The following is a 72,089-nucleotide window of genomic DNA, read 5'->3' as shown; positions in this document are numbered from 1 at the left end:
ATCAATATTTAGGTAATGTGGTTTCCTAATTTTTAGACATGCTAGGTTTCCACATAGTCAGTGCTGAGAAGCGAATTCATCAATCCTACTTTTTTCATGTCATGCCCAGAAAACGGTCATTAATTGCCCTTGTGTTGACAGAACAGAGAGGCAAAGTCAAGTAAAAGCAACTAAAAACAGAAACAGAAAAATGATTTTCAAATGAAATATATATCAATGTTATAAAGGAAAAACATTGTTAAGAAATTGACAGCAACATAACAGTAATTTAAATCAGAAAGTAATATAATTGGGGAAGGAGTACACTGTCAGAAAACAGAAGACAATGCCTGATGACTGTCTAATTTCTATACTGTCACAGACAATGCACATATGAACTCTGACTAGCATTTGGTATAGAAGTTTTGCCATTTTCAGGCAGAAGTTCATAGGATGCTTTGGATTACATCTTTTTGACAAAATGGCTATATGGCGTCTTTTTGAGAAAGATAGACTGTCCAGAACCAATACTTGAAACCTGACTAGTTACCACTATCATAAACCATATAGCATTTAATAGATATATCCTTGACTCTTGATATCTGCTCAAGTTTTCTGACCTTAAAAATTCTAAAAGCTAATGAAGGAGTTCACCTGCAGGTTTACACAAACCCTTATAACATATACACTTGCATTTTCATTGCATCCTAGGTCTCCTGAAATACTGATTCCATCTGTTATTATATGCTTCATTGGTCTGAACTTAAATTTCAGGTCCATTTTCAATTTCAAAAGCTAAATAAAAATCATCCAAAAGAAGATTCTCGTGCTTCACATACAGGTAAAATACAAATGAACATATATAGCTAAGTGAAGACATAAAGCAAATTGCAAATTAATTTAAGGATAGCATATATTTTTCTTTTTTCTTGTCTTTTCTTTCTTTTTTCTTTTTTTTTTTTTTTTTACCTCCAGGATTATCACTGGGGCTTGGTACCTGCACTATGAATCCACTGCTCCTGGAGGCCATTTCTCCCATTTTGTTGCCCTTGTTGTTATTGTTGCCCTTGTTATTGCTATTATTGCCTTTGCTGTTGGTGGTGGTGGTGAATAGGACAGACAGAAATGGAGAGAGGAAGGGAAGACAGAGAAGGGGAGAGAAAGATAGACACCTGCAGACCTGCTTCACTGCCTGTGAAGGGACTCCCCTGCAGATGGGGAGCCGGGGGCTAGAACTGGGATCCTTGAGCTGGTCCTTAAGCTTTGCACCATGTGCGCTTAACTCACTGTGCTACTGCCTGGCCCCCAGCATACATTTTTCATAGGAGAAAAATACAAAATTATTTTACCTTGATTTATATTATTTAGAAATGTAAGTTGCAACTGACAAATACTAAATGCATATTTTTATATGAGACCAATACTGTGTGAAATAATTGATGACGGGATACAAAAGACAGGGAATCTGTTTTGGTCTCAGGTTTCAAGTTAAGTGGTGGCAAGCAAGGAGTTGTAACATTACATAGAGGCCATCAAATGTCAAGGATAGGGCTGAGAAGACTGCAAAATGGTTATGTAAAAAAGACTTTGATGCCTGAGGTTCTGCAATCCTAGATTCAATCCCCAACACCATTATAAAGCAGAACTGAGCAGTATTCTGGCTTTGGTGATGTTGATTGAGGTCAGGAAAAGAATAGGCAGAGAATGGAAAGCATAGACACATTGTCGCACCACATTTCCCCTCAGGGGGTTATAGGAATTGGGGCACCATGATATTGCTCCTGTAATGTGGTAAGTGGGAATTTGAGCACAAAAGATGCATACCTAGGGTGCTCAAAATGGCAAAAATGGCCTCCAGGAGCATTGGATTGGTAGTGCAGGCACTGAACCCCAGCAATAACCCTGGAGGCAAAAAAAATCTACCTCTCCAGTAGCCATTTTCCCCTCTCCTCTCCTCTCCTCTCCTCTCCTCTCCTCTCCTCTCCTCTCCTCTCCTCTCCTCTCCTCTCCTCTCCTCTCCTCTCCTCTCCTCTCCTCTCCTCCCCTTCCCTCTTCCCTCCCTTCCCCCTATCGTCTCCTCTCCCCCCCTTTTTTCCCCCATTCCATTTTATTTAACAGGACAGAGAGAAACTTAGTGGGAAGAAGAGATAAGATATATAGCTACACACATGTAGGTCCTGTTTCACTTCTCATGAAGCATCATCCCTGCAGGTTAGAAGTGGGTTTTAGACCCAGGCCCTTGTGAATAGTGATATGTGCACTTCACTGGGTGTGCTACTGCCCAGCCCCTTGTAATGTAGTTTTATTTATTAGCCCCAAAGCCTGAAAAATTAAGCTTCCACCCTAGCTTGCAGGAACTTAAGTATATCATCCAAACTGCTACATTCTTTCCTGTCTGGTGACCCATGTGTAGTTTTTTTTGGCACACTCTTATACCCAGAATTCAACTCATCATAAACCTACACATCTCAACTCTACAAACTTTTGTGGGATACCATTAGGGAATGAGGTAGATAAACACACGACAGATAGATAGATAGATAGATAGATAGATAGATAGATAGATAAACAGCTTTAGCACTACTCTACTCCTAGCAAAGCATCTCCCCCTGAAGTTGAAGATGGAAACCTTGAATCCATGTCTGACACCTGGTAGCATGTGTCCTAAGAGAAAATGGGGAGAGAGAGAGAACGCACAAGTCCTTAATTATTTATTTAGAACAAAATGGCATATAAAAATATTAGAAAGTACTAATGGTAATAAATTTATAAATAAGCATATACTGATAAATGCATATATACATAAACTCAATACAAAGTCATAAGCCCCCCCAAAAATGTGGAACAATATTTTATCTCTACCTTATGTTCAGTGCACTGTATAAAAAAAATAGATGTCACTTAGTAAATGATTGATTCAATTATTAAGAATGTAGATATATGTTTATTGCTTTTTTATTTTTCAAAATTGGTGGGGGTTTTGGTCTGGTAGTGGTTCACCTGTTAGAGTGGACATACTATAATGTGCAAGGACAAAGGTTCACGTTCCATTCCCATCTGCAGAGGGGAAGCTTCAGCATTGTTGAAGCAATGCTGTAGGTGTCCCTATTTCTCCCTCTCAATCTTCCCATTTCCTCTCTGTTCATCTGTTTCTATACAAAAAGGAAAAAAAGAAAGGAGAAATAGTTCATAGTTGTTGAGTTTTCTAACAGCTTTCATAGTAGAAACAAATTAGTCATTATTTCTGATGTCAGTTTATCAATAGTTCTTCAGTAGCCTATGCTATTGGTCTATTCCTTCAATATAGTTAACTATTAATCCATTAATAATGTACTGATTGAATAATAGTATATATTTTCAATTAGGAAGACCTCTGAGTTATATCCTTGTGTTTTTTCTTAATAAATTTTAGTCAAGAAAATAAATGTGTGAAAAATAATCTTAATAAAAGCTGCACTAAAATTATAAATGCTTTTGATAATAATTTTCATCTTAAAATATTCAGTCATGTAATTTAGGCCCTGTCATTCTCCCTGCTTTTCTGGATCTTTAATATCTGTCTTTTAATAAATGGAGCAGTAGATTTCATAATATACTTATTACTATAACTTTACTTTTTTGCTAAGTTATCTAAGTTCTCATGATTTATTTGAAGAAATTTTAAAAGTAGCTTTCCAAGGTACTTACTTATTTTTAATTCAGACATTTTCTTATTTTATAAGGATGATGTCTCCTATATTTACTAGACAGATAAGAGATATGCTTTAATGTCTATCCTTGAAAAATCTCGATTTTTATATTTATGCTTTTACGAGTATAAACATTTTCAGGACAACATAAAGTAATATAGTTATACTACTTAGCAACTTGTTCTTGATTCCAATAAGAAAACTATACAGTTCCACTGTTCATCATAAATTTTTTCTCAAAGCTTCAGGGTCTCTAACATGAAATGTTTTCACTGTTTCTGGTCATTTTTAAAATTTTATTTATTTATTTATTTATTTATTTATTTATTTAAGAAAGGAGACATTAACAAAATCATAGGATGGGGGGTACAACTCCACACAATTCCCGCCACCCAGTCTCCATATCCCATCCCCTCTCCAATAGCTTTCCCATTCTCTATCCCTCTGGGAGCATGGACCCAGGGTCATTGTGGGTTGCAGAAGATGGGAGGTCTGGCTTCTATAATTGCTTCCCCACTGAACATGTGCATTGATTGGTCGATCCATACTCCCAGTCTGCCTCTCTTTCCCTAGTAGGGTGAGTCTCTGGGGAAGCAGAGCTTCAGGATGCATTGGTGGGGTCTTTAGTCCAGGGTAAGCCTGGCAGGCTTCCTGATGGCATCTGGAACCTGGTGACTGAAAAGAGAGTTAACATACAGGCCAAACAAATTGTTGAAGAATCATGGGCCCAAAGGTTGCAATAGTGGAGATGAAGTGTTGGGGGGTACTCACTGCAAACTCTAGTGTACTACTGTTTTCAGGTATATATTTGCTATAGTTGTGAACATATGCTCTATCTCCTGAAATGGTCGTTTTTTAAAAAAAATTCAGATGGATATGAGATGGGGCCGATACCATATTAATAGAGCTTCCCCTGATGCTTTGAAAATACCCTGTGGTGTATTGAACCAAAGCAAAGGACTCTGAGGAAGGAGATGGAAGATAGAGGGGGAAGACAACCCTGAGATCCTGTTGTATGATGATGGAAAAGGAGCTAAGTGGTAGGTGGACGTGTTCTGTACAGAGCTTCCATGGGGAGATGAGAAATTTAACCCATGTGCCAACACCTGCACTGTACACCTCCAACACCGCCCCAAAATGATAAAAAAACAAGTAAGATTTATATTATCTTCTTTTATTGCGGAGTTTCACCATTATCTTTATTTTTAAAACATTACATTTTAGTCACCTCTCTAGTGAGTGTAATTTAAAATAATTATCTAAACAGTTTTCATCATAATAAGCTTAACATATTTTATGAGTTTAAAAAAATTGTTATACACAATCCTCCTAGACAATACTTTTAGCCCATCTGCATGATAACTGTCCAGCTGAAGCAAAAATTAGTAAAGTCATATGCCCATCAGAATATATCTAAAATAGACTTCCTAGCTTCTTCCAACATGAAGATTCTAGATACCATCTACTCTATTCTTACCTTTAGGTTCCTGATTATTAAAAATTTTGTTTTGCTTTATATCCTAATGCTTTTCACTCACAACATTGCAGGTGCTAACATGATGCCAAACTGACTTCCCTGAGCAGAAGACCTCTCCAATGTGCCCTGGAAGCTCACCTCTCCAGAGCCCTACCCAACTAGGGAAAGACAGAAACAGGCTGGGGATATGGATAGACCTGTCAACACCCATATCCAGTGAAGAAGCAATTACAGATAGGCAGGGCGTACAGATATACCTGCCAATGCCCATGTTCATCAGGGAAGCAATTACAAAAGGCAGATCTCCCACTTTCTGAGCCCCATAAAGATCTTTGGTCCATACTCCCAGAAGGATAAAAGTATGGAAGCTTCTAATGAAAGGGATGAAATACAGAACTCTGGTGGGAATTGTATGGAATCATATCCCTCTTATTCCACAATTTTGTCAATCACTATTAAATCATTAATAAAAAATAGCCATAGATAACTCTTAATTAGTAGATAATAGAGTCTGAAAGTTCTTACTTAATATTCCTGTCTCACTGAATTCTTATTTGTTAGTTCCACAGTCACTGAAACAATCAAGATCCAGCTTATTACTTTGCAACTTCAAATTTTGCCTATGCTTCCTTCAATTAATACTAGTTCACTAGTATTATTTTCATTTGCTGTCTTCTTAACCTTTAAGAATATAAACAAAAGGGGGCCTGGCTGTGACACAGTGGTTTAAGCAAACATGGAGCGAAGCACAGGGATCCTGGTTCAAGCCCTGGGCTCCTCAGCTGCAGGGGGGTTGCTTCACAAGGAAGTAGGTCAGCAGGTGTCTATCTTTCTCTCCATCTCTCTGTCTTCCCCTTCTTTCTCAATTTCTCTTGTGCTATCCATCAACAATGACAGCAATAATAATCACAACAACAACAATAAACAACAAGGCCAACAAAAGGGAAAAAATAACCTCCAAGAGCAGTGGATTCATAGTGCAGGAACTGAGCCCCAGCAATAACCTTGGAGGCAAAAAAAAAAGAGTATAAACAAATATCACTTCATAAGAGAAGTCTGGCACCATACTTGTTCCATGTTATTTTCACTGCATATTGCTAGATTACTTATAGAATAATTTATGAAATTTCAAATATGAAAAACATGTATCATGGGGTCAGGTGTTGGCATACCCAGTTTAGTGCACAAGTTACCACATACAAGCATCTGGGTTTATGCTTCTGGTCCTTACATAAAGGGGGGAGTGTTGAAAGATTGCTGCAGATGTCTCTCGCTCTCTCCTCTCTCTCCTCTCTCTCTCCTCTCTCTTCTCTCTCTCTCTCTCTGCTGTCTTTGTTGATCTCACAGCAGCCTATGACACGGTCTAGCACCATGGTCTCCTGGTCAAGATCTCAAGATGCCTGCCTCCATGGGTGGCCAACACTATATCGTTTCTTCTCCAAAAAAGAAGATTCCGGGTACATCTGGGTGACAAGTCTAGCAGATGGAGACTTGTCTCAAGTGGCCTCCCCCAAGGCTCTGTTCTGGCTCCTACGCTATTTAATATTTACATCAATGACCTCCCAGAAATTTCTTCAAGGAAGTTCATCTACGCCGATGACATCTGCTGTGCAACTCAGGCATCCAAGTTCGACATCCTCGAGGAAACACTCACGAAAGACATGTCTCTGATATTTGATTACTGTAAAAAATGGCGACTAATTCCTAGCACTGCAAAAACAGTATCATCTGTTTTCCATCTACACCATGCCTCGGCCTCGCGTAAGCTTAATGTGCAGCTTGGCGATACGAGAATCCGGCATGAGGCCCAGCCAGTCTATCTTGGTGTTACTCTCGATCGCACTCTGTCATTTCACAAACATCTCATAAAAACTGCAGCAAAGGTGGGCACGAGGAATAACATCATTGCAAGACTGGCCAGCTCCTCATGGGGCGCGAGCGCTTCCACACTACGATGATCATCTCAGGCATTATGCTATTCCACTGCAGAATACTGTGCCCCAGTATGGTTCCGTAGCCCCCATGTCCACTTGGTCGATTCCAAATTATATTCCTCCATGAGGATCATTTCTGGAACCATCTGTTCCACCCCAGTTCCATGGCTGCCAGTTCTTAGCAACATCGCCCCGCCAGATATTCGTCGGGATGCGGCATCATCTAAGTTCATTTCCCATGTCTACGCTCGACCGGACCTGCCAATATACGCGGATATCTTCGCCCACCCTGTTCAACGCTTGATGTCTCGTCACGCAATCTGGTCCCCTACGCCTACACTGAACTTCTCTGTTCCAGTCTCTTGGAAACAGAGCTGGCAGTCAGCTGAGGTAAAGAACAAACACCTCATCACAGACCCCTGCAAGCGTCAACCCGGCTTTGACCTAGCACGTTATGATTGGGCCCTCCTCAATCACTATCAGACAGGCCATGGCCGGTGCACCGCTATGTTCCACCGCTGGGGAGCCAGAGACGACCCGAACTGCCCCTGCGGCTACAGACAGACTATGACCCACATAGTCAACGACTGCCACCTCTCCAGATTCAAAGGAGGTCTCGAAACTTTACATCAGGCTCAACCTGATGCTGTTGACTGGCTACGGAAGAAGGGCAAACGCTAGAAGAAGAACTCTCTCTTTCAGTTCCTTTTCCCTCTCAATTTCTGTCGATATCCAATAAATATAAAGCATCTATCTTTTCTAAATTATTTTTCAGCCTTATTAAAAGTCATTGAAGTAAAGGTCCAGATTTGACTACCACCATGTTTGTATACTAAAAATAACTAGTGAAAATAAAGACTCAAATAACTTACAGTTACTATATTTCTTTAAATCATTAGGAAAAATTCACAATTGGGAGGATGGGTGCTGGCTCACCTTGTTGAGTACACATGTTACAATGCATAAGGACTCAGACCGAAGCCCCTAGTCCCCATCTGCAGGGGGGAAAGCTTTGTGAGTAGTGAAACATTGCTGTTGGTGTCTCTCTCTTCCTCTCTATCTCCCCTTTCCTCCTTGATTTTTGACTGTCTCTATCCAATAAATAAAGATAATAAAAACTTTTAAAAAGAGAAATTTCATAGTTGGTACCAGAATCAAATTTAATAGAAAAAAACAATAATTATGAGTGAAAATATATATTCAATAAAAGCTGCTTCTGAATGATCATAGTTTAAGATAAAAACAAAACAAAAAAAGGAAATCTTAGCAAAAGAAAACTGTAAATTCTTCTGTTAAAAACTAAAGTAAAGGATGAATATGGGATGATCTCACTCTCAGGCCAAAGTTGAAAAACAAGAATAGAAAAGAAAACACAAGTCGAACCTGAAATGGAATTGGAGTATTACACCAAAGTAAAAGACTCTGGGGTGGGTGGGTGGGTGGGGAGAATACAGGTCCATGAAAAATGATGAATGAAATAGTGGGGGTTGTATTGCTAAATGGGAATCTGGGGAATGTTATGCATGTAAAAAAAAAAAAAAAGAAGTAGAAACGCAAAGCAGAAATTGACTGAGTTTGGAGTATGGCACCAAAGTAAGAAAGCAGAAGTATACTAGAGTTTGCAGTGAGTACCTCCCTAATACTTCCTCTCCACTTTTCCAAGCTTTGGGTCCATGATTGCTCAACAATTTTTTTGGCTTTGTATGTTAACTCTCTTTTCAGTCACCAGGTTCCAGGTGTCATCAGGATGCCGACCAGACTTCCCTGGATTGAAGACACCACCAATGTGTCCTGGAGCTCAGCTTCCCCAGAGACCCATCCTACTAGGGAAAGAGAGAGGCAGACTGGGAGTATGGACCGACCAGTCAACGCCCATGTTCAGCGAGGAAGCAATTACAGAAGCCAGACCTTCTACCTTCTGCAACCCACAATGACCCTGGGTCCATGCTCCCAGAGGGATAGAGAATGGGAAAGCTATCGGGGGAGGGGGTGGGATATGGAGATTGGGCGGTGGGAATTGTGTGGAGTTGTACCCCTCCTACCCTATGGTTTTGTTAATTAATCCTTTCTTTAATAAAAAAAAAAAGAAAAAAGAAAAAAAAAAACTAAAGTAAACAGATTCACTGATAAATAGAATTTTTTTCTGGAATGAATCTGAAAGATAGTCATAAATTTATAAAAAAAAAAAACTGTTGCCTGCATTTCTTTGCATGCTATCATATAATTGGATCTCAAATACCTAAAACCTCTACTGTAATTTATAACACCATGGTGTATGGTGAAAGAACTTTCAACAGAATATGAGAGAAAAGACTAGAAAACACTCTAGCTAAGGAAAGTGTAGACGTGAGGGACACACACAAATGTTACAGTAAATGCAAAATCATAAATAAGATTTTTAAGTGACAGTGTGGAGTGGTTGGAGGTGTCTCCAATCTTGAAAACTTTTATGATGTGTTTTACTTTATTTTTTTTTGTGTGATTTCAAACAACTTGTTGGAAACATTATTAGAACAAATAATTTTAAAATAATAATTTTATTATTTTAAAATTGTAATTTATAATGTAATTGACTTACATTTTTCTTCAGTGATTCTATTTTTTAATTTTTATTTATAAAATAGAAATATTGACAAGACCATAGAATAAGAGGGGTACAATTCCACACATTTCCCACCACCAGAACTCAGTATCCCATCCCCTGTCTCCATAGCTTTTCTATTCTTTATCCCTCTGGGCGTATGGACCCAGGATCATTATGGGGTACAGAAAGTGTAAGGTCTGGCTTCTGTAATTGCTTCTCTGCTGAGCATGGGCATTGGCAAGTTGAGCTACACTATCAGCCTGTCTCTCTCTTTCCTTTGTGGGGCAGGGTCTTTAACTGACATAGAGATGATACAGTAATGTAGTGACACACTGTTGTACTTCTGAACCCAAGACAAAGGTGTTTTATTTTCTGCTCTCTGGGCAGGGTGACACATAAACTTAAAAGAGAGACATAAATTATGATTCTGACTAAGATGCTGATGGTGTCTCCGCTGAACTTGCACCCCCCTATAGGAGGGGGAGTGAACAATGAAAGAAAAACCTCTGGGGGGAGAGGAGAGGGTAGATTTTTTTTCAGCTCAACTATAAGCAGATGGGGATGGGGTTAGGGACACGGACCTTTGGTGGCAAGAATGGTGATAATATACACTCCTGTTAATTTATAGTCTTATAAATAATTATTTAATCAATATGAGAGGGGGAAATAGAATGTCTCAAACTTTCTGATGCATAGACCCCAGTTCTGAGTATATATTCCTTCAGTCTAGCGCTTAAGGTTTCAAACTGGTAACCTAGTTGAATTTTAACAGTGGGCTAAACTTGTTAATACATATCTAATAATGACTTTTTCTTTGAATTATTAAATTAGTTATAATCTTAGACCAGGGAGACCAGAAGCAACTGGTCATGTCACTACATAAGATAAAGCAATATGTAAATAGCATTAAATATCAGAAATCCTGGTGAGGTCTTGTATGATACAGCAAATCCTAACTATGGGATTTTCAAAGTAAACCAAATTACCAAATAATTTGGTTATAACAATAACTTTCTATTGCCTTTGGAAACTCGAAGATAGCAGGAACCTTCCCCAATCTCTATAAAAACCCACATCTCTCCCAGTCTTGGAACTTCTGGGACATGATTGGTTTTCCTGCAAGCTTCACTCAAGCCATGCTATTGATACCGCACCTGCCGATCTCAACCAAATCAGTGCAATCAATCCTACTTCGACATGTTTCACTTTGGATTGTGTCCAGAGTCGCCAAGCATAGAAGTCAACCATTCAGCTCCACTACAGTAGTGAGAAATTTCCTAGCTCTTAGGACTCCTTAATTCTAATTCTGGTGGTGCACTTCCTAACAAAGCCACAGAGCCTAGATATAGATGATGGCCCATGAGATAGAACACATCTGCACATGTATCCATAAGTTAGGGAAACATGTATGCCTTAAAGTAAATGTGCCCAATAGTTTTCAGTGGCTCAAGAAGTGCAGCAAGCAAGTAGAAAGACCTAAAAATAGGAAATGGTGTCAGACTTGGGAATAGGACTAGAAAGCTGTATCATGGCAGAGAGTAGCTCCCAAATATGGGGAAAGTATATAAATACCACTAACTATAAACCCCATTGATCTGAACTAGGGCCCTTATCTATTCAGATTTAGCACAGGAGCCTGTGTAACCAACCTCTGCATTCTTGTCTATCTGAGCTCGCAATTCATGGTCACAGCTAGGAACATTTTGGGTTGCGCTCATTTCAGGATCAGTCCAATGCCAGTGAGAGTGCAGCTTCTCCCAGCCTCCCTTCAGAGAGTAGGGCAGCCCCTACTATCCTTGTTCTATATTGAAGGCAAGGTCCCGTAGAGGCCCACAGGAGGGTTTATGATGGTGTTCTTGATAGTAGTGACCAGTGATGGTATTCTAGACCCATCATATCTATGTGGGAACCCCAGGATTCCCTGACTAGGGCCCCAGTTAATGGGGTGGTCTGATAGTGACCAAAAGAGCCATCATTAAAGTGTGCCAGTCTCTTGCCCTTATCCAGCTTTTGTATTTCTTACTTGATCTGACATGGTTAGAGTTAGAGTGATTGAAGGAAGTAAAATAGGTGATGAGGGTATCTCAGTCAATTAGAAAGCATTTCATTAAATACTTTATGGTATCTTTTTTAGGTCTTTCTACTTGTTTGCTGTATTTTTTGTTGAGTTACTGTAGACCATTGTACACTTTTATTTTTTTATATTTATTTATTTATTTATTTCCCTTTTGTTGCCCTTGTTGTTTTTCATTGTTGTTGTTATTTGATGTTGTTGTTGTTGAATAGGACAGAGAGAAATGGAGAGAGGAAGGGAAGACAGAGAGGGGGAGAGAAAGATACCTGCAGACCTGCTTCACTGCCTGTGAAGCGACTCTTCTACAGGTGGGGAGCCTGGTGTTTGAACCGGTTTCGGGGTCTCTCTCTGGTTTGGGGTGATCTCAGGGGGAAAGGCAACGGGCTGGTTCTTTCTCGCTCACGACAGGGGTGACATGAAGTAAAAGACACCAGGGAACTCTTAGAGTGCCTAGAATCTGTTTATTAGCAAAGTGGACATGAGTTAAACAGAAAAGTAATGAAGGGAATTATTGTTGAAATATGTCAGAAATTACAGGTTTCTTAAGGGTCAGCACACCCCTAAGGTAGGGGGCTGGTATGACAGGAATTGATGAGATACATGACAGTTATTCTCCATGACACAAGCAACTTAATTATCCAAAGGTATTTGAGAGAAGCATAGGGGTTAAACCCGTAGGGTGAGACAGAGAGAAGATGGATATCAAAAAGCCATATAGTTTGGAATTTTTCTCGTTTGGGGTCTGAGGTGTGTGATGAAGTGTGTGATAAGGTGTGTTCTTCTGTGATCAGAAGGTGACTTTGAATAAGTGAATCTGCGGCCATGTGTCCTGCAGTTAATGGAGGGAAGTACTGGGGTTTCTGTGGGCCTGAGAGTCAAGAAGGAAAGAACCAAGTCTGAGTTTCCCCCCTTATGCTCACCTCGGTTGAGAGAGACTTACCAAGAGGTTATCTTCTCAGACCTCCATCCAAGGACAGGGGTGGTTCTCGCTAAGCTCTATCAAGCTTACACATAGTACCAACAAACCGGGATCCTTATGTCTGTCCTTGCTCTTTACTTAACTCTCTGTGCTACAGCCCGACTCCCTCACTTTTATTTTAAGATATATATATTTCCCTTTTCTTATGGATACATGTGCACATGTGAATTGTTAATGAATTTATAATAATACCTTTTTTTCTGAAATATTAAATCTACAATCTTAGACCAGGGAGACCAGAAGCAACTGGTCCTGTCAGTATACAAGATACAGATATTTGTAAATAGCATTAAATGACATAAATCATGGTAAGGTTTCATGTGGTATAGCAAATATTAACCATGAGATTTTCCAAGTAAACTAGATTCCCAAATAACTTTGTTACAATAATAATTATCTTTTGCTTTCTTAAACTCTATGACAGCAAGGAAGCTTCTTCATTCTCTACAAAACCCACATTTTTCCCAGTGCTGGAAGCTCTGAAGATGTGGCTCATTTTCCTCCACACTTCTCTTGATCAGTACCATTTGATACTGTATCTGCTGATCGCAACCAAATCAAGGCAAGAAGTGTCACCTCAGTATGTTCATCTCTCTGTACTGAGAGATGCCAGGTGTGGGATGTTAACCTTCCAGCTCCAATACTCTGGTGTTTTCATAGAAATTCTGTATACTGTATTCTTAATTTCTTTATTTTAAGGCTTTACTTATAAACTTTTATTTATTTTTATTTGATAGAAAAAAACAAATTGAGACAAAGAGATAAAAGACAAAGAAAAATACCAGCAGTACTGCTTGTGAAGCTCCCCTCCCCCATCCCTGCAGGCACAGGCTGGGGCCTTGAACCCAGGTCCTTGAGCATGATAATGTTTGTGTTCAACCATGTATATCTAGCCCCGTACTCTTAATTTTTAATTCACCTATGAAAGTCAGCTTTAACTTTCTGACTTAGTTTCCTCATCAATTTTTAACTAGAAAATTTCTGTTAGGTTCAAAGTGGTTCACTCTATAGCATTCAAAGTGGTTCACTCTATGCAAAGTGTATATTAAGTAATGCATTTGCATCTGTGCTGCAAAATTGCTAAAGTGATTTGTGAAAATTTTGTAAATGAAGAACTAGCTGAACATTAATTCTTCTCTTCCGTCTTCTGTTCCAGTTCTAGTTGCAGACAGAAAAAAGGAAGCCAGTTTGTTGATATAAGAAAATGCTATTTACATATTCATGTTGTTGTCATAATAATTACTGTTGTTTTTAACTTGCCCTGACAGGGAGCTGAAACTATGAAGAGAGTGATGAATAATTTGTGATGAATCAAGAACACGGATGTTAAATATTTTGTGGACAATTTTTACTTTAAAAAGCTAGTATAATTTGCCTTTTTCTCAGTTTTTTTTTACTGGTATAATGGAAATAATTATAACAACTATATACAATTATATTCTGAGTGTAGATTTCACTTGTATCCTAAGGCAGATGACATTTTGATTACTTCTTGTGTCACATTTGTCAGATTCCCTTTGTGGTCATCTATGATTATTTCATGAGGAACAGAAAAGAAGTAGTACTAAAATCCCTAATTTTTGCAGATGATAGAAATGTATTGATGTTTCTCTTTCTAAATATTTCATTTAGATTTTTTTTTTTATTTGCTTATTAATTTAGCTTGGGTTAAGACAGAGAGAATGTAAGAGGGCAAGAGCTGGGGCTGTGAGCCTGCACTGGGTGCCTGCTACTGGCGGCAATTTTTTTTTTCCTGTTGTTGTTGTTACTGTTGTTGCTGTTGTGAAATAAGACTGAAAGAAACTGATAGAGGAGTGGAGACAGAGAGGGAGAGAGAAAGACACCTGCAGACTCTTTTATAGCGACCCCCCCTCACCCGCCGCCGCAGGTGGGGAGATGAGAACTCAAACCAGGATTCTTACGCGAGTCCTAACAGTCCTAACTCTTAACCTGGTTAGCTACCACCTGACACCCCCCCTCCCCCCCCCAACATATTTCTTTTTTGCTGCTCTTTTTATTTTGTGTGTGTGTGTGTGTGGTGCTAGGGCCTTGCACATGAGTGATTCTACTGCTCCCAGGTTACTTACTTACTTAGGTTTGTTTATATTTTAGCTAAAATGATAGAACCAGAGGAGGAGAATACAGTTCTTAGCTAAATTTCACCTGATTCAAGAACCCTTTTTCTCTTCTCTAATGGAAAATTGTTCTAGTTATTATGTGTAATATTTTTCTCTGTTTTGTTTATTTGTTTCCAGAAAACATCTCCCTTTACAGGATTACTTTTTGGTTCAAAACCTGTTCCCACTTATCACACACCGTTCTAATTTTCACATAACAATTTTTGTTCCACCAAAATTTCATATGTTCTAGTTTTCATTTTAGATTTTTTCATTGTTTTTCTATGTTTATTCCTAAATTCATGTATTTTGTATCTTTTTCTTTTCTTTTCTGGGTGTTGTATTCTTGCATATGCACAAATCTGCTTGCCCCAAATCAATTTTTTTTGTTCTTTTTATTTCAGATATATATTTATTGAGAGTGGAGGGAGTCATAATACTGAAACTTCCCCCTGGAATTTAAGAGTCTTGTATGGTATTATGGGTAGAACATGGGTGTTTTTCTTCTTTCATATTCCAAAATAAAACTGGATGATTTATTTATATATATATTTTTGGAAGTGGGGGGGTGTCACCAGGTTTACTCCTAGGACTCAATGTCTACATGACTTCACCAAGTCCAGTGGCCATTTATTATTTTTAATTTCTGGGGCTTCACAGGCCCAGGATGATTTTTTAAATGATAGGTGATAGATGGATATATGATATATATGACATATGTATGATAAATAGATAAATGATAGATAAATAGATAGAAAGATGAGAAAGAGAGATAAAGATAATAGCACTGAAGTTTCCTTCAGCGTGGTGGTGGGTTCAGACTGAGAGAGGAAGAAAGATTTAGAGGGGAAAAAAGAGAAGGAATGAAAAAGAGAAGGAATGCCATTATTACTGATCTACCACTTACTCAGCTTTCCCCTTGCAGGCAAGGACTAGAGGCTTGAACCCAGATCCCTGTGCATAGTAACCTGTGTCTCTACCAAGTGAGCTGTCACCTCATCTAGCTGCTATCTGTAAATATCTATACTCTTCAGTCATATATTAAAAAAAAACATATAACATAATAAATCACATGCCATTGGATACCAGCTGATATTTTCAATGAATTATAATCCCATCTTTAACTTTTATAGGATCAGAATATAGTAGCTTATCTCCCTTAACATGATCCCTTCAGATTTCATTTGAGAGTACATATTGGTCTATGATATAAAGATTTCAGTTCAGAAAGCATCTTTATTTGATATTTTAAAATATGTTCACTTGGGGTTAATGGTTGCTGATAGGTATCTACAGAATACTCACATCCATCTCCTTTCAACCATCAAACACCAGGACCTCAATGCTCTCTCCCCTCCTTTCCTGGAGTCCTTGGCTTTGGGCAATACACACACCCAGCCACAATTTCACTTTTGTGTTTTCCCATTATGTTCTTGTTTCTTAAGTTCCACTTATAAATGGAATTACTATTTTTACTTTCTGGCTTATCTCTCTTAAATGTTGACTTCAAATTCCATCCATAATAAGGCAAAGGGAGGAACTTTATCATTTTAAACAGCTGAGTAGAATTCCATTGTGTATGTATGCCACACTTTTTTAGTCATTCATCTGTCATTGAGCACCTGGGTTGCTTCCAAATTTGAGGTACTGCAATTTGTGCTGTGATTAACATGGGCTTACATAGATCTCTTTGGACTGGTGTCTGTGCTTCCTTGGGTTAAATTTTCACAAGTGAAATTGGTGGGTCACATGGGACCTCCAGATTCTATTCCAGTGCACCAAATTAATTCCCACCAGTAGTGTAGAAAGGTTCCTTTTCCCCATATCCTCACCAACATTTGTTATTTCTGTCCTTTCTAATGTATAACTCTTAAACATAAAGTGATATTTCACTGTTGTCTTAATTTGCATTTTCCTGAGAATTAGTAACTGTGAGCATTTTCTCATTTGTCTGTTGGCCCTCTAGATATATTCTTTGGTGAAGATTCTGTCCATGTCCTTGCCCATTTTTTAGTGGAGGTGTTTGTTCCTTTGTTGCTCAGTTTTGTGAATTATTTATGTATTTTGGTTGTTAACCATTTATCTGATGTATGTCATATAAAGATCTTCGATTCTGTAATGTGCCTGTTTTAGTGATGGTTCCCTTTGCTGTGAAGAAGTTATATTTCATTGTTTTGTTTGCTTGTTTTGTATTACTTTCCCTTGCAGAGAGTCTAGAAGTTTTAAAAGACACATCCAAAACATATATCTTGAAGTGTTCTGCCAATTTTTTTTTCTATGTATTTGACAGTTTTTGGTCTCTTGTTTGTGTCTTTGATGAATTTGGAGTTGATTTTGTGCATGGTGTTAATGTGGTGTTTCAGGTTCATAAGACATCTTTTTGTCCTTAAAAAATCTAATATAATAAAATTATTTTGTCAGTAAATCAAACTAATTCTAGATTTAGAATTAGGTTGAATTCTATGTACATATTTCTGCTAATTTAATATTGTTTTCCTTTTTCATTAAATGCACACACATATATGCTTTCTACATTGACTGAGTCTGTGTAAAGTATATATTAATCTGAATTAATATTTTCAAAGTAGTCTACCAATATAAAAGTCATATATGAGTACCACGGCTAGTAACAATGACAGAAATTACAAAATCCAATGTTTCTAAGATCTCAACACTACTAATAATCTAATTTTCTCTAACATATTTGGCAAAATCCTCACATACTTGATGTGATAATGCTACATCTAATTCTTTCAGTATCTATGGTGTGGTGTTTTCTATATATTCAGTTAACTATAGTACCATTTGTTCTTCCCCTTTCTGACTAATATAAAGCTTTAGAATTCCAGTTGGTGAAAAATGTCACCTTCTGCTTGAGAAAGAAGTTTGGAAACAGCTTCTTTACAGGCCTCCATGTCTACGTCTCTACGGAAGAATCAAAATCTATCTGATTGAAATAGTAAAAATCAGCCTTTAAAAAAAATCTGAATGCCACTTAAACTTAAACCACTCATATTTTATGTGATAAATTCAGAAGAGTTTACTTTTGCATTTTTTAATAACACATTGTACAAAAAATTGTTTTATAGCAAGACAGTTGGAAGTAGTAAGGAGTGCTTTAGTATCTTGGAAGAGAATGAAATACAGAGAAAAACACAGATGTAAATAAAAATCTATTCAGCAGTATTTTCTTTGTTATTATTATAATTACTTATTTTTTAGAAAAATATTTATTTATTGACATGAGAGAGAAAATGAAAGAGAGCTGAGAAACCAGAGCATCACTCTAGTTGGTACAGGAGATACTGACATCATGCTGATTGCTTGCTTGCTTTCTTCCTTTCTTTCTCCTTTCCTTATTTTTTTAACTTATTGTAATTTATTAGTGGCTTAATAATTATTTACAAAATTATAAGATAATAGAGATATAATTCTATACCATTTCAACCACCAATGTTCTGTGCCTCTAAGCCCCTCAGTTCTCCCAAAGTCAGAGATATAAGTTGAATACTTATTTCTTTATCACGTTCATGTGTTTTAATTTTCTATAATCCACATTATGAGTGAAATCATCTTGTAGTTGTCTTTCATTTCCTTATTTATTTCATTAAGCATAATCACTGTCAGTTTTCATTTTGTCCCAAAGAACACAATGTAGTCTTTTTTTTTTCATCGTTGTGGTTATTGATGTCCTCGTTGTTGGATAGGACAGAGAGAAATGGAGAAAGGAAGGGAAGACAGAGAGGGGGAGAGAAAGATAGACACCTGCAGACCTGCTTCACCGCATGTGAAGCGACTCCCCTGCAGGTGGGGAGCAGGGGGCTCTAATTAGCATCCTATGCCAATCTTGTGCTTTGCACCATGTGCACTTAACTCACTGCGCTATCCCCGACTCCTTCCCTCCTCTAATTCTATCTAAATATCCTTCATAGGATTTCGATTTCTATCTTTTTTTTTTAACTTTTAATAAGGAAAATGAAAAGGTGCACACCAGAAAAGCAGATGGGCCATTTAGGTAAAGATAATTGACCCCATGTGGAAGCTGAGGGTCTTTTATTTATTTATTTTTTAAGATTGTATTTATTGATTGATGAGAAAGGAGGAGAGAGAGAAAGAACCAGACATTACTCCGGTACATGCGCTGCAGGGGCTTGAACTCAGGACCTCATGCTTGAGAGTTAAGCGCTTTATCCACTGTGCCAGTTCTAGGACCATCGGGCTCATTTTTTATTTACTTCTGAGGCCGTTACTTCACTTCATATCTAAGCCACACCCACTCCTATTACAACTTATAGGTAGGCTACTTTTATCCTCTTTCCTCTCAGCTAAGGGAATCAGGGCTTAGCTTTCTCGGGAATTATCAGATTCTTTTCCCTCTCAATAATGGGACAAAGGTTCCTGGTCACAAAAGGTCCAGGCCACAGCGGAACTGCAGCTCAGAGCCATCTTGTCATCTTCCCTTACATATCCCCCTCTAGTAGTAAGGACCAAAATGCTTTTTGGGCTGCTGAAGAAAAGGGCTCTTATTTTGTAATTTCTTCTCTGCTAGACATGAACATTGGCTCATAGACCCATACCTCCAGCCTCTCTTATCTTCATAGGGTTGGGCTCTGGACAGGTGAGATTCTGGGACACCTTAGCAAGGTCATCTTCCTAGGTAGGTCAGGATGAGATCTTAGCAGCAGCTGAAATTTGGTGGCTGAAAGGCAGTAAGATATAAAGCAGGACAAATAAAATCATAAAGTATAAAATAAAAAAAAAAGGTCTGGGTGTATTTTTCAGAATTAGAATTACAGTATCACATAATAAATATTACTAAAATGTGTAGTAAGAATATTACACTCCCACTTGATAAACATTTACTTAAACATTTACTTTCAATGATATAAGTTCTAATTTCTGCAGGAGGGAAACCCTAAGCCTAAGAAGGCAGTGGTATTACTTCTGTAATTGGAGGTATCAAATAAATAAATTATTATGAATTAATTAGTACAACACTCCATGTGGTTACTTATAACAATAATGAAACCCTGAGAACATTACCATGAATCTAGAATATGCTGTCATCTTCTCTAATCTAAGTAAAATTAGAAATTAAAAGAGTTTTGAATGTTACTTTCACCAAACAATGATTTTCAGGGTTCAATTTGCATTTTAGTGTTGCATTCTGTTCTTCATTATGATAAGTCTCCATTGTCATTCAAAGTTTAGTCTCTGCATTTTCTTCTCCTCAAATAGAAAGTGATCCATGATGTGGCCTCTTTTGGAGACTCGCCTGATTCTTTTATTTTTTTTTTAATACTAATGCTAATGAAATAATGGGTTAAATTTCCTTTAAAGTTTTTTAACAGTGTCTCTTAGGTCTAATTGCATTTTGATGGGCTTATTATTTTATTTTGCCACTAATACTACTTTATTCCTCACCACATTTTACTTGATCCATTTCCTGCCTGCCATACTGACTTTCTGACCTGATTTTTTTTTTCCAGTGTGACATCCGAAGGCCCACTGGTTCATATACATATGGATGTGATAGGGTAAAACATACAAGCACTTGAAAAAAGCTTAGTCAAATAACTAGTAACTCAGAATGGACAAGAAAATTGAATATAAAGTCCAAAAAATTCAATCTTTTGTATTGCTCTATCCAACACAGTTTCTTTGAGAAACTGAGTTGTTAAGTCCAGGTAGGTAAATTCCATTCTAAGTATCGAATATGTTCCATATCACCATAGTAATCATTCTACTATTTTTTCAATAACTTTCTTTCCCTTTAATACCGCACTTATTCCTAGCTGAATCACATATATAAAGTGTATATGATATTTCTTCACTTTTATTATCTATTTTATTTGACACCTAGGCTTTGGCCTTATTATTAAGGAGTTATTTTCCACCATCATTCTTTCAATATTTCTCCCACTGTCTTGATGATTGTGGTGCCATTTATGCCCAAGTGTTTTCTGAATATGGTATTCTCTTTGACATCTTCATATTTTGCTTTGATGTAGATGTAGATGGATCGAATTTAGTGACTACTCAGTCTGGAAATATGCCGTTCTATACCCCCTTTGAGTTCTGCAGAGGTAGAACAAATAATCATGTAAGAAGAATGCAGATTATAAGGGAAAAACATAAAGTGTTTTCTATAACCTAAAGTTATATATTCTATAATTTATACAGCTATATAATCTATAATATATAGCTATATATTCTGTATTTCTATAACCTATAGTTATATATTATAACATGTGCAACTCCTGTGAACACATGAGTAAACCAGAAATTCAGGGCATCTAAGTGTTCTTAAGGAGCATCAGTACTAGCTTAACCCACATGGAAATTTTGGGAGGAAAAAAAGAATAAACCAGTCGGGAAGCTTATCAAAATGAGACAAAGTAAAGCAAAGGCATTCAGTCTTAAACTTTGCCTCTTCTATTGATTAGATCTTCCCTAAAAAACAACTTTATTCCAAAAGTAACTTCTATTCTATCTTCAGGTGGCCTTCCAAGAAATAAACCTTATTCCAAGAAATATTTAAATATGGGGTAGAAAATTTTGCAAGCCCTACACCAGTTCACATTTTATGCCTTTCTTGGTTTTATGCAGTTATGTGTGAATATTCTGCAGTTGTAATAACATTTCTAAAAGATAAAAGCAGTGTAAGTATTTCATTAAAATATGTCTATGCTATTTTGTATGCACTCTCATACAAAACTTCTCTAAGAAAAATAACATTATTTTTAGTTACTAAATAACAGAGTCTTGATTAAATGCTGGAAAGGTGAGAACACCACATTAAAATTGTTATAAGTATTTTAAGACAGTATTTACAGTAAACCCATGAAGACATGAAGCATTGCTCCACAAATAAAATGAAGCTCATTTAGGAATGTGTGGGAGAGGGGATCTAGTTCTTCTACTGCTGTTCTAGGTACTTCTCTGAAACCCCTGCATAAAATATATGTGAACAGGATAAAGTAAGCATAAGTTCACCAGCAATATCTCCTGTATACTTACTCAAGATCAAGGAAAGTTAGATAATCTTCAAAATACCCCAACCTGCATATCTCTTTAACATCCCCAGCTAAAGAAAAAAGATACTGGATGACAGAAAAGGCTAGTGGCATCGGTTATGAAAATTTATCAGACAAAACACAGTGACTGAGGTTATATTTCTTATAAAGATGCCCATTTTTACTTGCTTCATTGAGAAGGGAGTGTGAAATTAATTAACTAAAAAAAATCATTTCTGAGTGGAGGAGATAACATAATGGTTATGCAAAAGACTTTGGTGTTTGAGGTTCCTCTGAGGTCCCAGGTTCAGTTTCTAGCATGACCATAAGTCAAAGCTGAGAAAGAAAAAAAAAAGATTAAAAAAAGAATAAAAATATGGGTCTTCGATTATCCTCTAGTTTCTGATAGGGAGACATACTTACAAATAGATATTCCCCATACAAATGCAATAGTCTCTAAAAAAAAAAAAAAAAAAAAAAAAAGGATGGTCTACCTTTATTCTCAGAGCTTCTCTTACATCTTTTGTTTCTCTGAAGTAACTAAATCAGAATAAATAAATCAGAATAATCTTGTTGCCAATGAGACACATTGTAGGACTGTATTTTCTGTTCCATTTCAAGCGACTTAACATTTCAAAGCTCCTTAATTAAAATAAAAGGAGCGGGGATATATGGGAGGTATAGCTTAACTTTTACCAGGTGTGAGAGAAACTGAGTTCAAGCCATGGTCACTGTAGCAACACCATGAAAAGGAGAAGCTTCATGAGCAATGAAACAGGTCTGCAGTATCTCCTCTTCTCTCTTTGCGTCCTCTGCTGTCTCTTATTCTAGATGTAAAAAAATGATACTGCTGAAAGCAGTGGTGAAGTTATAGCAAAAATCATATCAGGAAAAAAGGAAAGTCCAATTTTATTTTGAAAATATGAAATATAAAATTTGATTGCATATTCACACTATACTGATATCTCCCTTGGTAAAAATAATTATGGCTCATATTGGTTAAGGTCTAGAGTAAGGTAAACAAACAAGAGGTCTTATTACATTGCTGGTTATTTAGGTATGGCAAAATAGGCAAAGGGGCAGAGATTGGATAGTCATGATGGTGGGGAAAGCCAGCTAAGGTAAGTTTACCAGCACTTGACTACATGTGTTCAGGTCTCTTGAGGGAGGTGGGATGGTGTGTCCAGGGAGAAGGAAAACACTCAAGAAACCGCATTCACGAACTGGGAGAGATCAGGAACCAGGGGACAGACAGAAGTTATCAACTCAGGATATAGGTGTTAGGGAGAAGCAGCATGGTGGTCCTGGGGAGGAGAGAAGGCACTGAGCCACTCAGGAAAAGAGCAGAATTGGAATGGAGCACAACATCTAAAATTTTATCATCCCATTCTTTAATTGTTGCTTGCATTCTTTATATCCAGATTATCATTTAGAGTATACCCTCATAGTTTGTTAGTTTTGATACTTAAACATGGTTTGATATCCTATAAATCTTATTATTTAATTAATTCATTTGAAATAACATTAATTTAGAAAACTTCATTATGGAATTGAGTTAGAGCTCAGTTGTAAACTTTTTTTTTTAATTAACTAGCAGGCATTTAGTGACTAGGTAAAGCAAGCAAGTGACACATGTTCAAGAAGATATGTGCCTAGTAATTTTTAAAATAGCAGCAGAATCTGTTACCAAAATAGTTCACTTAACTAATATGCTGCCTTTCCATGTGTGTGACCTAGGTTTAAATCCAGCTCCCAACATCCTGAAGGGAGTTTCAGCACCATGATCACTTTTACTTACTCTCTGTGTCTCTATTTCAGAAAATAGAACAAAACAAATCAACAAACAAAAAATCAGCATCTACAAAGTAGACAGCCAAATATAGTTACAATGTTTCCAAAATTGTCACAATATTCTTTTTGTTTATTTTCCCTTTCTCTTCAGGTTTAAATTTCACCAAAATCTGATTGACCACAATAATTAATATATATTGGGACTTTCTGTTAAATATTCTCTCATTTTCTAATTCAACTTGAGGTGTTAGATCAAAATAAATATTGTTCTCAAATTCAAAGCTAGTCTAACATTTTGTGCTAATACAGTAGTTAAAAATAACAGTGTGACTCAAAATTTGATTTCCAAAGTTTTAGCTTGACAGCTGAATGATTTCTAGCTTTTCTTATTTCCTTTCCATTTTCAAAGGTAGGGACTTTCGAGCACTATTAGATTTTTGTTGATTGATAGTTTATATTTTATAAGTTTTATAAAGATCTATTGATTATTATTGGGTACACATTAATAGTTGTATTATGAAAACAAAGCAAGTTATTTTTTATTAGCTTGGGCCCCAGCCATAATCCTAATTTGATTCAGAAAGCCAGAAGTTGCCACTGCAGTAATAAGTTTGGTATGTAATATACCTTCATTTTAAACAATACCATAGAAAATATCAAGCTTCAAGTTCTATAATTTGTCTCCAGGCAACATCTTCTGCTCAGCACAGTAGTAGCTGTCAGATTACAAAACAAAATTCTGATTTTGATAAACTTAAACAGCTGTGATAAATTATGTGCATTATTATACCATAATTCATGTCAATAATTTTAGTAGATACAAATAAAAGTCACTGAAAATATAGTTTATTTTGGTTTTTAATTTTTTTATTAAATGGCTCAGTTCTAATTTATATCATGCAAAGTTGAATTAAAACATTAAATGTTCTATTTCATTTCAGCAAATATATAAATTACAGCTAAATATACAGTACAACTCCAGTCAACATGCTGAACAGGTAGAAAGCAGCATATCTATTGCCTCTTAGGGGTGACATTTTAGAAATAATATGAAGGGGACCAGGCAATAGCACATTGGATTAAGGATACATGACACCAAACACAAGACCTGCATAAGGATCCTGGTTCCTGCCCCCAGTTCCCAACTTGCTTGGAGGGGAGGTCTCTTCACAGGCAGTGAAGCAAGTCTGCAGGTGTCTATCCTTCTCTCCCCCTCTCTGTCTTTCCTTCCTCCCTCAATTTTTCTTTGTCCTATCCAATGACAACAACAATAAAATGGAGAAAATGGCCTCTAGGCACAGTAGATTTATCATAATACAGGCGCTTCTTCTAGCGTTTGCCCTTCTTCCATAGCCAGTCAACAGCGTCAGGTTGACCTGGAAGCAAAAAAAAAAAAAAAAAAAAAACAACAGAAAAAGGATATGAACTCATAACTGGCTAGCTGTGGGATTTCCAGATGGTAGATTCATAGAAGTTGTTATTTATTTATTTATTTTTGGAAGGATAGAATAGAAGGGAAAGGGGGAGAGAAGAGCCCATATTACCATGCTTAAAGAATCTGGGTTCCAATTTCAAGCCACTTCACTGGAATGCCGGCAAGGAAGGAAGCTTATGAGTGGTGCAGTGGTATCTCTCATTATGTTTCTCGTTGTGTGTCCCTCTATCTAGAGGAAAGAAAACAAATAAAAATGGCCACTAAGAGCCATAGAGTCTTGCAGACACTGAGTCACAACAATAAATATGTTAGTATTTAGAAAAAAACAAATGGGGGTATAGCATAATGGTTATGTAAAGAGACTTTCATGCCTGAGGCTCTCAAGTCCCAGGTTCACTCCCCCGACACTGCCATAAGCCAGAGCTGAGCAGTGTTCTGGTTTAAAAAAAGGGGGTTGGGGGGTTCGGGTAGTAGCTCAGTAGTGCACGTGTTGCAAAGCGGTAATGGACCAGACTCAGGATTCCGGTTAGAGCCCCCCAGCTCCCCACCTGCAGGGGAGTTGCTTGACAAGTGGTGAAGCAGGTCTGCAGGTGTTTTTCTCTTCCCCTTCTCTCTCCATTTCTCTGTCTTATCCAACAACAATGACATCAATAACAACAATAATAACTACAACAATAAAACAACAAGGGCAACAAAAGGGAATAAATAAAATAAATATTAAAAAAGAAAAGTTAAAAAAAATAAAAACAAAATCCAAAGCAACAAGCAACAACAACAAAAGCATCAGTAAGTTGGCTTCTCTTTCAAATAAAGAACAACATTGTGCCCACATGCCAGCTGACCTTAAATAGAATTTTTAAATAATTTCCTTCAAACTGCTACTCCTTGGGCTGTCACAATAACATAGGCCTGTCAAATAGTATCTTTAAGTCCATCTGGAATTGGGGATACCTGATTTTTTCCAGTTCTGTGAGCTTCCCTCTGCCCATGTCATTGTCCCCTTATTTTGTATTTTGGAGAAAAACAAGATATTATTAAGGTGAATTTTCATAAATAATCTCTCCTTCTGGCTCTCACAGTCTCCCTGGCAGCCACGCTGCTAATTTGAGAGTGAAGGGTAAGGAGCAGGAGGCTGGATACCACAGTCATCATCTTCACTGCTGCCCTGAAATGATTTCTTTCCCATATATGTTGAATAGCACAACCCTCCTTTGGGCTACATATGCCCAGCTAATTTGCCTTAAATTTTTTTCTATTAAAAATATAGGTCAAGATCTAAAGTGCCTTCTTCAAGCTCACACAAGAATTAAGTGTGATTCTGGGCTCGGAATTTATATTTCAACAAGAATTTTCAACATATTTTATTTTTTTAACTAAAGTGAGTAGCAACAAGCTTATTTATAAGCCTTTGTAAATTTCCAGATAGTGAAGAGCATTCCTTACAGTTTGCAAGGACCTTGCATCGCAAGCAGGCAAACTGCTATAAGTGCCTCACTTTCTTTTTTCTTCCTCTCTGTTTCTCCTATTCCCTGTCAGTTTCTCTTTCCAAAGTAAGAAAAGAAAGAGAGAAAGACAGAAATAAAGAAAACATGTTTCTAAAAGTTTTGATTGTCTATACAAATGGATTGGACAAAATATTTTAAGTAAATAATTTTTGCTCATTTTTAATATTTTATTATTTGATTTACAAAATTATAAGATAAAAAAGGGTATAGTTCCCATTTCCTCCACTAGAAACCGCATTAGTTCTTTCAAGATCACATATAAGTATTGACTATTATTTCTATAACTATAACTATATAGTGCCCATGTTTTTCCTATGGTCCTGCGAAGCTCCCTTTCTAAGTTATACCTACTACTTTTGAGTGCCCCACCCTCTTTTAAAAAAAAAATTTTTTTTTCCTCTTTCTTCTTGAAATTGGAGTTCAGAGTCTCTGGTCATCTTCCCCTCACATTTACCCCCAGGGAGTATAGATCAAAATTCTTTATAGGATGCAGTAGGTGGAAGGTCTAGCTTCTAAATTGCTTCTCCACTGGGCATGGGCATGGGCATGGGCAGGTTGACCTATAACCCACCCCCCCAGCCTATTTCTATCTTCCTAGTTGGGTAGAGCTCTGAAAAGGTGAAGTTTCAGGTCACATTGATGAGGCCATCTGCCCAGGGAGCTCAGGATGAAATTGTGAAATGCAGTCAGATATAAAGCAGGACAAAATGTTTAATGAACAGGAACCATAAAGTATAGAGAATAGAGAAGATGGAAATAGGGATTTTAATGTAGATAGAAGCTAGGAAGTCTACTGTAGGTATGTTCCTAGTAGCCTATGATTTCAGTAATTTTTGCTGCAGCTTGACAGCTATAGCTAACCTGCCGGTAGACTAAAAATATTGTCTGGGAAGATGGGTCAGAGTTAAGAATAAGACTGACAAGCTGTATCAAAGCAGAAAGTTATGTCCAAACTTGAAGAAAATATATAAATGCAATTAACTATTTACCCCATTAATCTGACCCAGGGCCTGTGTATATATATTTAGTTTCCTCAGGGTCACAGATGTGGGTTGACTAATATTTCTTCGACTATCTTTCTATATATTTGCCCACTTTTTCTATGGTCCTCCCTGCCTTTCAAAGTCACACCTATACCTATTATTATTCTGGGTGCCCTTCCTTTTCTCCTCTTTCAGATACGAGAAACAGTGCCTGGCTTCCTCTGGTGTTTTCCAGATTTGTGTCCTTTTCAGTGATGGCTAAAAAACTGGATTCCTATTGCTTTAGCTCATAGTGGATTTGGTGCTCAGAGTCTTCTGGTCTTCTTCCCCGATAACTTTATCCCTCTGGAAATATGGATCAGTGTTCTTCTGAGGGTGAAGAAGGTGCTTGTTATGTCATCTGTAGTTGCTTCTCAGCTGGACATGGGCATGGACATGTTTATTCATACCCCTAGCCTGATTTTCTTTCCGTATTTGGGTAAGACTCTATAGACATAAAGTTCCAGGACACATTGGTGAGGTCATCTGCCTAGGGACGTCAGGATGGAATAATAGTAGTATCTGCAACTTGGTGGCTGAAAGGCAATAAGATATAAAATAGGACAAAATTTTTCATGAACAGGAACCATGGGTAGGAATAAAGCAGATGAGAATAAGGATGTTAGGGCAAGAGAATCTAGAAAGGCTTTTAGGTATGTCTCTGGGGGTCCATGACTTTACTAATCTTTGCTTGAGCTTAACAAATTAACATGGAAGTGGACTAGAAAATAATTGTCTGGGAAGATGGTGTCAGAATTGAGAGAGCTAGAGAGCTGGATTAGGGTAGAGAGTAACTCCCAATTATGAAGAAAACATATAAATACTATTAACTGTTTACCACATTGACCTGACCCAGAACCCATATATATTTATATTTAGCACAGGAGTCTGTATAACTTCCTTGTCAGACTCCACTGACAGTCCCTGGTCACAACTGGGATCATTCTAGGCTGCACTCATCGCAGGACCAGTCTTCATTGTATAATAGCAGAGTAAGATGACTCAGCCTCCCTTCAGAGAATTAGACAACCCTTGCCATTGCTAGTTTATGGTGACAGGCTTCAACTTTCTCCCAGTTGCTAAAGTGTTGAATGTAATTTGTTATATCAAAATTAGTATTAATTTTAGGGGGTCTGGTCATAAGCTAGGGAGGAAACAGACCTAGGATTTTAATGGAGTCTAAGCTAACCTCAAGTTGTTTTCTGAATTTACTTGTTTGACGACTAATAACAGCTGTCATAGGACCAATAATTGTCTTGTTCTTGATATATAGTTTTTGCCAGGATATCTCTTGGTTAATTGTGTGCAGTATTTCTTCTGCTATTTACCAAAGTATAATGTTAGTGCTGATGCTCTGGCAGAAGAGATTAAAGGATGCAACAGTAATAAAAAAAAGTGCTGAGAGAAGAATATAACTTTCTTTTAGACAGAGTGATTGAGGGAAGTGAAGTAGGAGATAGGTAAAGAAGTTTATCTAGGCCTAACTAATAAATATTTGATTAGAGAAATTATGGTCCCTTCTTTAGACCATACTACTAGATTGCCAATCTTATTATGTCTAAGTCTAATCTTAATCAGAGTGCTATTAAGCACTTTTACTTTGAAGTATATAATCGTCCCTTATGGTTCCGTGTACACATGTACCCAGTACCCTAGGTCCTCGTCTGTATATAGGATTTATTATTTGTTAGAAGCCATGCCTTATAAAATGGACTTATGTAGTGTCATGTGTTAGAAAAGATCTCACTGGATTGAAGGATTTAAAAGGTTGACATCTCAGGCTTGGAGTCTCTGGAGACTATCCACAGCAAAAAGGCAGTAGCAGCATAACCTGACAGGGTGGCCCTGGTTCATCTCTTTAATAGAAGTGTAGGCTTTGTTCTTATTCTCTGAGTCATCTTTATTTCTTCTTTAGAAGATTGGATATTCAGATATTCCACCCCTGTCTTTATTAGGTTATTTCAATTGTTTATTTATTCTCTTTTGTTTTATTGCTGCACTTGTTTTATTGTTGTATTTTTATTGTTGTTGTTATTGATGTCATTCTTGTTGGATAGGACAGAGAAAAATGGAGAAAGAGGAGGGGAAGACAGAGAAGAGGAGAGAAAGATAGATACCTGCAGACCTGCTTCACTGCCTGTGAAGCGACTCTCCTGCAGGTGGGGAGCAGGGGGCTGGAACCGGCACCTCTCTGTTCATATTTTCTATATTTTAAACATTCAGACATAGTATTCACATGCACTTGTATTCTCAGCCTAGTAGCTCATGTTTATCCAATTTGGGGTAAACATTTTATTTATTTTTTATCATTTTAAATAACCAATTATAGTGATAATTTGAACTCTTGAATTTTATCAGGCTAGAAGGTAAGCCATCTGCATTGTAATACACAACACACAGGTTTGAAGTCTAGCTCCACATAGGAGAAATGTATTTATCTGCAGCAGAAAAATATTTGGTTCTCTCTCTCTTCCTCTCTCTCTCTCTCTTTCTCTCTCTCTCTCTCTCTCTCTCTCTCTCTCTCTCTCTCTCAAGAAAAAGTATCCCAGAATGGTGGAATTGAACATATGTGAAGTCCTGGTTTCACAAAGTAAAAGAAGGAGAGAAGAATAAAAAATAAGAAATCTTTCATTTTGTCTACTACAATGACAGAATGTATTTTCCTTGTGTATAGTTGAAGTACAGGAGCAGGTCACATTAAAGAACTGAGAGCAGGAAATAATTTAAACTCTTGTTGCAAGTTCTATGTGTGTTTTGTGACTTAAAAGAAAAAAAGCATGATTCATTTGTGTGCTTTTCTGCCATGCACCTTTACATTTAGATAAAGAAACCTAAAACAAGAGAGAGGAACACAATGGCAGTATTTCTTCTGTTGCCATAGCACCACTTGGATGGTGCCAAGTTCAAATCTAAGTCCCATGCATAACAATAAGAAACCTTATGCTGTTTGAGCTAAAGTAACAGCTAGTGAGCATCTGAGGAAAGAGTAATTCAGGCAGAAGGAGAGACAGAGGCCCTGAAGGACACATTGGCTGATCTCCACTCCAGGCCAGGTCCAGGAGAACAGTGCCACCCACTTCCCATGCCTGTCACAGCCCGGGGCTGGGGGAGGGGGGGTCAGGGTCAAAGTCAGAGTAGGGGAGAGAACAACTGGGGTGGGGTCTGTGGTGGCCTAAATTGGACCAGGTTCCTGGGCCACTCCCTTTCCTCCTACTATGCACCTGAGTCCCACCTTCACCTTTAGCTTCCACAGCTCTCAGCCTCCCCAAACCCAGGCACCAGACATACAGACAAGGACAGAAGTCAGGCTCTCTTCAGAAATAGGGGAAATAGCTACGAGACAGGCTGGAAGAAGGTGGTATCTTGTGGTCCAGGAGGTGGCGCAGTGGATAAAGCATTAGACTGTCAAGCATGAGGTACTGAGTTCAATCCCTGGCAGTACACGTGCCAGAGTGATGCTTGGTTCTTTCTCCTCCTATAAAAAAAAGGAAAAGAAAAAGAAAGAAAAAAGAAATCTTAAGCTGTTAGCTGTTTCTCTGACTCATGACTGCTTTATAAAAAACAAATGAAATCTTTTTGATTTGACAAGGAATTCTTCTTTTGTTGCAAGCATTGAATTTCAATGTTTTCTTCTCCTTCTCCTTCTCCTTCTCCTTCTCCTTCTCCTTCTCCTTCTCCTTCTCCTTCTCCTTCTCCTTCTCCTTCTCCTTCTCCTTCTCCTTCTCCTTCTACTTCTCCTTCTCCTTCTCCTTCTCCTTCTCCTTCTCCTCCTTCTCCTTATCCTCCTCCTCCTCCTCCTCCTTCCTCTTCTTCTTTTTGTCTTCTCAAACTTAATTTCCTGAGGTCTTTTCCACTTTTAGATTTTGCATTTTTAAACAGAGGAAGACCAGTTTATTGTGATTGTGGTGCACAGGAGCCTAACACAGGGGAATAAGAAATGGGATTTTTGTGACAATAACTATCTTATAAACCATTATTTCCCTTAAAAAAGTGATTGTGATTTATCAAACACACTATATAAGTATAATATTTCTAGTTCTTCCATAATTCTGGTACCATAGTCTTGTAATTCCCTACTGCCTTTCACACCTCTGCTTCTTTTAAGCAGGTTTTGGTAACTCTTTCCTTATATTTTATAGTTGCTTTTTTTTTTTTTTTCAGAGCATCAAGTATTTGACTGAAAATTCTTTTATTTTATATGAGGTAAAAACTGGAGCTTAGGATTTGTTATCCATTCAGGAATCTGAGGCAAGCAAGTCCTGTGTTCTACCATCTGAGGAATTTCCCCAACTGCTAAATATTCTTTAATGAACTCTTGCATTGTTCCTGAAGAATTGTCTAGTGTCATTAAACATACTTCCACCAAGCATGGGAGGATGTCATATATATATATTTTTAGAATAAGTTTTTTTAAATATTCTTATTATCTTTATTTATTGGATAGAGACAGCCAGAAATTGAGAAGGCAGGGGAAGAAAGGGAAAAAAAGAGACACCTGCAGTCCCACTTCACCACTCACAAAGCTTTCCTCCTGCAGGTGGGGACCAGGGTTCAAATGCCAAATTTCATTGACTTACTATACTCCATTGACCATTGTTGGAGTAAGAGAGAAAAAATGGTTTGAAGCAAATGTATATAAAGTGGATATTTGGGAAAGGTATTTCCATAGTTCCATATTTTATAGTTTTTGACATTTGTTTTCTTCTTCAGTGAGGACATTTTAGTGTAATTAAGCTTGTTTACAATTAAATAAAAGAGACTCAGATTTACTGCTATGAAGTCTAGGCTTGACTTCTAATTACATTGATTAATAAATCAATTAATTTGTTTGGTCATAATTGTTAGTGGTGGGAGTCTATGCCTTAAGTTCTCCACTACTCACGGAGGTTACATTCTATTTTCATTTTACTTATTTTCCACTCAGATCTTCAGGTATGGTAATGTTTATTCTCTATCAACTGAGGTACCACCTGGCCCCAACCACCAGTTTTCTGTTTAACTTCCAAAATATGTAAATTCCATTCAATAAATAAATACAAAAATCTATATTTGTTTGAGTTATATCTTCATCTTTTCTCAAGATACATTTTTGATACATCATTTCACAATGGTTCAAAGTACATCCAATTAAGTTGATACATTAAAATATAATTCTCAGTAAAATGAACCTTATTTGCAAGTAAAGGTATTTGATGTTTTTTATCAACCAGGTACAAATTGAAGGAGAGACGATTGCTCTGCGAATAGTCACCACAGTTTATTTGTACACCAAAATGCTAATCCATAAAGGAAAGTAACCTGTATAAAATACAAATTCTAGTGAAAAGAGTATCTTCACAGTAAAAATTGAACATTACTTGGAACAAAAATTTCAGCATAGGGGCCAGGCAGTGGCACACTTGGTTGAATGCATGTTACAATGAATAAGTACCCAGGTGTGAATCCCAGGTCTCCACATGCAATTGTCTATGTATGAGTGAAACCATTCTGTAGTTGTCTTTTACCTCCTTACTTGCTTCCATAAGCATAATCTTTTCTAATTCCATCCACTTTATCCCAAAGGACAAAATATGATATTTTTATTGCTGAAAAATACTCCACTGAGTATATGTGCCATAACTTTTTTATCCAGTCATCTGTTGAAGGTTGTTTCCAAGTTTTTGCTATTATGAATAAAAAAGGCACTATGAACATGGGGGTGCATATATCCCTTCAAATCAGTGTGATTGTATCCTTAGGGTAAATGCCTAGCAATGAAATTGCTGGATCAGCAGGTATTTCTGCTTGTATTTGTTTAAGTACTCTCCATGTTATTTCTCATAATGGCTGCAGCAGCTTGCATTCCGATCAGCAGTGTAGGGGAGTTCCCCTCTCTCCACATCCTATCTAACTGTTCTCTTCTCTTGTTTTATTGATGGAACCCATTCTCACAGGTGTGAGGTGGAATATCAGGGTGGTTTTGATCTGCATTTCTCTAGTGATAAGTAAATTGAAGCATTCTGTTAGTCTTACCCTATCATTTACACCTCTGGAATTATGGGCCAAAATTCTTTTTGGTGTGCAGTAGGTGGGAATTCTGACTTCTCAGAATTCTTCTGTAATTGCTTCTCAGACTGCACTCCCAGTCCCTGGTTACAGCTGGGAACATGCTAAACTTCCTTCATTTAAGGAACAGTCCTCTTTGAGTGGCAGAATAGGATGAACTAGTCTTCCTTCAGAGAATGACTCAGTCCTTACCACTGCTAGTTTATATTGAGGGCGATGTCCTGGAGATGCCCACAAAAGGATTTATGATGATGGTCCTACTGGTGATAGTAGAGAGAGTGGTCTGTGGGAGGTGTAGGCCCATACAAAGTGACTAATTTGAAGTGCTGCAATTACTGTTATTACATATTCTCATATGTTAGTTGTACTGTGATATTAAGATTATTAAGAATAAACTTTTGCAAATTAATATTTTGCACCAAATGGTTTTCTAATCAATAACAAAACCATTCATTTTTACATGATAGTAATAAGAAATTACTTAAAGTTTATCAAGAGCTTTCTTCCTGTGTTTCAAATTAAGTCCCCTAGCCACAAGCTAAGTAAGTAGTCAGTAGGTATAACTTCAAATGGAATTGTATGTGAGGGCCTGGGCACGCAGCAGAGGGCAGATGTTATTATTTGCACGTGTGTAAGGATCTGGTTTCAAAGTCCTAATCAACACGTTCAGGAGGGAAGGCTACACAGATGGTGAAGTAGTGCTTCAGGTGTGTCTCGGTTTCACTCTCCCTTTCTATCTGCCCCTTACCTCTCCATTTCTGCCTCATTATATATATATATATATATATAATATATATATATATATATATATACATATACTGAAAGGAAGGGATTATATGTATATGGTTTTTATCTTCTATTTTAACTTTAAATGCTGTTTTTATTCACCTTTATTTCTATTTCAGAGTAATACACATCAAACTAATTATGATAAATAACCTACATTACAAATTCCTATCCGTTACTGGCATAACATTATAACCAGTTGTAGAAGTATTTTTCTTTACTCACAAGTGACTTTCACTAATGCATTACTTCAGTCAAAGGGAAAATAGAATTAGTGTAGACTTCATTAACAAACTAAGGTAAATATGGCTAAAAATCTGGGAAGTGTGTGATTCATTGCTGACATATATTTGGATAAATAAGCCAATCTTAACTTTTCTGAGTAAATCAATATCATATTAAGTGAGGCAACTTATTTCAGATTTTTTTTTAAATTAGGCAATATATTTTTTATTTAAATTTATTTTTTACTTAAGAAAGGATAAATTAACAAAACCATAGGGTAGGAGGGGTACAACTCCACACAATTCCCACCACCCAATCTCCATATCCCACCCCTCCCCTGATAGCTTTCCCATCCTGGGAGCATGGACCCAGAGTCATTGTGGGTTACAGAAGGTGGAGGTCTGGCTTCTGTAATTGCTTCCCCGCTGAACATGGGCGTTGACTGGTCGGTCCATATTCCCGGTCTGCCTCTCTCTTTCCTAGTAGGGTGGGTCTCTGGGGAAGCAGAGCTCCAGGACATATTGGTGGGGTCTGCAGTCCAGGGAAGCCTGGCCGGCATCCTGATGGCGTCTGGAACCTTGTGGCTGAAAAGAGAGTTAACATATGAAGCCAAACAAATTGTTGAGCAATCATGGACACAAAGGTTGGAATAGTGCATAGGAAGTGTTAGGGGGGTACTCACTGCAAACGATAGTGTACTTCTGCTTTCAGGTCTATATTTTGCACAAGTTTATGGATACGTGTGAACATATGCTCTCTCTCACAGAACCTGGTCTATATCTAGGTTTTGGGACTTTGTTAGAAAGTGAACCACCTGGGATGGAATTAGAGAATACTATGAAAGGAAAGGTATCACCCATGTAATGAAGCTGAAGCGTTGTCAATCCACACGTGAAGTCTCTGAAAACAGTCTGAGCTGAAGCATGTTGAGGTGGCAATTGTTGCGTTCATTAGGCTGCAATTGGCAGATGCAATATTATTTGATATGGATTGGGAGAGGCATGCGGGAAAGTGGGCCCTATCCTAAGGTTACAGGTCTGGGGAAAATATAGGCTCTATAGTGGAGATGTGAGGTTCCTGCTGTCGTAGGGTTCAGAAAGACAATGGATAGTTAATGTTATCATCACATTATTTGTAACTGGGTTAAATCTGAAAAGTCCCTTTGTTAGGGTTGGCTGTATAGTACCAGTATCTTGTATGTAGCTGTGCCATTGGTTGCTTCTGATCTACTTGGTCTAGGCTTTTGAGGGAGTCCGCATATCAAATACACAGACTATATATTAAAAAGACTCAGTCTGTGTTTTAAAAACTTTGAGACATACAATTAATTTTCCCCCTCTCATATTAATTAACTAGTGATTTATATGACTGCTTTACTAGGAGTGTACATAAACACTATTCCCACGACCAAAAGATTGGGTCCCATCCCACCCACCCACCCGCAAGACCCACCAGCTCAGGAAGCTGCATGTCTACCCCTCACCACAGGGTTTTCACTTTGGTGCCCTATTTACAATTTTGTCAATCCTGCCTTTAGTTTCCCTTTCAGATCTTCTTTCTCAACTTCTGTTGATGAGTCAGACCATCCCATACTCATCTTTATCTTTCTGACTTAGCTCACTTAACATAATTCCTTCTAGTTCTGTCCAAGATGGGTCAGAGAAGGTGGGTTCATTGTTCTTGATAGCTGTATAGTATTCCATTGCGTATATATACAACAGCTTTCTCAGCCACTCATCTGTTGTTGGGCACCTGGGTTGCTTCCAGGTGTTAGCTATTATGAATTGTACTGCTACGAACATAGGAGTGCACATCTCTTTTTGGTAGGGTGTTATGGAGTCCTTGGGATATAACCCCAGAAGAGAAAATACTGGATCATATGGAAGGTCCATGTCTAGCCTTCTAGAGTTTTCCAGACTGCTTTCCACAGAGGCTGGACCAATTTACATTCCCACCAGCAATGCAAAAGGGTTCCTCTGTCCCCACAGCCTCTCCAGAATTTGTTGCTGTTGTCCTTTTTGATGTATGCCATTCTTACAGGAGTGAGGTGGTATCTCAGTGTAGTCTTAATTTGCATTTCTCTGACAATCAGTGACCTACAGCAGTTTTTCATATGTTTGTTAGCCTTTTGGATCTCCTCTGAGGTGAATGTTTTGTTCATATCCTCTGACCATTTTTGGATGGAGTCATTTGCTTTTTTGGTGCTAAGTTTGCTAAGCTCTTTATATATTTTGGTGATTAGTTTCTTGTCTGATGTATGGCATGTGAAGATCTTCTCCCATTCTGTGAGGGGTCTATTTGTTTGTTTAATAGTTTCTTTGGATGTGGAGAAACTTTTCAATTTGATGTAATCCCATTGGTTTGTTTCTGCTTTAGTCTTCCTTGCAACTGGGTTTGATTCATCAAAGATGTCCTTGAGGTGTAGGTGGGAAAGTGTTTTACCAATGTTTTCCTCTAAGTATTTGATTGTTTCTGGTCTGACATCTATGTCTTTGATCCATTTGGAGTTGATTTTTGTTTCTGGTGAGATAAAGTGGTTCAATTTCATTCTTCTGCATGTTACAACCCAGTTTTCCCAGCACCATTTATTAAAGAGAGCCTCCTTCTTCTATTTAATGTTTTGGGCCCCCTTGTCAAAGATTAGATGTCTATAGGTATGGGGATTTATTACTGGGCTTTCAATTCTGTTCCACTGGTCTGTGTGCCTATTTTTGTTCCAGTACCATGCTGTTTTGGAGGCTTTATAATATAGTTTTAGATCTGGGAGTGTGATGCCTCCATTTTTTCATGCTCCAGTTTTGAGCATGAATGGGTGTTGGATTTTGTCGAAGGCTTTCTCTGCACCTATTGAGATAATCATGTGTTTTTGGCTTTGCTTTTATTGATGTGGTGAATGACATTGATTGACTTACGGATGTTGAACCAGTCTGGCATTCCTGGGAATCCCAGGAATGGTCGTGATGAACAATCTTTTTGATATGTTGCTGTATCCGGTTGGCCAAGATCTTGTTTAATATTTTGACATCTATGTTCATCAGAGATATTGGTCTGTAGTTTTCCTTTTTTGTTGTGTCCCTATCAGCTTTTGGTATCAAGATGATGTTGGCTTCATAGAGGTGGAAGGGACTATTCCTGTTTCTTCAATCTTATGTAAAAGCTTAAGAAGTTTGGGTACTAACTGTTTCCTGAAAGTTTTGTAGAATTCATTTGTGAAGCCATCTGGTCCGGGACTTTTGTTTTGGGGGAGATTCTTAACGGTTTCAATTTCTTTGTCTATGATTGGTGCATTTGGTTTTGTAGTTCTTCTTGGTTCAGTTTTGGAAGGGCCTATGTTTCTAGGAATTGTTCCATTTCTTCCAGATTCTCTAGCTTGGTGGGGAATAGTTCTTCATAGAAGTTTCACATGATTCTCTGGATTTCTGTGATGTCAGTTTCAATATCTCCTCCATCATTTACAATTCTATTAATTTGAGTCTTCTCTCTTTTTTGTTTGGTGAGTCTGGCTAGGGATTTGTCAATTTTGTTTAATCTTTCAAAGAACCAACATTTGGCTTCATTGATCTTTTGTATGGTTCTTTTATTTTCGATGTTGTTTATTTCTGCTCTAACTTTAGTGATTTCTGTCCTTCTGGTTGCTTTAGGGTTCCTTTGTTCCTCTTCCTCTAAGTCCTTGAGGTGTGCAGTAAGGTCGTTCATTTGAGCTTCTTCTTGGTGTTTAATATGTGATTGTATGGCTATAAGTTTCCCTCTCAGTACTGCTTTCGCTGTGTCCCAAATATTTTGATAGGTTGTGTCTTCATTTTCATTAGTTTCCAGGAACATTTGAATTTCCTGTTTGAGTGAGTCTCTGACCCAGTGGTTTTTAAGGAGTATGTTGTTTAGTTTCCAAATTCTGTGACTTTTAATAATTTTCTGTTTGTTGTTAAATGTTAGTTGTACTCCACTGTGGTCTGAGAAGATACTTGGGATGATTTCAATGCTCTTGAATTTATTGATGCTGTCTTTGTGGCCTAACATGTGGATATCCTTGAGTATTTGTTATGTGGATTTGAAAAGAAGATGTATTCCAGTTTATTGGGATGGAGGAGTCTGAAAATGTCCAAGAGGTCTAGTCTGTCAATCTCTTCATTCAATTCTCTTGTATCTTTGTTGTTTCTCTGCTTTGGTGATCTGTCTAAGTGTGAGAGTGGTGTATTAAAGTCTCCCACTATTATTGTATTAATATTGATGTATGTTTGAAATTCTTTCATTAGGTGCTTGATGTATTTAGATGGTCCCTCATAGGGTGCATAGATGTTAATAATTGTTAAGTCTTCTTTGCTGATTGATCCTCTAATCATTATGTAATGTCCTTGCCTATCTTTTATTACTTTATTTAATTTAAAATCTATCGTGTCTGAGATGAGAATGGCTGTTCCTGCCTTTTCTTGTGGTCTGTTAGCCTGTATGATAGTTTTCCACCCTTTCACTTTAAGTCTGTGTTTATCTTGTTGTGTCAGATGGGATTCTTGCAAGCAGCATATGGTTGGTTTATGTTTTCTGATCCATCCCCCCACTCTGTGCCTTTTGATGGGTGAGTTTAAGCCATTGACATTTATTGATATTATGGATTTAATGTATTGTAGTGCCACTGTTCAAAATAAATTTTTGTTTGCTCTGATATATTGCCAGTATTATAATGATGTTCTTGTTTATAAGAGGTCTTTTAGATCTCTTTCAGGGCCGGTTTGGTGATGGTTGCCTCCTTTAACTGTTGTTTGTCTAAGAAGGTTTTGATCCCTCCATCTAGTTTGAATGAAAGTCTAGCAGGATGTATTATCCTTGGTTGAAACAATTTTTCATTCAGGCCTCAATAGGTATCTTGTCATTCTCTTCCATTTTTTAAAGTTTGAGTGGAGAAGTCATCTGATAGTCTTATGTGTTTTCCCCTGTATGTGAATTTTTGTTTCTCTCTTGCAGCCTTTAGGATCCTTTCTTTATCCTTACTTCTTCTCATTGTGACTATGATGTGTCTTGGTGTCTTCAGGTCTGGGTTGATTCTGTTTGGAACTCTCTGGGCCTCTTGAATCTTGATGTCCTTTCTGTTATTCAGATCTGAGAAGTTTTCTTCTATAACTTCCTCTAAAATGTTTGCTTCCCCTTCCTCTCTTTCTTCCTCTGGCAGGCCAATTATACGAATGTTACTTCTTTTGAGATCATCCCATATGTCACTGTTGTTGTTTTCAGTGTCTCTCAATCTCTTTTTAAGCTCTTTCACCTCTTTCTTAGTTTTCTGTAGCTCATCCTCTGTCTGACTAATTCTGTTTTCTGCTTCTGTTAGTCTGCTTTCTCTTCTCTCAGCTTCTTTCCTCAGTTCGTCTATTTCAGCTTTCAGTTCTCTAATTGCCTCAAGATAATCAGTATTTTCCTTGGATGTCTCAACTGTTGTTTCCCTAATACTGCCATTCCTTTCCTCCAATGTTGTTTTCATTTCTGTGATTAATAAGTTTATTATTGCTTGCATACTTTTCTTATTTATGGCTACTTCTGGCTGATTTGTAGTTTCTTCTGGGCTCTTGTCTTCATTCATTGGAGTAGCAGTTTTATTGTTTTTGATCTACCCATTTTTTTCATTTATGTGTTTCTTATTTTTATGTTCTGTTGTTCCTCAGTTGTTGTGTTTTGAGTACAAGCAACACTATACTAAATACCTTTATGACAAATGCAATTACCAACCTCAGGAATTACAATAGCAACTGAAGCAAGGGTTGAAGCAGTTTAATCACTACCAGTTAGCCAAACAATGTCTCCAGTTCATGAAAACATAGCAACCAAGTCCAAGTGAAGAAGAAAGAGAAAGGAAAGAAGGGATAGCAAGAATAGACAATTATGCAAACCTACTATCCACTGTATATTCTATGGGTAGCAAGAGCAGAAAGGGAAGTTGATCAGAGATACACACATAGAGTCCACTCTGAGTCAGATTTCTTCCCCCAAATAATTCATAAATGAATATCAGTGAATTTAGAGAGAAATTGGTCTATAGCTGGCGGCCAGTGTTGGGTCTTTCTTTGGTTTCAAAACCGCTGTTATCTTCGCACGACAACAAACTTTGGTCATAGACTCAGATTCCAAGATGTGGGACAGGAATGAAGCGAGCCACTTCTTTGTCGCGGGGCCCAGGTTAAGAATGAGTTCTGAGGTGATGTTATCATAGCCAGCAGCTGTTCCCGGTTTAACCCTCTTCAAAGCGTCTTCCAGTTCAGACAGTGTGAAGGGAGAGAGTTTTGGAGATGGACAAGATAACTGGAAGTGGGATGACCACTCATGGGAAATTTCTCTTTTCCAGACTGGATCGATCTTAGCACGTCCAACTTGAGTTAGGTGACTGGCCACTGAGTTTGGAGATACGGGAGGATGGGAGACGGGAGAAGGTTGGCTACCGGCACCCAGACTGTGAAGAAACTTCCAGGCCTTCCTACTTGAGTGGGTGAATTTCAGACTTCTCTCTAATATCTGATTACTGTAAAAAATGGCGACTAATCCCTAGCACTGCAAAAACAGTATCATTTGTTTTCCACCTACACCATGCATCGGCCTCGCGTGAGCTCAATGTACAGCTTGGTGATACAAGAATCCGGCATGAAGCCCAGCCTGTCTATCTTGGTGTTACTCTCGATCGCACTCTGTCATTTCACAAACATCTCATAAAAACTGCAGCAAAGGTGGGCGTGAGGAATAACATCATTGCAAGACTGGCCAGCTCCTCATGGGGCACGAGCGCTTCCACACTACGATCATCATCTCTGGCATTATGCTATTCCACTGCAGAATACTGTGCCCCAGTATGGTTCCGTAGCCCCCATGTCCACTTGGTCGATTCCAAATTATATTCCTCCATGAGGATAATTTCTGGAACCATCTGTTCCACTCCGCTTCCATGGCTGCCAGTTCTTAGCCAACATCGCCACGCCAGATATTCGTCGGGATGCGGCATCATCTAAGTTCATTTCCCATGTCTACGCTCGACCGGACCTGCCAATATACGCGGATATCTTCGCCCACCCTGTCCAACGCTTGATGTCTCGTCACCCAATCAGGTGCCCTACGCCTACACTGAACTTCTCTGTTCCAGTCTCTTGGAAACAGAGTTGGCAGTCAGCTGAGGTAAAAAACAAACACCTCATCACAGACCCCTGCAAGAGCCAATGGGAATCTGGGGAATGTTATGCATGTAAAAAAAAAAAAAAGAAGTAGAAACGCAAAGCAGAAATTGACTGAGTTTGGAGTATGGCACCAAAGTAAGAAAGCAGAAGTATACTAGAGTTTGCAGTGAGTACCCTCCCTAACACTTCCTCTCCACTATTCCAAGCTTTGGGTCCATGATTGCTCAACAATTTGTTTGGCTTTGTATGTTAACTCTCTTTTCAGTCACCAGTTTCCAGATGCCATCAGGATGCTAGGCAGGCTTCCCTGGATTGAAGACCCCACCAATGTGTCTTGGAGCTCAGCTTCCCCAGAGACCCACCCTACTAGGGAAAGAGAGAGGCAGACTGGGAGTATGGACCGACCAGTCAACGCCCATGTTCAGTGGGGAAGCAATTACAGAAGCCAGACCTTCTACCTTCTGCAACCCTCAATGACCCTGGGTCCATGCTCCCAGAGGGATAGAGAATTGGAAAGCTACTGGGGAGGGGGTGGGATATGGAGATTGGGCGGTGGGAATTGTGTGGAGTTGTACCCCTCCAACCCTATGGTTTTGTTAATTAATCCTTTCTTAAATAAAAAAGATTAAAAAAAAAAAAGTCAACCCGGCTTTGACCTAGCATGTTATGTTTGGGCCCTCCTCAATCGCTATCGAACAGGCCATGGCCAGTGCACCGCTATGTTCCATCGCTGCGGAGCCAGAGACGACCCGAACTGCCCCTGTGGCTACAGACAGACTATGACCCCACATAGTCAATGACTGCCACCTATCCAGATTCAAAGGAGGTCTCGAAACTTTACATCAGGCTCAACCTGACGCTGTTGACTGGCTACGTACGGAAGAAGGGCAAACGCTAGAAGAAGAAGAAGTGAATTCAGAAATAAAAAGAAGAAGGAAGTAATAAATGGAAGACAAGAGAGAAAAAAAAAGATAAGAAAAAGAGCTGTGATAAAAGAGCAGTGAAAGGAAAGTTTTTTAGTTGATTAATTTATTTTTTATTTTATTTTATTTTATTTTTTATTTTATTTTTTTTTAATTTTTTATTAAAGAAAGGATTAGTGAACAAAAGCATAAGGTAGGAGGGGTACAACTCCACACAATTCCCAACACCCAATCCCCATAACCCACCCCCTCCCATGGTAGCTTTCCCATTCTCTATGCCTCTGGGAGCATGGACCCAGGGTCGTTGAGGGTTGCAGAAGGTAGAAGGTCTGGCTTCTGTAATTGCTTCCCCGCTGAACATGGGTGTTGACTGGTCGGTCCATACCCCCAGTCTGCCTCTCTCTTTCCCTAGTAGGGTGTGACTCTGGGGAAGCTGAGCTCCAGGACACATTGGTGGGGTCTTCAATCCAGGGAAGCCTAGCCAGCATCCTGGTGGCATCTGGAACTGCAAACTCTAGTGTAGTCCTGCTTTCAGGTATATATTTTGCAGTAGTTTATGGATACGTGTGCACATAAGCTCTCTCTCACAGAAACTGGTGTATATCTAGGTTATGGGACTTTGTTGGAAAGTGAACTACCTGAGATGAAATTAGAGTGTACTATTAAAGGAAAGGTCTCACCCGAGTAATGAAGCTGAAGGGTTGTCATTCCACACGTGAGTCTCTGGATACATTCTGAGGTGAAGCATGTTGAGATAGCAATCCTTGCTTTGGTTAGGTTGTGATCGGCAGATGCAATGTTATTTGGTTTGGATTGGGAGATGCATAGGGGAAAGTGGGCCCTATCCAAGGGTTCCAGGACTGGGGGAAGTAGGGGCTCTATAGTGAAGATGTGAGGTTCCTGCTGTCTTAGGGTTCAAAAAGACAATCAATAGTTAATATTATCATCACATTATTTGTTAATTGGGTTAACTTTGAAAAGTCCCTTTGTTATGGTTTCCTGGACAGTACCCAGTATCTTGTGTATAGCTGTGCTATTGGAAGCTTCTAATCTACTTGGTCTAGGCTTTTGAGAGAGTCCGCATATCAAATACATAGCCTATATATTAAAAAAATTCAGTTTGTCTTTTGAGAAACTTTGAGACATACAATTGATTTCCCCCTCTCATATTAATTAGCTACTGATTTATATGTCTACATTTTGCTAGGAGTGTACATAAACACCATTCCCACCACCAAAGGACTGTGACCCAACCCTCCCGCCCACTCCCACCCCCCACTGGCCCAGGAAGCTACTTGCCTACCGCTCACCACTGGGTTTTTACTTTGGTGCCCTACTTACAATTTGATCAGGTCCTGCTTTTAGTTTCCCTTTCAGATCTTCTTAGTCAGCTTCTGTTGATTAGTGGGAACATCCCATACTCATCTTTATCTTTCTGACTTAGTTCACTTAACATAATTCCTTCTAGCTCTGTCCAAGATGGGTCAGAGAAGGTGGGTTCATTGTTCTTGATAGCTGCATAGTATTCCATTGTGTATATATACCACATCTTTCTCAGCCACTCATCTGGTGTTGGGCACCTGGGTTGCTTCCAGGTTTTAGCTATTATGAATTGTGCTGCTATGAACATAGGAGTACACACCTCTTTTTGGTTGGGTGTTATGGAGTCCTTGGGGTATAACCCCAGGAGAGGAATTATTGGGTCATATGGAAGGTCCATGTCTAGCCTTCTGAGAGTTTTCCAGACTGCTCTCCACAGAGGCTGGACCAATTTACATTCCCACCAGCAATGTAAAAGGGTTCCTCTGTCCCCACATCCTCTCCAGCATTTGTTGCTGCTGTCCTTTTTGATGTATGCCATTCTTACAGGAGTGAGGTGGTATCTTAGTGTTGTCTTGATTTGCATTTCTCTGATAATCAGTGACCTAGAGCAGTTCTTCATATGTTTGTTAGCCTTTTGGATCTCCTCTGTGGTGAATGTTTTGTTCATTTCCTCTGCCCATTTTTGGATGGGGTCATTTGCTTTTTTGCGGCTAAGTTTGCTGAGCTCTTTATATATTTTGGTGATTAGTTTCTTGTCTGATGTCTGGCATGTGAAGATCTTCTCCCATTCTGTGAGGGGTCTCTCTGTTTGTTTAATAGTTTCTTTGGATGTACAGAAGCTTTTCAATTTGATGTAGTCCCATTGGTTTGTTTCTGCTTTGGTCTTCCTTCCAATTGGGTTTGATTCATCAAAGATGTCCTTGAGGTGTAGGTGGGAAAGTGTTTTACCAATGTTTTCCTCTAAGTATTTGATTGTTTCTGGTCTGACATCTAGGTCTTTGATCCATTTGGAGTTGATTTTTGTTTCTGGGGAGATAAAGTGGTTCAATTTCATTCTTCTGCATGTTTCAACCCAGTTTTCCCAGCTCCATTTATTAAAGAGAGCCTCCTTTTTCCATTTAATCCTTTGGGCCCCCTTATCAAATATTAGATGCCCATAGGTGTTGGGATTTACTGCTGGGCTTTCAATTCTGTTCCACTGGTCTGTATGCCTATTTTTGTTCCAGTACCATGCTGTTTTGATGATGATGGCTTTATAATATAGTTTAAGGTCTGGGAGTGTGATGCCTCCATTTCTATTTCTTTTCCTTAAGATGGTTGTGGCAATTTTAGGTGTTTTCAGGTTCCAGATAAATGACTGTAGTGTTTGTTCTATTCTTTTAAAGAAGTTTGGTGGAACTTTGATGAGTATTGCATTAAATTTGGATATGGCTCTGGGGAGAATATTCATTTTGATGATATTCATTCTTCCAATCCATGAGCATGGGATATCTTTCCATTTCTTGGTATCAGTTTCTATCTCCTTGAGTAGCGACTCATAGTTTTCAGTATACAAGTCTTTCACTTCTTTGGTCAACTTTATTCCTTGGTATTTGATTGATTTTGCTGAAACAGTAAATGGGAGTGATTTCGGGATGTCTTCTTCTTCAGATCTAGTGTTTGCATAAAGAAATGCCACTGATTTTTGTACATTGATTTTGTAGCCTGATACATTGCTATATTGCCTAACAACTTCCAGTAATTTTCTACTGGATTCTTTAGGTCTTTCTATGTATACTATCATATCATCTGCAAATAGTGAGAGCTTGACTTCTTCCCTTCCAATGTATCCCTTTGATTTCTTTCTCTTGCCTGATTGCTATGGCAAGAGCTTCCAATACTATGTTGAATAGTAACGGTGACAGTGGACAGCCCTGTCTAGTCCCTGATCTGAGGGGGAATGATTTCAGCTTCTCTCCATTGAGTATGATGTTGGCTGTAGGTTTGCTATATATAGACTCCACTATCTTGAGGAATTTCCCATCTATTCCCATTTTCTGTAGAGTTTTGAGCATGAATGGGTGTTGGATTTTGTCAAAGGCTTTCTCTGCATCTATTGAGATAATCATGTGGCTTTTGGCTTTGCTTTTATTGTTGTGATGAATGACATTGATTGATTTACGGATGTTGAACCAGCCTTGCATTCCTGGGATGAATCCCACTTGGTCATGATGAACAATCTTTTTGATGTGTTGCTGTATCCGGTTGGCCAAGATCTTGTTTAATATTTTGGCATCTATGTTCATCAGAGATATTGGTCTGTAGTTTTCCTTTTTTGTTCTGTCCCTATCAGCTTTTGGTATCAGGGTGATGTTGGCTTCATAAAAGGTGGAAGGGAGTATTCCTGTTTCTTCAATCTTATGGAATAGCTTAAGAAGTATGGGTATTAACTGTTTCCTGAAAGTTTTGTAGAATTCATTTGTGAAGGCATCTGGTCCAGGACTTTTGTTGTTGGGGAGATTCTTAATAACGGTTTCAATTTCTTTGTCTGTGATTGGTGCATTTAGATTTTGTAGTTCTTCTTGATTCAGTTTTGGAAGTGCATAGGTTTCTAGGAATTGTTCCATTTCTTCCAGATTCTCTAGCTTGGTGGCATATAGTTCTTTATAGAAGTTTCGCAGAATTCTCTGGATTTCTGTGGTGTCAGTTGTGATATCTCCTGCATCGTTTACAATTCTATTAATTTGAGTCTTCTCTCTTTTTTGTTTGGTGAGTCTGGCTAGGGGTTTGTCAATTTTGTTTAATCTTTCAAAGAACCAACATTTGGCTTCATTGATCTTTTGTATGGTTCTTTTATTTTCGATGTTGTTTATTTCTGCTCTAACTTTAGTGATTTCTGTCCTTCTGGTTGCTTTAGGGTTCCTTTGTTCCTCTTCCTCTAAGTCCTTGAGGTGTGCAGTAAGGTCGTTCATTTGGGCTTCTTCTTGGTGTTTAATATGTGATTGTATAGCTATAAGTTTCCCTCTCAGAACTGCTTTCGCTGTGTCCCAAATATTTTGATAGGTTGTGTCTTCATTTTCATTAGTTTCCAGGAACATTTGAATTTCCTGTTTGAGTGAGTCTCTGACCCAGTGGTTCTTAAGGAGCATGTTGTTTAGTTTCCAAATTCTATGTCTTTTAATAATTTTCCGTTTGTTGTTAAAAGTTAGTTTTACTCCACTGTGGTCTGAGAAGATACTTGGGATGATTTCAATGCTCTTGAATTTATTGATGCTGTCTTTGTGGCCTAACATGTGGTCTATCCTTGAGTATGTGTTGTGTGGATTTGAAAAGAAAGTGTATTCCAGTTTTTTGGGATGGAGGAGTCTGAAAATATCCAAGAGGTCTAGTCTGTCAATCTCTTCATTCAATTCTCTTGTATCTTTATTGGTTCTCTGCTTTGTTGATCTGTCTAAGTGTGAGAGTGGGGTATTGAAGTCTCCCACTATTATTGTATTACTATTCATGTATTTTTGAAATTCTTTCAATAGGTGTTTAATGTATTTAGATGGTCCCTCGTTGGGTCCATAGATGTTAATAATTGTTAAGTCTTCTTGGCTGATTGATCCTCTAATCATTATGTAATGTCCTTGCCTATCTTTTATTACTTTATTTAATTTAAAATCTATCGTGTCTGAGATGAGAATGGCTGTTCCTGCCCTTTTTTGTGGACCGTTAGCCTGTATGATAGTTTTCCATCCTTTCACTTTAAGTCTGTGTTTATCTTGTTGTGACAGATGGGATTCTTGCAAGCAGCATATGGTTGGGTTATGTTTTCTGATCCATCCCCCCACCCTGTGCCTTTTGATGGGTGACTTTAAGCCATTGACATGTATTGATATTATGGATTTAATGTATTGTAGTGCCATTGTTCTAAAAAAACGATTTGTTTACTCTGATATATTACAAGTATTATAGTGATGTTCTTATTTATAAGAGGTCTTTTAGTACCTCTTTCAGGGCCGGCTTGGTGATAGTTGCCTCCTTTAACTGTTGTTTGTCTAAGAAGGTTTTGATCCCTCCATCTAGCTTGAATGAAAGTCTAGCAGGATATATTATCCTTGGTTGAAACCCTTTTTCATTCAGGGCTCGATAGATATCTTGCCACTCCCTTCTGGCTTTTAGAGTTTGAGTTGAGAAATCTGCAGAAAGTCTTATGGGTTTTCCCCTGTATGTGACTTTTTGTTTCTCTCTTGCAGCCTTTAGGATCCTTTCTTTATCCTTACTTCTTCTCATTGTGACTATGATGTGTCTTGGTGTTTTCAGGTCTGGGTTGATTCTGTTTGGTACTCTCTGGGGCTCTTGCACCTTGATATCCTTTCTGTTATTCAGGTCTGGGAAATTTTCTTGTATTATTTCCTCTAGAATGTTTGCTTCCCCTTCCTCTCTTTCTTCCTCTGGCAGGCCAATTATACGAATGTTACTTCTTTTGAGATCATCCCATATGTCTCTGTTGTTGTTTTCAGTGTCTCTCAATCTCTTTTTAAGCTCTTTCACCTCTTTCTTAGTTTTCTCTAACTCATCCTCTGTCTGACTAATTCTGTTTTCTGCTTCTGTTAGTCTGCTTTCCCTTGCCTCAGCTTCTTTCTTCATTACAGCTATTTCAGCTTTCAGTTCTCTAATTGTCTCAAGATAATCAGTATTTTCCTTGGGGGTCTCAACTGTTGTTTCCCTAATACTGCCATTCCTTTCCTCCAATGTTGTTTTCATTTCTGTGATTAATAAGTTTATTATTGCTTGCATACTTTTCTTATCTATGGTTACTTCTGACTGATTTGTGGTTTCTTCTGGGCTCTTGTCTTCATTCATTGGGGTAGCAGTTTTATTTGTTTTTAATCTACCCATTTTTTTTATTTATGTGTTTCTCTCTCTCTCTTTTTTTAATGCTCTGTTGTTCCTCAGTTGTTGTGATTTGAGCACAAGTAACACTGTACTAAATACCTTTATGACAATTGCACTCACCAACCTCCGGAATTACAGTAGCAACTGAAGTAAGTATTGAAGGAGTTTAATCATTACCAGTTAGCCAAAAAATTTCTCCAGTCCGTGAAAAAATAGTAACCAAATCCCAGTGAAGAAAGAGAAAAGAAAGAGAGGATAGCAAGAATAGACAGTTATGCAAATCTACTATCCAGTGTATATTCTAGGGGTAACAAGAGTGTAAAGGGAACTAGAGCAGAGATACACACATAGAGAGTCCACTCTGGGTCAGATTTCTTCCCCAAAGTAATTCACAAATTCAGAAAGGCAAAGAAGAAAGAAGTGTATGACAAGATAAAATAATAATAATAATAATAATAATAAAAAGAGATAAGAGAGAGAAAAGGGAGAAGATAAGAAGAAGGGTTGTAATTAAAGAGCAGTGCGAGGAACTTCCCAAATGTGTATCAGTGAGTTTAAAAAAAAAAAAAAAAAAACCCTGTTTGGTGGTATGGGGTATTCCGCTAGTAGCTGGTCCCAGGCACTGCTTATGGGGGGGGAGGGGTGGCGGGAAGGATGTATGCTTGAAAATTAAAAGGAAGAAAAAAGAATTTTTTTCCCCTATTCTAATTCTTAACCCAAATTAAGTTATAGACACATCCTTGGTATGACCGCTATGGCCCCTTATTGGCTGGCCTGCTAAAGGCAGAAAATCCTATTGTTTACATGAGATGTGTCCGGAGCTCAAAGGCTAGCCGCTTCTCAGTCCGCCATCTTCCGGGAAATCCCTCCCTCCAGACTTTTTTAAAGGATTTCTCAAAAATGAAAACTAGCTCCAAATTCTTTGATCCAATGAGAGCTATACTCAAGAAGTCTTTGGATCTGCTCTCAGGGCCGCGGTGGACCCTGCAGACTCCCAAGAGAAAGCCCCCGAGCTAAAGTGCTCTCTCCGGTTCCTCTGCCCGCCGCGCTCTGCAACCGGCGGAGGAGCCGCCTTCCTGGGCGGGCGGAGGACAATGCCCGGCGCACTCGCCTTGCCCGGCACCCTGGGAATTCTGGACCCCTGCTAGTCCGTGTCACCTTTACTCTAATTCTTAACCCAAATTAAATTGTACTCACTTTTTGGTGTCACCCCTTATTAACTGGCCTGCTAAAGGCAGAAAATCCTACCGTTGCCGACGATGCGGTCAGAGCGCTCGCTGTCAGTGACTTCTCAGTCTGCCATCTTCCTCTCCCCCCCCCCCCTTTATTTTATTTTTTTAAATTAGCTAGGAGGAGTTCTTCTAGCGTTTGCCTGCTAGGAGGAGTGAGAAGGGGAAAGTCTGTAGAGGAAGTAAGAGTAATGAGACAAGTTCCTCTCACAATGGATAAGATGCCCAGTCCTCTAGCAATGAATGATAACCCTAAGAGTTAATGCTGGTCAACCTAAAGGGGGGGGGGGGCAAAGTGATACATCTTTATATAATATTAATAATAAAATAGAGCAGGGTAAAAAACCTGTCCCAGGTTGCCTCAAGCCTCCTGAGCAGAGGCAGCTGATTGTTAAGAAAGAAAAAAAAAACAAACCCCTCACGACTAGACAAGAATAGCAGGAATAGACAGTTATGCAAATCTACTATCCACTGTATATTCTAGGCATAGCTAAAGGAGAAAGGGAGGTAGAGCAGAGATACACACAGAGAGAGTCCACTCTGAGTCAGATTTCTTCCCCAAAATAATTCCCAAACGTGCATCAGTGAATTCAGAAAGCTGAAGGAGGAAGGAAGAAAGGATGACAAGAATGAGAAAAAGAGAGGGAAAAAAAGAAAAAGATATGAAAAAGAACAGTAATAAAAGACCAGTGAAAGGAAAGAGTTTTTTATTTATTTATTTTTTATTATTTAATTAGCTATGTGGGGGGAGAGGGAAAGAATGGGTAGGGGCGGTAGGAAAAGTGAAAACAAGTGATTTTAGCAGTGAATAAGACACTCAGTCCCCTAGCAATGGAAAATATACTAAGAGTTCATTCTGGTCAGCCTGAAGGAGAGGGGGAAAGGGGTATGCGTTTATCTTGTATTGATAATAAAATAGAACAGAGTAAAAAACCCTGTTCTGTCTTCAGCTTGGACGACTCTATATTGCCTCAGGCCCCCTGAGCAGAGGCAGCTGATTGGCTACTTAGAAAGAAAAAAGGCCGAAGGTTTCAGAAGGGAATAGAATTAGAATGAGTGGCACCCCCTGGTGGGACAGGAATCTTGGTAAGGAAGAAGCTCAGCAGGGGAGCCTGCTAGGAGCAGATCTCTGGTCCCCAGGGAATTATAATTTAAAAGAAAAAAAATTTTCCCTGTCTTTTTACTCTGTTTTCTAACCCAAATTGAGTTATAGTCACCTCCTTGGTGTCACTGCTAGGACCCCTTATTGACTGACCTACTAGAGGTAAAAAATCCTACCTTTTCCAGTAGATGTGGGCGGAGCTCAAGCCACTAGCAGCTTCTCATTCCACCATCTTCCGGAATCCACCATTTCAGATTTTTTTTTCTGCACTTCGAATTAATATTAATTGGAATCAAATTGGTCTGCAATTTTTTTGCAGTTAAATGTAATTTTTATTTTATAAAAGCTATTAACATAAGTAGTTCTACACAAAATCAACATTATTGAAATGAAGATAATGTAAGCCAATCCGAAGGATAGTAAGAACTATCTTATATAACAATGGATAAACAATTTTCCCTTGTTTTATAGAAACACTGTGGAAAGTGTAAGCAAGTTATATACTCATGCATATTGGTGTGAAACTATTCTACCACTAACCTATAGCATTATAAACCAACGCTAAATTCAAATTAAAAACACAAAGAACATAAGGCAACTAGGGCAGTTGGGAATCAGAAAAGAAAGCAAGATGTGACCTTCTACCTTCTGCATCCCATAATGACCTTGGGTCCATATTCCCAGAGGGTTTAAAGAATAGGAAAGCTATCAGGGGAGGGGATGGGATATGGAGCTCTGGTGGTAGGTATTGTGTGGAGTTGTAGCCCTCTTATCCTATGGTTTAGTCAATGTTTCCTTTTTTTAAAAAATATTTATTTTATTTATTTATTCCCTTTTGCTGCCCTTGTTGTTTTATTGTTGTTGTCGTTGTTGGATAGGACAGAGAGAAATGGAGAGAGGAGGGGAAGACAGAGAGGAGGAGAGAAAGCTAGACACCTGCAGACCTGCTTCACCGCCTGTGAAACGACTCCCCTGCAGGTGGGGAGCCGGGGTTCGAACCGGGATCCTTATGCCGGTCCTTGTGCTTTGCGCCACCTGCACTTAACCCGCTGCGCTACAGCCCGACTCCCTCAATGTTTCCTTTTTATAAATAAAAAAAAATAAATCTAATAAATATAAATGTACTTGGAAAAAAGAAAGAAAGAAAGAAAGAAAGAAAGAAAGAAAGAAAGAAAGAAAGAAAGAGAAAGGAAGGAAGGAAGGAAGGAAGGAAGGAAGGAGTCTCATCTACTTATCCTAAAAGGTGTTATAGTTGTTTGGCATCAACTGTGAAGGTTTGGAGACATAATATATAAATCTGCCACCTCATTTTTTTTCCTGAAGTCCAGATCTGAGCAACAGCCTCTTCCATAGTGTGACAATAAACAAGAGTAAATTCAAAATTATATTTATCTATAGGGTGGTTTTATTCAGTATTATCTGTTCTTATTATTCAGAAACATATGCTGAAATTTTAAATGATTATTTATCATAAAAGCAATAATAATATTGACCTCCAAAAAAAAAAAAAAGAAAGAAAAAAAGGTACTAAGATTGAGTGGGCGAAGTAACTTAATGGTTATGCAAAAGACTTTCATACCTGGAGTTCTGAAGTCCCAGATTCAAGCAACAGAACCTCCATAAATCAGTGCTGAGCAGTGCTCTGGTAAAAATAAATACATACATACATACATACATACATACATACATAATGATAATAAATTAAGCAGTTAGGACATGGCACAACTAGTAAAGTTCACAAGTTGCTCTGCACAAGGATATGGGTTCAAGCCACTGGTCTCCACTGGCAGGGGAAAACTTTACAAGTGGTGGAGCAGGATGAAGATGTCATTTTCTTTTTCTCTTCCTCTCTCCCACCCTATTTCTGTCTCTCTTTTCTCTCTCCCTCTCCCCTTCTCTTACTTTTATTTTGCCTTCAGGCTTATTTCTGGGTCTTAGGGCCTGCACTAAAAATCCACTGCTCCTGACAGTCTCCCTTCCTTCCTTCCTTCCTTCCTTCCTTCCTTCCTTCCTTCCTTCCTTCCTTCCTTTCTTTATTTATTTCTTTCTTCTCTCTTTCCTTCTCTCTCTCTCTCTCTCTGTTGTTGCTGCTGTTGTTATTGTTGGATAAGACAGAGAGAATTTGAGAGGGGAGAGAGATAGAAACGGGAGAGAAAGATAGACACTTGCAGACCTGCTTCACTGATTGTGGAACAACCCCCCTGCAGGTAGGGAGCAAGGGCTTGAACCTGGAACCTTATGTGGGTCCTTGTGCTTGGTACTATGTGTCTTAACCAGGTACGTTTCTGCCCGGCTCCCCCATTTCTGTCTCTATCATAATTTAAAAAAAATAAAGGTAGGACCATGTGGTAAAAAATAATCTCAGTTCTGGTCAGAGACACCAAAAGTCCTTCACAGTGAGGGATTGATTTGGTGAAGCCCCAAATTTTATTTAATTCAGTTCCTTGATGATAAAGCTAATTGAGGATAGCAGTAGAGAGCTGATACATCCTGTATTCAAGTTACTACTGGCTCAGGTTAGATTGATAATAACTAGCTGCATTGTGGAGAGACTTTGGCTAATCCACATGTGAATGTTAAGACATAATATTGTAAAAAGCAGTCCACTGCATTGGAAAGCAAACTCTCTACACTCTAAAGGAATTTAGACAAAATTTGGGAAAAATTCAGGTTTAAAAAAAAAAAGGAAGGAAGAAAGAAAGAAAAAACATGGCAGGCTGGAGCCTTGAATTCATCATTCAGTTATTGTGCCCTTTACAACCCTGGTGGAAAAAATAATTTAAATTATTTATTTAAATTAAGGAATTAATTCCTACTAAGAATAATTCTATACAATGAAGGCAGATAATTCAAAGAAAAGCGGTACATTCATTTTTATAAAGTACATAAAGAGGGCATCTCAAATAAAGTGATTGTGATCCTGCAGGTGGCACAGTGGATAAGACACTGGGCTCTCAAGCATGAGGTCCTGAGTTCAGGCCCTGGCAGCATATGCACCAGAGTGCTATCTTATTCTCACTCTCTTCCTATCTTTCTCAGTTATAAATAAATAAAATCTTTAAGGTGATAATCATAAACAGCACTTACAATATTTGGAGGTGTGCACATACAAGCTTAGTTAAGCAGACTACTCTTTGAAGTGGGTGACATAAAGTTTAATAATGAGAAAACTGCTATTCCATAATCCACTTAGCCAGTTACCTTGCTAAAAAGCGAAAGTTCACTGTATTCTGATCTTTGAAATCATGTTAAGAATCTAAATCATAAAGTTTTGACAAAAAAAAAATGAAAGCATAAAATAAAGTAATAAAATACCAAAAAAAAGGAGAAGAAAGAGAGAGAGGGAGATATATATTTTTTATGGGTCTAGGAAGTTGGCACAGTGGAAAACTCACAGAATTTGCATTTATGGTTGAGCACACATGTGACTATGCACAAGGACCCAGGTTCAACCCCCTGTCCCCACCTGCAGGGGGAAAGCTTCACAAGTGGTGAATCAGTGTTGCAGGTGTTTATCTGTCTCTCTCCCTCTCTATATCCCTACCCTCTTAATTTCTGGCTGTCTATATTTGATAAAAATAATATTAAAAAATTTTAAAAATAGAATACAACACTCACCAACTCATAAACATAGTCGATTCAAATAACATAAATATCTTAGAAATAAGCATCTTATTTTAAATAAAAATGTGCTTTAGTAATGAAATTATTATGTTCAGATATAATGTATATCTGAGCATACTGCATTCTCTGCTAGGTAAACTTTCTGATACATTTAAACTTCGGAACATGAGATAAGTGGCCTTTCTTCATCTATTACTTTTAATTCTTGTGACAGATGGATCATGATCTCAGGCTCTGAATACTTATTCCCAGCAGCTCTGAATATGCTACCAAAAGGAATTTTTCAGATCTGATTAACATCGTTATTTTTTTTAGGGAGGTGTTCCTAGTTTTTTGGGAAGGCCAGTCTAAATAACATTAGTACTTACAAATAGAACATATTTTCTCCCTGGAGACTTTAAAAACTTCAGTAGAAAGGTTTAGTGGAAGAAGTCAATGCATAAGAAGAATGGCAACTAAATTCGTTGAGTTTTTAAAATATTGTTCTGTTGGGATGTAAGTAGTTGATAGTACAGTTGTTGACACTTATACAGAATTTCTAATCTCCCTATGGCAGGTGTCTATAAACACTCCTACACCCAAATTAGGTCTTTTTACACCATCATGTGTCAGGGCCCCAGATGGAGGGATATTGGGACAAAAAATACGGATGTTCGAGCTAGGAATAGTTATGGCTGACAATCAGCAGAGAGTCAGGAAATTCAGCACTGCAAATTCTGGAATCCAGTTCAAAAAACACTTCATAAACTGGAATACCCTTAGGATTCTACCTTGTGGATACGTTGCTTGCAAGTTTCCTGATACTCACACTTTGTGATACTAAGATTTCTTTTTTTTTAATTTTTTTATTTATAAAAAGGAAACATTGACTAAACCATAGGATAACTCTCACTCAATCCCCACCACAACTCTGTATCCTATCCCTTCCCCTGATAGCTTTCCTATTTTTTAACCCTCTAGGAGTTATTGTGGGATGCAAAAGGTGGAAGGTCTGGCTTCTGTAACTGCTTCCCTGCTGAACATGGACCTTGACAGGTCAATCCATACTCCCAGCCTGTCTCTCTCTTTCCCTAGTGAAGAAGGGCTCTGGGGAAGTGGAGCTCCAGGACACATTATTGGGGTTGTCCGTCCAGGGAAGTCTGGTCAGCATCATGTTAGCATTTGGAACCTGGTGGTTGACTAGAGAGTTAACATACAAAGCCAAACAAATTGTTGACCAATCATGGACCTAAGGGCAGATGAAGAGTTGGGGGATCCCTCCATTTTGTAGATAGCTAGTAGGCGTATTTTAGTGAAATTCCAAAGTGCCAGTGGCTATACTATACTCTTAGCCCCTTTATGCCAACAGAGCACTTTCTGTACTTATGGATTTGGATATTTAAAATGATTCCTGTGAATAGAGTCATAGACTGTGTGATCATTTTGTTTGGGCTTCATTTGCTTATCATAATATTTTCATGACTTACCCATGTTAGAGAATCCAAGAGAAGCTGATGGTTTTTAAAGCATTTTCATGTTCAATGTTTTGAGGAAATGTTAAACTGTATTTCAAACTATCTTCTGTACTTTATTTTACAATCAGCAATGAATCAGAATGACCATTTCTGCCCAGCCTATTCTGTTTGATGATTGTGGCACTAGTTGACACAAAGCATATCATGTGGTTTCATGTTTCATTCTCCTAAGGAATACAAATGAGAATTTTATCATGCATTTGTTGGCAATTACTACATCTTCTTTGGACTCATAGTCCTTTCTTATTCCCTTTTGATTGGATTGTCTTTAAAATCATTGAATAGCAAGACTTCTCTATATGTTCTTGACACAGTGATATCAAATTTTGAAATTGAAGTATTTTATATATTCTGCGGATTAAGTTTTAACTTTATTGTATTTCAAATAATTTTATTGAGGATTTAATGGTTTGCAGGTGTGCTATTGAATCTTGAACACGATATCTTATTTCCCCAGGAAAGGTGTCTGCAAAATATTCATGTCCCACTTCGATCTTTAGATCCTACTCCAGACATGTTCAGGGCCCTAATGCCCTCTTCACCTCCTCCTCTCCCCTCATTCTCCAGAGTGCTTTGCTGTAGTGCAGTTTTTTTTTTCCATATCCAAGTCCACATTTTACTTTTGTTTCCTCTATTTGCCTTTGTTTCTTTTAGTTCTTTCATTTTTTTATATCTGGATGATGATGGTTTATAGTAAAGCTGTTGGCATATGCATGCAATTCCTCATCTCCCATGTCAGGTATCTACAGAGTGTGTCTCTTCTTTCTTCTCCTTCTTCTTCTCCTCCTTTTCACTGATTTAATAACGATCTATAAGATTGTAGGAAAAGAGGCATACAATTCCACACAATTCTCATCACCAGAATTCTGAATCCCATACCCTTCATTGGAAGGTTCCCTAAAGTTTATCCCTCTGCAGATATGGACCAAAGATCTTATGGAGTGTAGAAGGTGGAAGATTTGGCTTCTGTAATTGCTTCTCTGCTGGATATGGACATTGGCAGGTTGATTCATATGCCCAGCCTGTTTCTGTCTTCCCCTATTGCAGTAGGGCTCTGTAGAGGTGAGGTGCCAGGTTACATTGGTGAGGTCATCTGCCCAGGGAAGTCATGGTAGCATCTGCAACTTGGTGGCTGAAAAGCGTTAAGATATAAAGCGGAACAAATGGTTTAATAATCAAGAATCTAGAGGTTTTTTTTTTTTAAGGATAAACTATAAGAGACCATTAAGTATTTGTCTTTCTCTTTTTTGCTTTACCTAACTTAACATGATTGTATGCTGAAAGTTTTGAGCCACTTATCCTTTTACTATCTTGATTGTGTCCTTTGAAGTAACTACATTTTGTTCATGAAATCCAGTGTATTTCTGTTTATTGATAACACAAAATATTCATATCATAGCTGAGAAATCATTGTCAAATTCAAGATCATAAGTTTTGTATATGTTTCCTTGTATGAGATTTCTTCTTTATCTGATACATAATTAACGGTTTCATTCTTAGTATGTTAATATGCATCCTATTAGGAATACAACTACATATTTTGCATTTAGTTGTCAAAATGTTTCAGCATCATTTGTTGGGAAAATTATTTATTCATATTGAATTATCATGGTATTCTTGCTGAAAACCAATAGACCATTTTTATAAGACATTATGTTGGCATCCTCAATTTTATTCCACTGATTCGTATATCTGAACCTCATGCTAGTACTATGTTTTGTTGAATAATGTAATTTTGTAGTTTTTAGAAATCAGTGTGATTACTCTAATTTATTTTTCCACAAATTCTTGGTTTATTTTGGTTGTCTTGCATTTGCATACAAATTTGAGTCACACGATTTGTTAAGTTCTGCAAAAAAAAGTCATCTGCTTTAATGAAGATACTATAAAATATATAATCCTTTTCAACATTCCTGTACCACACACACATATAAACCCCCAATATTCATATGGTATGTTTCTAGAGAGTTAAAGTCCCAGAGTTTAGAGAAAAGTGATATCAATTACTCTCTGACCTTTTCATAAAGGCTTGTGCTTTTTTTTCCCATCCTATCATTATCCAAAAATTTACAGCAAGTGACTTGATAATGAGTAAATTGATTGAAATATAAATAAATTGTCCCTCAGGATAAGTACCAATTGTATTCAGTTTTGAAATTAAATGCTTAATAAATTTAATGCCAGCAACATTTTGAATACAGTCACTGATTTGCATTAAATAATGACCATAGTTTCTAAATTTTAAATGTCAAGTATTGTTGTGTCTCTGAGACTATGCCTCAAAAAAAATAAAAATAAAAAATAAAAACCCAACAAAATTCAGTAAAGCTTTTAGCATCTAATAATTCCATAACCATTATTTTAATTGTTTTCTGTGCTTAATAAACCTCTAAATGATGTTTAATATATTATTTTCATAGTTGCTTAAATAATAGAGAGGTTCTTAAATGTATATAATCTCATATATTTTTACGTCTGTACTTTATATTCCTGAGCACAACAACAAAATTATTTATTTTCTTGCTGTTACTATAAGCATCTCAGTCATGGGCCAACTGACTACTCAGTTGGTTAGTGTACTACTTTGATATTGCTCAAAGCAAGTTGGAGCCTGGCCCCCACCTGCATGAAGGATGCTTCCGTGTTTTTGTCTCTTTCACTATCTCACTCTCTTCCTCTCTACCCCTCTCTCTCTACCCAAAGAATAAGAAGAAAGAAAGGGAGGGGAAGACTGAGGGAATAAATAAGGAAGGAAGGAAGAAAAGAAGGAAAGAAAGAAGGAAGAAGAGAAAAGAGAGAACAAATAGGAAAGAAAATGAAAAAGAAAGAAAGAAAAGGAAAGGAAAAGAGAGGGAAAATCTCACTAATCTGTAGGACCTAAGAAACAAAGAGCTAAAACAGTGGGATACCTTCATGGGCTGTGGCCTGTCGTACTACATGTGAAGACTCACAGGAGGCATTGCAGAGTTCAGTTATTTCTCAATACAGTGTAGGGAAGGGGGAAAAAAAACAGCTAGGTGGAGCATATGCTGTGATGACATCTATCTTGGGAAGATCTGGAATTCTACACATGTGGCAACAATCCTATAAATCAACAGTTCCTCAATAAAGTAATTAAGGAGTCAGAAAGTGCTTCACCAAAGAGGTGCTATATACACAGGTCCCTACCTGCAGGAGGGAAGCTTCATGAGCAGTGGAATAGTACTGTAAGTGTCCCTGCTCCTCCTCCTTCTTTATCTCCTCTCTCTCATCTATCTCCTTCTCTTCCTCTCCCTGTCTCTATCAAGACTTAATTTTAGTTAAAGAAACAAAGACGGTTACCAGGCATGGTGGTAAATTTGCATAGGCACTAAGCCCCAGTATAGCAAAGAATAAAAATGATTTTTTAAAAAACTTGTTCAAATTTCTTAGTCACTCATCAATTATTGTGCAAATGGGTGGCTTCCAGTTCTTGGCTATTATGAATTCTGCTTCTATGAACATAGTTGTACACATATATTTTTGGATGGGTGTACCTGACTGCTTAAGATATATCCCTAGGATAGGAATTATGTATCATAAGGAAGGTCCATTACTAGCCCTGTGAGGGTTCTCCAAACTGCTCTCCACAGGGCTGGGCCAGAATACATTTTCACCAACAGTGTAGGAGGGATCCTTTGTCCTCACAACCTCTCCATCATTTGTTGTTGCTGTCATTTTTTATGTATGACATTCTCACAGGGGCGAGGTGCCATCTTATTGTTGTCTTTATTTACATTTCTCTGAGAATCAGTGACTTGGAGCATTTTTTCATGTCTATTGGCCTTTTGTAGCTTTTTGTATTGAATATTCTGCTCATATCCTCTCCCTACTTTTGAATTGGATCACTTGATTTTTTTGTTGCTAAGTTTGATGAACCCACCTTCTCCCACCCATCTTGGATGAAGCTATAAAGAATCATTGCAAGTGAGACGACCCAGAAAGAGAAAGATGAGTATGGGATGAGCCCATTCATAAATAGAAGTTGAGAAAGAAGAAAGTCCAACCCCTACTGCACTGGAGGAAACTTTAGTGTTGTGTTCTCTCTTTCTCTCTCTCTCTGTCTCTCTCTCCTCTCTCTCTCCTCTCTCTCATCTCTCTCTCTCCTCTCTCTCTCCTCTCTCTCATCTCTCTCTCCTCTCTCTCCTCTCTCTCTCTCCTCTCTCTCTCCTCTCTCTCATCTCTCTCTCTCCTCTCTCTCCTCTCTCTCCTCTCTCTCTCTCCTCACTCTCTCTCTCCTCTCTCTCTCCTCACTCTCTCTCTCTCCTCTCTCTCTCTCTCCTCACTCTCTCTCTCCTCTCTCTCCTCTCTCTCTCTCCTCTCTCTCTCCTCACTCTCTCTCTCCTCTCTCTCTCTCTCCTCTCTCTCTCTCTCCTCACTCTCTCTCTCCTCTCTCTCTCTCCTCTCTCTCTCCTCACTCTCTCTCTCCTCACTCTCTCTCTCTTTCCTCTCTCTCTCTCCTCTCTCTCCTCTCTCTCTCCTCTCTCTCTCCTCACTCTCTCTCTCTCGTCTCTCTCGTCTCTCTCTCCTCTCTCTCTCTCCTCTCTCTCTCCTCACTCTCTCTCTCTCGTCTCTCTCTCCTCTCTCTCTCTCCTCACTCTCTCTCTCCTCACTCTCTCTCTCCTCTCTCCTCTCTCTCCTCTCTCTCCTCTCTCTCTCCTCTCTCTCTCTCCTCTCTCTCTCCTCTCTCTCTCTCCTCTCTCTCTCCTCTCTCTCTCTCCTCTCTCTCTCTCCTCTCTCTCTCCTCTATCTCTCCTCTCTCTCTCCTCTCTCTCTCTCTCTCTCTCTCTCTCCTCACTCTCTCTCTCTCTCTCCTCACTCTCTCTCTCTCTCCTCTCTCTCTCTCTCTTTCTCTCTCTCCCTGCCTTTTTTCCTCTGGCTATTTTTTTTTCTTTGCCTCCAGGGTTATTGCTGGGGCTCAGTGCCTGCACTATGAATCCACTGCTCCTGGAGGCCACATGTTCCCTTTTATTGCCCTTGTTTTTTATCGTTGTTGCTGATATTATTATTGTTGTTATTTTTGTTATTGCTTTCATTGTTGTTGGATAGGACAGAGAGAAACCGAGAGAGGAGGAAAAGACAGAGGAGGAGAGAGAAAGACACCTGCAGACCTGCTTCACCTCTTTTGAGGTAATCCCCTGCAGGTGGGGAGCTGGGGACTCCAACCGGGATCCTTATACTGTTCCTTGCGCTTTGTGCCATGTGTGCTTAACCCACTGCACTACCGCCCTGCCCTCAGCCTCTGTTTCTATCTGAAAATGTTATCCCACAGTTTGAAACCCAATATACTGCAAAAAAGCATATCTTCTTATTGAATATGTTTATATATGCATATATAATTTCCATATATAATCTCCATTAAATATGCATACTTAATCTCCACATGCATACATAATCTCTGTTTACATATACATATTTAATCTCCATAAACCAAATATGAAGTCTGTTACTCTATTTACTAAATCTGGCAAAGGTCCATCATTACATTTGGGGACTGGTTTCAGTATCCATTCTCATTGTCACTATTGTGTTCTAGCAGTTGTTCATTTGCCTTATTTTATCTTGTTAGGATAATATGAATATATTAAATTCAGAGAGGCGTGTATTTGTGAATTATATGGAATGTAAAGCCAGTTACCTTGAGTTGAGTGATTTACTCTTCAAATGGATGTTATCATTTGTTTTACTAAGTGCAATAGGTATGTTTTTTTTTCCTCCAGGGTTTTATCACTAAGGCTAGGTGTCAGCATATGAATACACTGATCCTGGCAGCCATTTTATTTCCTTTATTTAGTTTTTATTAGATAGGTCAGAGAAAAATAGAGAGAGAGAGAGAGAGAGAGAATAACCCATAGAGCAGCATTGCTGCTTTTGAAGAATCCCCCCCCTCCGCAGGTAGGGAGCTGGGGGCTCAAACCCAGGTCCTTGTGCAGGTGTTTGAACTTAGTACCATGTTCACTTAACCAGGTTCACCACTGCATGGCCCTAAATTCAATAATTTTAGGTCTCAATTTTACGAAAATATAAGTGTGTATATTAAGAACTAACCTGGATGCTTATGTGAGGGCATTTTATATATATTAATATATTATGATTTATAAGAAACATATTTTCAATTTTACTTTTCATTTCTGGTTCATTGGTCTTAAAGCTCAAGGAATTTGTTGTCATAATATCAATGGGAGCTTCTTTTAGGGAAATAGTAGTATCTTAAAGGTATTTATTTATTTAATGGGTAGAAACAGAAACTGATAAAGAGGGGAAACAAAGAGAGAGAGAAAGAAAGAAAGAAAGAAGGAGAGAGAGACAACTGCAGCACTGCTTCACAATTCATAAAAAAGTACCTACTCAGGTACTTGCACATTGTAACATATTCACTCTACCAGGTGCACACCCTCCCGGCCTCAATCGTAATATTCTGTCCTCTGTTTCTGAAATCACTCTGAGCCTTAAGCTGAAAAGAATGTCCTGTTAGTTATATAACAAGCCACTTGCATAATGAGGTGGAAACTCCCTCTGTAAGCTAACCTAAATACATCAGTTGGTTGTCTCAGGGCCATTACAGGAAAGGAATTAACAGCTTCCCAGCTTCCATCTGGCCTTTTGGTATGGAGAAGATCTGAGATTAAATTCAGTTACCAGTGGCCAAGTATAATAACTAAGCTCTTATGAAGCATGTATACAAATTCCCAACTAGGCTGCTGGGTTAGCTACCATATCAGTGAACCAGAGCACACTATGAATACCAAGCACCCTTCAAAGGCTAGAAGGGACAGCAATACCTCTGTTAAGAAAAACCTCTGGATTCCTCCCTGCGTATCACATCATCTGGCAATTATTAATAGTGTTATGTCTAATCCTTTGTAAGAAACCAAGAATTGGTGCTTGGCAGCAGTTTACTCAGTTGAGCTTACGTTACCATGTGCAAAGATGTGAGTTCAAGCTTCCAGTCTTCACCTGGCCGGGGGAACATTTCACAGCAGTGAAGCTGGGCTGCCATTATCACTCTTTCTCTCTCCGTCTTTCTCCCTCTCTACTCTCAGTTTCTCTCTGCCTTATCAAATAAAACCACTTATATTTAAATACAAATAATAAAATTAATCAGTAATCCAGTAAGCAGGCTAGTTTTTCAAGTTCTGCAAATTGCTCTAGCAAATTAATCAAACTACAGGCAGATACTATAGGGCAAGTGTGCACCCAGTTAAGCACAGGTATCACCATGAGTAAAGATACTGATTCAAAGCCTTGCTCCTTCAGGGAGGAGACTTCACGAGTGGTGAAGCAGGTCTGCTAGTGTTTATCTTTCTCTCTCTGTCTCTCCTTCCCTCTCAATTTTTCACTGCCCTGTCAAGTAAAAAGAAAAGAAAAGAAAAAGAAAAAGAAAAAGAAAAAAAAGGCAACCGGAAGCAGTGCTGGCACCAAACCCCCACGATAACCCTGGTGGCAATAAAAATGAATAAATAAATAAATGAATAAATAAGTAAATAGGGAGATACTATGGGAACCTCCAATTTATAACCTCTTAGAATAACAGATAACTTTTTAAATTTGAAATTGACCTTTGAAGTAAAGACAGTCTGGTAATGCTAAATCCTTAATCCATGAAATCTAATAGTATTTTAAGAAAGAGAGTATGAGAACTGAGTTAAATTTATGACACTACTGTCACTGGCTGCTGAGAACTGTAGAATTGCTCGGTGGTATTAGAAAACACGTATCAGAGTGATTAACATCAAACATCAGTCAACTTGAAGCAAAGCAGATTACTTGCACAATTAGGTGGACCTAACTCCAACAGTTGACCTTAATGGCAGAATGGAGGCTTCTCTCAAAGGAAGATTGTATTATTAAGATTATTTAGTCTGGAGAGTCTGGCGGTAGTGCAGCGGGTAAAGCGCAGGTGGCACAAAGCGCAAGGACCAATGTTAAGGATCCCATTTGGAGCCCCTGGCTCCCCACCTGCAGGGGAGTGGTTTCACAAGCGGTGAAGCAGGTCTGCAGGTATCTATCTTTCTCTCCCTTTCTCTGTCTTCCCCTCCTCTCTCTCCAATTCTCTCTGGCCTATCCAACAACAAAAATAATAACTCCAACAAGGACAACAAAAGGGAATAAATAAATAAATATTTTTTTAAAAAAGGATTATTCCCTCTGAAGATTGTAACATCAAGTTTGGCCTGAGTATCCACGTGGCCAGCCTGTTTTAAACATTTCATACCTGCTATCTGCACACTCCTATAATTCTGTTCCTTAACATGTTCACTTCCCTAATGCTGGATAGCCTAGCTATAAATACATCACTGTTTTTTTTTCTTCTTTACTTGACAATTTCTGCATAGTTTATGTTCATAACATTCTACAGAATTCTTTGTGTTCTTGTATTTTAGTAGTTTGCAAATTTTGTTATTTCCTAAAGTTAATGCACTTATTGTGTTATTATTATTTACCAGAGCAACTCAAAGCTCTACCTGATGGTGATTGGGGGTGGGGGTTGAACTTGAGACCTGGTAGCCTCAGGCATGAGAGTCTCTTTGCATAACTATTATATTATTTACTACTATCCTGTTTTATTTTCCTGGACCCTAATGTTGTATTTTAATCATATGAGTTTAGAACTGCTTATTTTAATGTTTGCCTTTTTAAAATATTTATTGATTTATGTATTTCCTTTTGTTGCCCTTGTTGTTTTATTGTTGTAGTTACTATTGTTTTTCTTGATGTCATCCTTGTTGGATAGACAGAAAGAAATAGAGAGAGGAGGGAAAAATAGAGAGGGGGAGAGAAAGAGACACCTGCAGGCCTGCTTCACCACTTGTGAAGCGACTCCCCTGCAGGTGGGGAGCCAGGTCCTCAAACAGGGATCCTTGTGCTGGTCGCTGCACTTTGCACCACCTGTGCTTAACCTGGGGAAGATTCTTTTTTTTTTTAATTAATTTATTTTTTTATTTAAGAAAGGATTAATTAACAAAACCATAGGGTAGGAGGGGTACACACAGTTCCCACCGCCCAATCTCCATATCCCACCCCCTCCCCCGATACCTTTCCCATTCTCTATCCCTCTGGGAGCATGGACCCAGGGTCATTGAGGGTTGCAGAAGGTAGAAGGTCTGGCTTCTGTAATTGCTTCCTCGCTGAACATGGGCGTTGACTGGTCGGTCCATACTCCCAGTCTGCCTCTCTCTTTCCCTAGTAGGATGGGTCTCTGGGGAAGCTGAGCTCCAGGACACATTGGTGGTGTCTTCAATCCAGGGAAGTCTGGCCGGCATCCTGATGACACCTGGAATCTGGTGACTGAAAAGAGAGTTAACATACAAAGCCAAACAAATTGTTGAGCAATCATGGACCCAAAGCTTGGAAAAGTGGAGAGGAAGTATTAGGGAGGTACTCACTGCAAACTCTAGTATACTTCTGCTTTCTTACTTTGGTGCCATACTCCAAACTCAGTCAATTTCTGCTTTGCGTTTCTACTTCTTTTTTTTTTTTTTTACATGCATAACATTCCCCAGATTCCCATTTAGCAATACAACCCCCACTATTTCATTCATCATTTTTCATGGACCTGTATTCTCCCCACCCACCTACCCACCCCAGAGTCTTTTACTTTGGTGTAATACTCCAATTCCATTTCAGGTTCGACTTGTGTTTTCTTTTCTAATCTTGTTTTTCAACTTCTACCTGAGAGTGAGATCATCCCATATTCATCCTTCTGTTTCTGACTTATTTCACTCAACATGATTTTTTCAAGGTCCATCCAAGATCGGCTGAAAACGGTGAAGTCACCATTTTTTACAGCTGAGTAGTATTCCATTGTGTATATATACCACAACTTGCTCAGCCACTCATCTGTTGTTGGACACCTGGGTTGCTTCCAGGTTTTGGCTATTACAAATTGTGCTGCCAAGAACATATGTGTACACAGATCTTTTTGGATGGATGTGTTGGGTTCTTTAGGATATATCCCCAGGAGGGGAATTGCAGGGTCATAGAGTAGGTCCATTTCTAGCCTTCTGAGAGTTCTCCAGACTGTTCTCCACAGAGGTTGGACCAATTGACATTCCCACCAGCAGTGCAGGAGGGTTCCTTTGACCCCACACTCTCTCCAGCATTTGCTGCTGTTACCTTTTCTGATGTGTGACATTCTCACAGGAGTGAAGTAATATCTCATTGTTGTCTTGATTTGCATTTCTTTGACAATCAGAGACTTGGAGCATTTTTTCATGTGTTTCTCGGCCTTTTGGATCTCTTCTGTGGTGAATATTCTGTCCAATTCCTCTCCCCATTTTTGGATGGGGTTATTTGTTGTCTTGTTGTTGAGTCTGGTAAGCTCTTTATATATGTTGGTTATTAAACTCTTATCTGATGTATGGCATGTAAAGATCTTCTCCCATTCTGTGAGGGGTCTCTTGATTTGGGTAGTGGTTTCTTTTGCTGTGAAGAAGCTTTTTAATTTGATGTAGTCCCATAGGTTTATACTTGCCTTAGTCTTCCTTGTAATTGGATTCGTTTCATTGAAAATGTCTTTAAAATTTATGCGGAAAAAAGTTCTTCCAATATTTTCCTCTAAGTATCTGATAGTTTCTGATCTAACATCCAAGTCCTTGATCCACTTGGAATTTACTTTTGTATTTGGTGAAATACAGTGATTCAGCTTCATTCTTCTGCATGTTTCAACCAATTGTTTCCAACACCATTTGTTGAAGAGACTCTGCTTTCCCCATGTAATAGTCTGGGCCCCTTTGTCAAAGATTAGATGTCCATACGTGTGGGGCCTCATTTCTGGGCTCTCAATTCTATTCCACTGGTCAGTATGTCTGTTCATGTTCCAGTACCAAGCAGTTTTGATGACAATGGCCCTATAATATAGTTTGAGATCTGGCAGTGTGATGCCTCCGGTTCTGTTCTTTTTTCTCAAGATTGTTTTGGCAATTCTAGGTCTTTTCTGGTTCCAGATAAACATTTGTAGCATTTGTTCTATTCTCCTAAAAAATGTGCTTGGGACCTTGATGGGGATAGCATTAAATTTGTAGATGGCTCTGGGGAAGATTCTTAATAACTGTTTCAGTTCTTTGTCTGTGATTGATCCATTTAGGTTTTTTAATTTTTCCTGGTTCAGATTTGGAAGACTATAAGCTTCTAATTCTTCTGTTTCTTTTAGTTTCTCTAGCTTGGTGGCATATAGCTGTTCATAGAAGTGTCACATGATTTTTTGGATTTCTGTGGTGTCTGTTGTGATATATCCTCTATTATTTATAATTCTACTTATATGAGTTTTCTCCCTTTTTTTAATGAGTCTTGCTAAGGGTCTGTCAAAAGTGTTTAATTTTTCAAAGAACCAACATTTGACTTCATTGGTGTCTTGTATGGTTCTTTTATAATTTATGGGGTTTTTTTCCTGCCCTAATATTAGTAATCTCATTCCTTCTGGTTGCTTTAGGGTTCCTTTCTGCCTCTTCTTGTAATTCTTGAAAGCTTTATGTTAGGTTGATTTCTTGAGCTTTTTCTTGTTCTCTAATGTGTGCTTGTATAGCTATGAGTTTCCCTCTAAGTACTGCTTTATCTCTGTCCCAAATATATTGATAGCTTGTGTTTTCATTTTCACTTGTTTCCAGAAACACTTGAATTTCTTGCTTGAGTTCCTCTTCGACCCAGAGGTTATTAAGCAGTATATTATTGAGTTTCCAAATTTTATGACTTTTACTAATTTTCTTTTTTTTTCTTTGTTGTTGTTGTTGTTAAGTATTAGCTTTACTCCACTGTGGTTTGCAAAGATTCTTGGGATGATTTCAATGCTCTTGAATTTGTTGATACTGTCATTGTGGCCTAGCATATGGTCTACTTTTGAGGATGTTCCATGTGGATTAAAAAAGAAAGTGCATTTCAATTTCTTGTGGTAAAGGACTCTGAAAATGTCCAGAGGATTTAATCTATCCTTCTTCATGTAATTCTCTTTCTCTCTCTCTCTTCATTTTGTTTTTGATTCTCTGCTAAGATGATCTATCTAAGTGTGAGAGTGGGTGTTGAAGTCTTCTACTATTACTGCTTTACTATTGATGTATTTTTCTATCTCTTTCAATAAGTGTTTGATGTATTTTGATAAACCATTGGGTGCATAGATGTCAATAACTGTTAAAGCTTCTTGGTTAATTGATCCTCTGATCACTATGCAATTACCATGCCTATCTTTTATTATTTCACGTATTTTAAAGTCTGTTGTGTCAGAAATGACAATAGATATCTGTTCCTGCCTTTTTTTTTCTCCTTCTTCGTCCATTTGCTTGTATACATGATATTTTTCCATCTTTTCACTTTGAGTCTGTGTTTGTCTTGTTGAGTCAGGTGGGATTCATGCTGGCAGCATATGGCTAGATTGTGTTTTCTGATCCATCTTCCTACTCTGTGCCTTTTAATGGGTGAGTTTATCAGGTTTATTTCTATGGTTCACTTCCTATAAGATTCTGCTATAGTTCACTTAAGAACATTTTTGTTTCTTGTTCAATAGAGAGTTAGAGATAGACAGAAAAGAGGAGCCACATGCAACACTGCCACACCATTGATGAAGATTCCCCCTGCAGATAGGATCCAGTAACTTGAATCTGGATACTTGCTAATGTATGTACTCTACTGGGTGCATTACCATAAGACCCCTGCATGGCTTAATACTTATCTACTTATAAGACTATTTGAAGAAAAAATATATAACATTAAGTACATGAGAATGATTAAACACAGTTTTCTTCAGTCTCTCTCTCTCTCTCTCTCTCTCTCTCTCTCTCTATATATATATATATATATATATATATATATATATATCAACTTAGACAAGGACTCACTAATCTATATTATGACTGCCACCTCATTTATTCCAATCAAGTGCAACCAAGAGAAGTGAAATACACAAAGCAATATAGCACCAAAAAAACCTAAAGATCAGATATAAAATAAGCCAGTAGCTAAAAGATCAGGGGTTATTGCACAGAAAATTCAAAATATGTCCACATTAAGCTCATTTTAATTGTAGCTAACAACTTGATTTATCCATATTTTAAAATAATTTTATCTGCAATTTCACCAGTATTACTCATGTCCTATTTTTCTTTTACATATTTATTTGTTTATTTATTCCCTTTTGTTGCCCTTGTTGTTGTAGTCTTGTTGTGGTTATTATTGTTGTTATTGGTGTTGTTGTTGTTGGATAGGACAGAGAGAAATGGAGAGATGAGGAGGAAGACAGAGAGGGGGAGATAAAGATAGACACCTGCAGACCTGCTTCACCGCCTGTGAAGTGACTCTTCTGCAGGTTGGGATCTGGGGGCTCGAACTGAGATCCTTACACAGGTCCTTGCGCTTTGCACCACCTGCGCTTAACCCGTTGTGCTACTGCCTGACTCCCATATCCTATTTTTCTTTCCTACTATGGCATGAATGCCAACATTAGGTTATATTAAATTGCAGAAATACTTATTACCTGTCAATGTTTCACAACACTACACTTTATATGCATTTCATTTTTAATTTCTTTATTGGAGAATTAATGTTTTACATTTGACAGTAAATATAATAGCTTGTACATGCATAACATTTCCCAGTTTTTCATATAACATTACAACCCCCACTAGGTCTTCTATTATACTTTTGGACCTGTATTCTCCCCCCACCCACCCACCCCAGAGTCTTTTACTTTGGTGCAATACGCCAATTCCATTTTAACTGAATTCATTATAGGATTGCCAGGGTATGTTATTTCTTTAATGTCATAAGAATGATGTTTTATTCCTCTTAGATAGCAATGCTGAATAATGGCTAAATCAATTTATGGTTTAATGTGATATACATCTCAGAGTTTAACACTTAGACATGTATCCTTTACCAAATCCTGTGTATTGGTCACTATCATTGTACTTATCTTGAAATATAAATTGTAAAAATCTATTGTTAATTAAAAAATGTGTAGTAACCAGTGTATGTGTCAATTAGCTACTTAATCACTTTGTGTGCATCTAAATTTTCTAACAAAGTAAGAAGGCAAAGACAATAAATTCCTTTTAACTGCTATTTTCCTGCTGATTTGCTGTCTTTCTAGGTTCTTCCTGACTAATCATCTCCCCAGCTTTGGGGCTGAATGTTTGGATCTCTATTAGGTCTCCTGGAGACACTCGCTCTTCTCTAGTGAAGCTCATTTGTTTCTTTCAGCAGATCTCTGAGGTAGACTGGTCACGCATGATTCATCTTAAGTGAATTCTGAAGTGCTAGTTGGAGAGGTTGAGCTACTAAAAGTTCATGCAGGATAAGCAGAGGAAGCGCTCCAAGCATATTTTTAACTCTTATTTTTAAGTGACACTGAATACTCTGCTTGGAACAACATCTGATACAATCTGGCAGCCAACAACCAAATGGGCTTACTTGAGAGAAAAGGCTGAACAGCCCAGGAATGCAAGAATTCAAATCCAGCTGATTTCAGAGCCAAAGCACATGCTCTTTTCACTACATGACATTCCTTCTTCAGTTAGATGCTTTTGGCAGACACAGAAATAAATGCATCTTGACACAAAATAATCATGATTTGATCTGGGAGGGCTTGAAACAGCAGGGAATCATGGTTCATTAAAATCACAAAATCACACAGAATATTTCACAAACATTTCCAGAACATTTTCAGTTAATTCCATGGCCAGTGGAAGTGAAAAATTGTTAGTTTCTATCTCGTTCAACCCACTTAATGTGATTGTCACTTTGCTAGAGTTTTAAAATAAAAAATGAAGCTAATTATATTATCCTGATTGCTGCTGTGTTTGTTATTATGTAGATAGCTACAAAACCAAGGAGGGTGTCTATATGACTAGGTTCCTTGATATATTTATTTCATATTAAAGTTTCTTTATAATCATGACAGAGGCTTTTCTATGTAGATGAGATATTAATTCTAGTAGCATGCTAGACTCAAGAGCAGGAGAATGTTGATATTTAATCAATATCATCTTCTCCTTAATATTTATTTTTATATTCTGTTTGTAGTACCATTGATTTATTATAGTGTTGCTTTGTAGTTTGGAAATTGTGTCTTAGATTAAATATGCACTTCTTTGGTAATCTTACAATGCCCCAATATATTCTTCTATAATTTCTGATAGAAATAATTTGAGACTCACTGGCCCAACTTTATAGACTAGATAAACCCCACACTAATTTTGAAGATTTACCTATCCATTTATGTGCTTGAATCTGAAAATGAAAGAGAAAGTTTGATACCGAAGGTTCTGGCAGTGTGCATGTAAGTCCTCTGTTCTCCCTGGTTGATACTCATTTGTTTTGAAAACAGTAATCATCATTATCATTTCCCAAGTCTTATAGAAAGAGGAATGTAGAGATCAGGAAACACAAAACTAAACACACAGAGACACACACACTCATAAACACATACAGAGATGGATGCCAATAGAAGATAAGGGAGATAAAAAGATAAGGTACAGTCATAAACCTACAAAAATCATGAACATGTAAATGATTTATTGTTAAAGAGAGGACATTAAATTATTTTAAAAGACTGGGAGCCAGGTGGTGGCATATCTAGTTGAGTGCACATGTTACAGTGCACAAGGACCCAGGTTCAAACCCCTGGTCTCCACCTGCATGGAGAAAGCTTCATGAGTGGTGAAGCAGGGCTACAGGTATTTCTCTGTCTCATTTACTCTCTACCTC

The sequence above is a fragment of the Erinaceus europaeus genome, chromosome 5 (assembly GCF_950295315.1).
Source record: "Erinaceus europaeus chromosome 5, mEriEur2.1, whole genome shotgun sequence".
NCBI classification, from domain to species: Eukaryota; Metazoa; Chordata; class Mammalia; order Eulipotyphla; family Erinaceidae; genus Erinaceus; species Erinaceus europaeus.
This window is presented reverse-complemented; position numbering follows the sequence as displayed.